The sequence below is a fragment of the Triticum dicoccoides genome, chromosome 2B (assembly GCF_002162155.2).
Source record: "Triticum dicoccoides isolate Atlit2015 ecotype Zavitan chromosome 2B, WEW_v2.0, whole genome shotgun sequence".
Lineage (NCBI taxonomy): Eukaryota > Viridiplantae > Streptophyta > Magnoliopsida > Poales > Poaceae > Triticum > Triticum dicoccoides.
The window spans coordinates 804,121,143-804,193,231 of record NC_041383.1 but is presented as its reverse complement, the minus strand read 5'-3'; the positions used below and the strand labels follow the sequence as shown (position 1 = coordinate 804,193,231).

At 45.6% G+C, this 72,089-nt stretch overlaps 3 protein-coding genes across 3 annotated transcripts; 1 reads left to right on the top strand and 2 right to left on the bottom strand.

Annotated features, from left to right (window-relative positions):
- Positions 1-8,825: 8,825 nt before the first annotated feature.
- LOC119366454 (F-box/LRR-repeat protein At3g26922-like) lies at positions 8,826-11,717 on the top strand. Its single transcript, XM_037632192.1, has 4 exons — positions 8,826-9,047; positions 9,854-10,692; positions 10,798-10,953; positions 11,046-11,717. The coding sequence occupies exons 2-4, from the start codon at positions 9,871-9,873 to the stop codon at positions 11,232-11,234; spliced, it is 1,167 nt and encodes a 388-aa protein (XP_037488089.1). The 5' UTR covers positions 8,826-9,047; positions 9,854-9,870; the 3' UTR covers positions 11,235-11,717.
- A 499-nt stretch (positions 11,718-12,216) lies between these two features.
- LOC119366453 lies at positions 12,217-17,034 on the bottom strand. Its single transcript, XM_037632191.1, has 2 exons — positions 16,896-17,034; positions 12,217-15,633 (listed from the first exon to the last, which is right to left on the bottom strand). The coding sequence occupies exon 2, from the start codon at positions 15,617-15,619 to the stop codon at positions 12,476-12,478; it is 3,144 nt and encodes a 1,047-aa protein (XP_037488088.1). The 5' UTR covers positions 15,620-15,633; positions 16,896-17,034; the 3' UTR covers positions 12,217-12,475.
- Positions 17,035-40,180: 23,146 nt separating this feature from the next.
- LOC119366452 lies at positions 40,181-46,167 on the bottom strand. Its single transcript, XM_037632190.1, has 7 exons — positions 45,984-46,167; positions 45,250-45,361; positions 44,849-44,957; positions 44,537-44,726; positions 43,725-43,836; positions 41,695-41,796; positions 40,181-40,304 (listed from the first exon to the last, which is right to left on the bottom strand). The coding sequence occupies exons 1-6, from the start codon at positions 46,100-46,102 to the stop codon at positions 41,740-41,742; spliced, it is 699 nt and encodes a 232-aa protein (XP_037488087.1). The 5' UTR covers positions 46,103-46,167; the 3' UTR covers positions 40,181-40,304; positions 41,695-41,739.
- Positions 46,168-72,089: the final 25,922 nt, after the last annotated feature.

Sequence of the window (72,089 nt, the reverse complement as noted above, 5' to 3'; positions counted from 1 at the left end):
TTATGAATAAACATGTTTGCAATGACAAAATGAGATTATAGTTGCTTATGACATGCTTAATTAGCTAGGAGTTTATAATAGTTTACCTTGCGTGCCAACATGCTATTAAAATGGTTGTGATGTGGTATGATAGGGTGGTATCCTCCTTTGAATGATTCGAGTGACTTGACTTGGCACATGTTCACGCATGTAGTTGAAACAAATCAACATAGCCTTCACGATATTTATGTTCATGGTGGATTATATCCTACTAATGCTTGCACTCAGTGTTGATTAATTTTAATGCATGTGCATGACTGTTGTCGCTCTCTCAGTTGGTCGCTTACCAGTCTTTTGGTAGCCTTCACCTTTACTAAGCGGGAATACTGCTTGTGCATCCAAACTCCATAAACCCCAAAGTTATTCCATATGAGTCCACCATACCTTCCTATATGCGGTATTTACCTGTCGTTCCAAGTAAATTTGTATGTGCCAAACTCCAAACCTTTAAATGAAATTCTGTTTTGTATGCTCGAGCAGCTCATGTTTCAACTAGGGTTGTCTGTATCTTCCATGCTAGGTGGGTTATTCTCAAGGGGAGTGGACTCCGCTGCTCATTCACGAGAAAATGGCTGGTAACCGGGATGCCCAGTCCCATGATCAAAAAGATCAAAGCAAATCGAAATAATTAAACAACCCCCCCCCCCAGGGTTGTTGCTAGTTGGAGGCACTCATTGTTTCGAGCAAGCCATGGATTGATGCTTGTTGGTGGTGGGGGAGTATAAACTTTACCATTCTGTTTGGGAACTGCCTATAATGTATGTAGCATGGAAGATATCGAGATCTCATAGTTGTTGCGTTGACAGTGAAAGTATACCGCTCAAAATGTTATTCGTCTCTATTTTGAAATCGAGCTCTGGCACCTCTACAAATCCCTGCTTCCCTCTGCGAAGGGCCTATCTATTTACTTTTATGTTGAGTCATCACCCTCTTATTAAAAAGCACCCGCTGGAGAGCACGCTGTCATTTGCATTCATTACTATTAGTTTATATTGGGTATGACTTGACTGGATCTCTTTTACCATGAATTACAATGTTTAGTCAGTCCTTGATCTTCAAAGGTGCTCTGCATTTATGTTTTGCGGTCTCAGAAAGGGCTAGCGAGATATCATCTTGTTATATCATATTATGATTGTTTTGAGAAAGTGTTGTCATCCGAGTTTTAGTATTATTGCTCGCTAGTTGATTATTCCATTGATATGAGTAAACATGAGACCTAAGTGTTATTGTGAATATGGTTAGTTCATAATCTTTGTTGAAAACTTGAATGCTGGCTTTACATATTTACAACAACAAGAGCAAACAGAGCTTGTAAAAGTTTTTCTTTATCACTTTCAGTTTGTCAACCGAATTGCTTGAGGACAAGCAAAGGTTTAAGCTTGGGGGAGTTGATACGTCTCCAACGTATCTACTTTTCCAAACACTTTTGCCCTTGTTTTGGACTCTAACTTGCATGATTTGAATAAAACTAACCCGGACTGACGTTGTTTTCAGCAGAACTGCCATGGTGTTATTTATTCTGCAGAAAACAAAAGTTCTCGGAATGACCTGAAAATCCACGGAGATAACTTTTGGAAAATATAAAAAAATACTAGCAAAAGAATCAAGACCAGGGGCCCACACCCAGTCCACGAGGGTGGGGGGCATGCGCCCTCCCCCTGGGCGCGCCCCCCTGCCTCGTGGGCCCCCTGGAGCTCCACCGACCTCAACTCCAACTCCATATATTCTGTTTCATGGAGAAAAAAATCAGAGAGAAAGATTCATCGCGTTTTACGATATGGAGCCACCGCCAAGCCCTAATCTCTCTCGAGAGGCTGATCTGGAGTCCGTTCGGGGCTCCGGAGAGGGGGATTCGTCGCCGTCATCATCATCAACCATCCTCCATCACCAATTTCATGATGCTCATCGCCGTGCGTGAGTAATTCCATCGTAGGCTTGCTGGACGATGATGGGTTGGATGAGATTTACCATGTAATCAAGTTAGTTTTGTTAGGGTTTGATCCCTAGTATCCACTATGTTCTGAGATTGATGTTCCTATGACTTTGCTACACTTAATGCTTGTCACTGGGGCCCGAGTGCCATGATTTCAGATCTGAACCTATTATGTTTTCATGAATATATGTGAGTTCTTGATCCTATCTTGCAAGTCTATAGTCACCTATTATGTAGTATGATCCGACAACCCCGAAGTGACAATAATCGGGATACTTCTCGGTGATGACCATAGTTTGAGGAGTTCATGTATTCACTATGTGTTAATGCTTTGGTCCGGTACTCTATTAAAAGGAGGCCTTAATATCCCTTAGTTTCCATTAGGACCCCGCTGCCACGGGAGGGTAGGGCAAAAGATGTCATGCAAGTTCTTTTCCATAAGCACGTATGACTATATTCAGAATACATGCCTACATTGCATTGATGAACTAGAGCTAGTTCTGTGGCACCTTATGTTATAACTATTACATGAGGAATCACATCCGACATAATTATCCATCACTGATCCAATGCCTACGAGCTTTTCACATATTGTGCTTTGCTTATTTACTTTCCGTTGCTATTGTTACAACTACTACAAAACTATTATCATTACTTTTGCCACTGTTACCATTACTATCATACTACTTTGCTACTAAGTACTTTGCTGCAGATACTAAGTTATCCAGGTGTGGTTGAATTGACAACTCAACTGCTAATACTTGAGAATATTCTTTGGCTCCCCTTGTGTTGAATCAATAAATTTGGGTTGAATAATACTCTACCCTCGAAAACTGTTGTGATCCCCTATACTTGTGGGTTATCAAGCCCAGATTCCGCGAAAAGGCTTAAGGCCATGAAATCTGAGATGGGATCCATGTATGGGAACAAAGTGTGGACTTTGGTTGACTTGCCCGATGATCGGCAAGCCATGGAGAATAAATGGATCTTCAAGAGGAAGACGGACACTGATAGTAGTGTTACTATCTACAAAGCTTGAATTGTCGCAAAAGGTTTTCGACGAGTTCAAGGTGTTGACTACAATGAGATTTTCTCACTCGTAGCGGTGCTTAAGTCTGTCTGAATCATGTTAGCAATTGCCACATTTTATGAAATCTGGCAAATGGATGTCAAAACTGCATTCCTTAATGGATTTCTTAAAGAAGAGTTGTATATGATGCAACAAAAAAGTTTTGTCAATCCTAAAGGTACTAACAAAATGTGCAAGCTCCAGTGATCCATCTATGGACTGGTGCAAGCATCTCGGAGTTGGAATATACGCTTTGATGAGTTGATCAAAGCATATAGTTTATACAGACTTGCGGTGAAGCCTGTATTTACTAGAAAGTGAGTGGGAGCACTACAGCCTTTCTGATAAGTATATGTGAATGACATATTGTTGATCGGAAACGATGTAGAATTATTTTTTCTGGAAAGCATGAAGGAGTGTTTGAAAGGAGTTATTCGAAGAAAGACCTCGGTGAAGCTACTTACATATTGATCATCAAGATCTATAGAGATAGATCAAGATGCTTGATAAGATTTTTTTCAATGAGTACATACCTTGACAAGATTTTGAAGTTGTTTAAAATGGAATAGTCAAAGAAGGAGTTCTTGCCTGTGTTGCAATGTGTGAACTTGAGTAAGACTCGAAACCCGACCACGCCAGAAAATAGAAAGAGAATGAAAGTCATTCCCTATGCCTCAGTCATAGTTTCTATAAAGTATGTTATGTTGTGTACCAGACCTATTGTGTACCTCACCATGAGTTTGGCAAGAGGGTACAATAGTGATCCAGGAGTGGATCACTGGACAGCGGTCAAAATTATCCTTAGCGGTATAAGGATATGTTTCTCAGTTATGGAGGTGATAAAGAGTTCATCGTAAAGAGTTACGTGGATCCAAGCTTTGACACCGATCTTGATGACTCTAAGTCACAATCTGGATACATATTGAAAGTGGGAGCAATTAGCTAGAGTAGCTCCGTGCAGAGCATTGTAGACATAGAAATTTGCAAAATACATACGGATCTGAATGTGGCAGACCCGTTGACTAAACTTCTCTCACAAGCAAAACATGATCACACCTTAGTACTCTTTGGGTGTTAATCACATGGCGATGTGAACTAGATTACTCACTCTAGTAAACCATTTGGGTGTTGGTCACATAGCGATGTGAACTATGGGTGTTAATCACATGGTGATGTGAACTATTGATGTTAAATCACATGGCGATGTGAACTAGTTTATTGACTCTAGTGCAAGTGGGAGACTGAAGGAAATATGCCCTAGAGGCAATAATAAAGTTCTTATTTTATATTCCCTTATATCATGACAAATGTTTATTATTCATGCTATAATTGTATTAACCGGAAACTTGATACATGTGTGAATACATAGACAAGCAGAGTATCACTAGTATGCCTCTACTTGACTAGCTCGTTGAATCAAAGATGGTTAAGTTTCCTAGCCATAGACATGAGTTGTCATTTGATTAACGGGATCACGTCATTAGAGAATGATGTGATTGACTTGACCCATTCTGTTAGCTTAGCACTTGATCGTTTAGTATGTTGCTATTACTTTCTTCATGACTTATACATGTTCCTATGACTATGAGATTATGCAACTCCCGAATACAGGAGGAACAATTTGTGTGCTACCAAACATCACAACGTAACTGGGTGATTATAAAGGTGCTCTACAGGTGTCTCCGATGGTGTTTGTTGAGTTGGCATAGATCGAGATTAGGATTTGTCACTCCGATTGTCGGAGAGGTATCTCTGGGCCCTCTCGGTAATGCACATCACTATAAGCCTTGCAAGCAATGTAACTAATAAGTTAGTTGCGGGATGATGTATTACGGAACGAGTAAAGAGACTTGTCGGTAACGAGATTGAACTAGGTATTGAGATACCGACGATCGAATCTCGGGCAAGTAACATACCGATGACAAAAGGAACAATGTATGTTGTTATGCGGTTTGACCGATAAAGATCTTCGTAGAATATGTGGGAGCCAATATGAGCATCCAGGTTCCCCTAGTTATTGACCGGAGACGAGTCTCGGTCATGTCTACATAGTTCTCGAACCCGTAGGGTCCGCACGCTTAACGTTCGGTGACGATCGGTAATATGAGTTTATGTGTTTTGATGTACCAAAGGTAGTTCGGAGTCCCGGATATGATCACGGACATGACGAGGAGTCTCGAAATAGGCGAGACATAAAGATCGATATATTGGATGACTATGTTTGGACTTCGGAAGGGTTCCGGGCAAGTTCGGACAAATACCGGAGTACCAGGGGGTTACCGGAACCCCCGGGGAGTGTAATGGGCCTATTGGGCCTTGGTGGAGAAGAGGAGGGGCGGCCAGGGCAAGCCACGCGCCCCCTCCCCCTCTAGTCCGAATTGGACAAGGAGGGGGCGCCCCCTTTCCTTCCCCCTCTCTCCTCCTTCCCTCTCTCCTACTCCTACTCTTGGAAGGGTTGGAGTCCTACTCCCACCGACTCCCCTTGGGGCGCGCCTAGGAGGGCTGGCCCCTCTCCCTCCTACACTCCTTTATATACGGGAAGGGGGGCACCCCATGAACACACAAGTTGATCAGTTGATCTTTTAGCCGTGTGCGGTGCCCCCCTCCACCATAATTCACCTCGGTCATATCGTAGTGGTGTTTAGGCGAAGCCTTGTGTCGGTACCATCATCATCACCGTCATCACGCCGTCGTGCTGACGGAACTCTCCCTCGAAGCTCTGCTGGATCGTAAGTTCGAGGGACGTCATCGAGCTGAACGTGTGCTGAACTCAGAGGTGATGTGCGTTCAGTACTTGGATCGGTCAGATCGTGAAGACGTACGACTATATCAACCGTGTTGTCATAACGCTTCCGCTTTAGGTCTACGAGGGTACGTGGACAACACTTTCCCCTCTCGTTGCTATGCATCACCATGATCTTGCGTGTGCGTAGGAAATTTTTTGAAATTACTACATTCCCCAACAATGGCATCCGAGCCAGTTTATGCGTAGATGTTATATGCACGAGTAGAACACAAGTGAGTTGTGGGCGATACAAGTCATACTGCTTACCAGCATGTCACACTTTGATTCGGTGTATTGTTGGATGAAGCGGCTCGGACCGACATTACGCGTATGCTTACGCGAGACTGGTTCTACCGACGTGCTTTGCATACAGGTGGCTGGCGGGTATCAGTTTCTCCAACTTTAGTTAAATCGAGTGTGGCTACGCCCGGTCCTTGTGAAGGTTAAAACAACACATACTTGACGAAATATCGTTGTGGTTTTGATGCGTAGGTAAGAACGGTTCTTGCTCAGCCCGTAGCAGCCACGTAAAACTTGCAACAACAAAGTAGAGGACGTCTAACTTGTTTTTGCAGGGCATGTTGTGATGTAATATGGTCAAGACATGATGCTAAATTTTATTGTATGAGATTATCATGTTTTGTAACCGAGTTATCGGCAACTGGCAGGAGCCATATGGTTGTCGCTTTATTGTATAAAATGCAATCGCCATGTAATTGCTTTACTTTATCACTAAGCGGTATCGATAGTCGTAGAAGCAATAGTTGGCGAGACGACAATGATGCTATGATGGAGATCAAGGTGTCGCGCCGGTGACGATGGTGATCATGACGGTGCGATCAAAGGCACAAGATGATGATGGCCATATCATATCACTTATATTGATTGCATGTGATGTTTATCTTTTATGCATCTTATTTTGCTTAAATCGACGGTAGCTTTATAAGATGATCCCTTACTAAAATTTCAAGGTATAAGTGTTCTCCCTGAGTATGCATCGTTGCGACAGTTTTTCGTGCTGAGACACCACGTGATGATCGGGTGTGATAAGCTCTACGTTCACATACAACGGGTGCAAGTCAGTTTTGCACATGCAGAATACTCGGGTTAAACTTGACGAGCCTAGCATATGTAGATATGGCCTCGGAACACTGGAGACCGAAAGGTCGAACGTGAATTATATAGTAGATATGATCACTGTCATCACGCCGTCATGCTGACGGAAGTCTCCCTCGAAGCTCTGCTGGATCGTGAGTTTGAGGGACGTCATCGAGCTGAACGTGTGCTGAACTCAGAGGTGCCGTGCGTTCGGTACTTGGATCAGTTGGATCGTGAAGACGTACGACTACATCAACCGCGTTGTCATAACGCTTCCGCTTTCGGTCTACGAGGGTACGTGGACAACACTCTCCCCTCTTGTTGCTATGCATCACCATGATCTTGCGTGTGCGTAGGAATTGTTTTGAAATTACTACGTTCCCCAACATACACTTGTACATTTTTCAATAGATAAAGAACCGCATGGAATGAAACTTAAAAGTTAACATCCTTATGCTTATGAAAACAAGAAAGTTTGTTTGATATGCCGAATAGGGGTTTTCTTGAATAGCCCGCTAGTGAACAGGAGGCAGAGAACATCTTTGTCCAACTGTATAGTTTATTACTCTTAGATATGAAACAAATGAACATGCATATTGGCATGGTGAAACACCTGTATTTCGGCTTTTTATCATCGTATTACTTGCATGACATTCTACTCTTTACTCATCTAGACTAGCATTTTTAGGTCATATTTCTTGAGTGGAGCATTGAATTGAATATGTATCATGGCATCAATACTCCTTCAGAATTATAGCACAACTCTCGTTGTGAATTAGATGTGAAACATAATTCTGTTACTTGTTTCTAGAATACGCACGAGTGTGCGTATCGTACATTAAAGGAGGAGAGGGGTAAAGAGCCCCATCCACAGTTTGTTCTTACAAGAGGTTACAAGCAAGAACTCCACACCCGTAATTCTGTTACTTGTTAGCGAGGTTAAAGTTGATGTTTGGTTCTGTCTTTTAGCCGAGTTCAATCCATGATTTTATTTATCTGGCTTTGGTGCTGACTGGCCATTTAGATGTGCAGTTACCAGCCCCAATGACACGGTGCAGCAATGCAAATCCATATCTTCCCGTCGGGGTGATTGCCAGAGTACCATCCCATTTAGATTCATTAATTCACCCCGCACCCCTCAAACGCTCCCCATTTCGGAATAACTTCTCAGTAGATCTTCCTTTGAACTCATACATTTTTTTCATCCACCCATTTGGGAGTAATTTATGGCCATTGTTGTTGTTGTAAACTGAACTATACCAGTGGCATGCATTCACAAATACCGGATTTTGTATGAGGGGGTATTTGGTAGTTGCATGATCTAAGATATTTCCTGCTCGACCCATTATTCATTGTTTGGTACGGTGCATAAAGTTTAATTAAGTTTTTTTCCCAGGAAAAGTCTTCTAGCTCATTATATTGATTATCAAACAGAGTTACATTGCCCCCGCAAAAAAAAAGCTACATTGTTCAAAAGCAAAGGCAAGAGGAAACTAGGGGGGTCATCTACCCAAAAACAAGCTTCGTTGGAATTTCATCGAAACATTTCGCCCTCTAGCATAGTATGCGTAACTGTCTCTATAATCAGACCGTACGATGATTTTTTTTTTTGAATTCCCAATTGCTCGGCAAACCATAGAACATCCCTTGCGTTTTTTTTTCCTTTTGAGACTTTTTTTAGGTTTGTTTTTTCTTTTGAGATAGAAGATCATCCCTTGCGTAGCTAGTGTGAAGCACGGGCGGGCCGTAGCCCATCCAGAATTCTGAGAAATTTGTCCTTTTATGATGTCATATTTGCAGATTTTGAGGCCCAAAACGGCAACCCAGCGAGGCAGCGGCCCACTCCTCCCATCACTTCCTCTCCCATCGGACGGACAGAGAGGACAGCCGCAGCCAGCGCCGCTCCCCTCCCCTCCCTCGGCCGTCGCCGTCGGCCGCCCGCTCCCCTCCGGCCCTCTCCTTCCCCCCTCCCCGCCTCCCATCACGGCGACGCCAGCTAGCCCGCTCCCATGACGGCGCCGGCCGGCCGCACGGTACCCTCCCTCGCCGGTTCGCCTCCAACCCGCTGGGCGTCCGCACTCCACACCATCGCCGCCTGCGACCTGCCTTAGCAAGTTAGCAAGGTACAACTGATCTTCCTGCTACTCTGCTTACCAAATCTGGGAAGAGAAAGATGCATACATTGCTCCTGTTTATATTGCCATTGATATCAATTCATGCTCATGTCAAGTTGTCAACCATGCAATTGAACTTACATACAATTGGTGTCAATCTTGCAATGATGCTTCCTGCTTATATATATATACTAAAGTGAGCACATGAACTGTTAACTTCTTTTACTGATCACATTTCCTTTTTTTGTAACCAAATAATGGGCCCGAACTCTCTTCATTAAGAGTAGTTTTGTAATGGGCACAGAATTCTGTCTGTGACTGATTACCAGTTTACCATGCTCTGCATCTAGCACCATCTTTGCTGCTGCTGTTGAGCTTATGCCAGGTGTTGTAATTTAAACTGGAATGCTTAGAAGAACACAAAATACTTTTTGAAGCAGTGATTATTGGATTACTTCGATATCTTAGACAACATAATTGCTCATATTTAGTGTGTTAATAGAAAGGTGCTACCCGGTTCAGATTTGTTTTTTTTTTCCTTTCTTTTTTGCTTACCAGTTTGCTCTGAAGCAATGTCGTAAACACACCTCTCTAGAACTAGAATGGTGGTGGTATTTGCAGCTTAAACTTTCCACAGTTTCTCGCTCCCTGAACTATATGCTTTTACATAAGGTTGCACATTGTGTGACCGCCAACACAACTGCTTCATGATTGAAATCGTTTCATGTCTTCCTGTGTATCTAGGATTTCTGCAATGTGTATACCAATGATTTTGATTATTTAGCATTGCCCTTGCCCTTTGTGGATTCATGCAGCCGTCCTACTTGATGAAATGTCGGCACCAACATCCATTCCCCGTGGTTCCAAGAGTGAGCGAGGCAGCAGGAATGGTGTCGACAGGCTCAGCAGCCTGTCCGATGATCTGCTCCACCTTGTGATGTCCTTCCTGCCGATGCCGGAGGTCGTGCGCACAAGTCTTCTCTCACCAAGATGGCGCAATCTTTGGTGCTCTACACCATTCATCCGCATCGACAGCCAAGATTTCGTGGATAAACGGAAGCTGGAGAATTTCGGGGACTGCTTGCTGCTCTTGCGTGACTGTACCACTTCCTTGGATGAAGCCCGAATCTCTGCCCAATGGGTTAATGATACCAAATGTTCCGTGTGGATTCGTCATGCCATCATGCACAAAGTTCGTCTCCTTCATATTTCTGGATCTCTCAGTTTGGATAGGACAGTAATCTTTCCTTCTCCGCACCTCAAAACAATCAGGCTCCATTCTGTCATGTTCAAACATGGGTTATTTAGGCCGCTGAACTACGACTGCCCTGTGCTTGAACATCTAGAGCTGGAGTGGTGTGGTTTCTGTGACCGTGAGGAGATCTCATCGAGGTCACTCAAGGTTCTGCATATCAGTGACTGCCAGCCTACCTCCGGTCTCCTGATTTGTGCTAGGAACCTTACCCATCTCTCTATCCTTGACACAGAAATTGGTGGTATAGTAACCAGGGATCTGTCTTGTCTGGTAACAGCTTTGATTAGTCTAATACCCAAATATTTTCATCATAAGTACGCAGTATTGGATCATCATGTACATCTACTTGATGGCCTTTCACATGCCACGACGTTGGAGCTGCATGCGCCATTACATGAGGTAAGAATGGGTTCTTTTCTGTTTCTTACCCATATGATGAAACATGCCCAATGTTGCTATTAGTCTAAGAATGTTTGCTTTCATGTCTGATGGATGAATTTGAAGCGCACATTTGAGGGAGCTATGCAAACATGCCCAATGTTCAGCAACCTGACAAGCTTGGTGCTGGGCGATTGGTGCATGACCGCTGACTTGTACCCACTGCACCGGATTCTCCGGTGCTCGGACAAGCTGAAGGAGCTCACTTTGAAGCTCGAAATGGTACTTACTCAGAAGCATGTATGTCCAAGTACCAATTGGTCTGCTACAACTCTTACTGACACCACTACTACCTTGATGTTGATATTCTGCAGGATGAATGCACCACATGCAAACTCTTGCTGCCAATAAGGAGAGCGCCGCCGTCGGGCCCAGGCAGCTACCCTTGCATCGAGAGGATCAAAATCTACTGCCCGGAAGATCATCCGAGGGTCGATGAGTTGGTGCAGGCGTTGGCACCCACTGCCTGCAATGCCAAGATCAGCATCGAGTGGCAAAGTTGATTTGTTGTTGAGACAAGAGTGTTTTGGAGACGCCGACGTTCCCTGGTCCATGCGTGTGCTGGTTGTTGGATCCAAACTGCTTCGTCAATGGAAGCTGGTTGATGGATTCTGGTGGGTATTCAGTCTGGCTAGTTTCCCCAGCTTTCCCGTGCTTGAACAATTAGACCTGGAGCATTGCCTTGCCTGCACAACGGCTGAGAAAATCTTTTCGAATGGAATGTGAGCTTCTGAATTATTAGCAAATTCACGCTTCCCCGGTTATATTACCTATCAGGTTCCAGTCTTCCACAAAACAAACTAGCCAGCTTTTGACTAACAATGATTCAACTTTCATGTGCTGGGCAAAAAAAGAATGAGCAGTTGGATTCTTTAAAAATCAATATGGGCTTTCACCTTGTGCAATAAAGAATTCTCTTGTGCTTTCAGAAAATGGCGATTTTCGCTAGTACATTATTGATCACGGATGTATGGGTCAGTTTTATACCTTAACAGTTGCAAACATCTAAGTAGATGGTTTGTTTCTTTGAAAAAGCGTCTTCACAGATTTGCTGACACATGCAAGGCCTCATTCTGAATCTAACTATCCAGTGTTAGCTAAGCCTCCTGTCCTATGCCAATGCATGCCAACTTTTTGAAAATGTAGAAAGATTCTATCACCCATGATTACAAATTCATGGCAACAAATTAATCGTAGAAATACTAAATTAAGAATAGTATAAACATCATTAAAAACTAATAAAAAATCTTGAAAAAAATAAATGGTTAAAAAAGAAAAGAAAATGAGAATCGTTAGCTGCATGAAAACAGAGTTCTACTTCAACCAGCTCTGCCGTCGAAATAAGACCACCTGCAGAACAATTCACAAGACACATTGTTCAAGATATGAACTCCAGAGAGCTGAATCGGCAATGCAAACACCAACACATGGAAGAAAAACTAGTGAAAACTCAATTTGAAAAATAAGAGTTGCGGTACCAGACTGTAAAACATAATCACTATTTTAATTAAAATGAAGAATAGAAGACATGATTTCTGTTCAAACATAATCACTACAAATAACCATGCAGGTTAATTAACAATACGATTGCGCTGACAATTAATTGTCCTCGTTTTACCAGCCAGCTCACCTAACTACCAAAGTCTACTACTACTAGTTAAATACTTAGCTAAACCAGATGATGTTAATTAGCACATGGGTGTTTCCTTCTTCCAGAAGTAATATAAGAGGTCCACTGATGGTGCTAGACAATCGAACGCCTTTTCTGGCTGCCTCCTGACTGTGCCAGATGGACCTTGGAGCAAGGCTGGGAAGGTTTTGTTGCGGTGGCGGCATCTTTCTTCTTGGGGATGGAATGGGGCTCGAAGCCGGGCGGGCCAGCCCAAGGTACTGCTGACGGCGGCGGCTGAGGGGGAGAGACCGCCGCATGCGCATGAGAGGGCTCGAAGCCAGGCGGACCGGCCCAGCCTGCTGAAGGTTGTTGCTGCTGCTGAGAACTAGTGTCGGCGACATGGCTTGACAAGTGTTGCTGCTGAGAACTAGTGTCGGCGACATGGCTTGACAAGTGTTGCTGCTGAGAACTAGTGTCGGCGAGATGGGTTGAGGACACAGGAGACCATTCCATGTCAGGAGCAAATGATGAACTGGCTGACAGAGATTCAGGCGGCTGAGATGTTTGAGAAGCAGCGTCGGTTCCCTGGCCCTGGTTCTCTGCGGTGTATGCTACTGATTCGGCAGCACAATGGTATGGCCAACACGACGATGTTGGTACTCCAATCGCCGTCATTGAGGGATCAGGGACTGTGAACTGGGAGTAGAGATGCGCCATGTAGCCGCCCATAGCGCTTTGATGGACACCGGCTATCCTGACCTCCAAGATGTGCCCCTCCAGCCAGTAACCGTTCATGTAAGTGAGGGCCACGGCAGAAGCATAAGTATCAACAAATTTGACAAACCCATATCCCTTGCACACACCAGTGCATAGGTCAACAACTGCCTTGGCTTGAGTTATTTGGCCGCATGGCAGAAAGAGTTCTATCAGCTTTTCAGTGGTGACGTAGGGCGGGAGATGGCAGACATATAGGTTGGTCATGTCGATTTGTTTCTGCGGCCCGTTGGCAGGCCGCGGTTGTTGCAGTTGTGGTGTCGGGGCAGCATTTGTGGCAGCAGCGGTGAAGTCCATGGGATTTGTTGCAGCAGCAATGATATTGGCAGGCCTCTGTTGCAGTTGCAGTGTTAGAGGAGCGTTTGCTGCAGCGTTGAAATCGACGGGGTTAGGAAGGCCTGACACTCTCACAGCCAGGGTACTTCCTCCAATTAGGTAACCATCCATATGATCAATTGCAGCAGCGGCAGACGAAGGGTTTTGGTACCTAACCATGCCATACCCACGAAACATCCGAGATTGCACGATTTGCCCGTATGGCCGGAAAAGCTCAACCAGCTGATCGCCGGTCATCGTCGGTGGGATGCCGGCAACACACAAGTTGGCCATATCAATTTCTCTCATGGGCTTGGCAGCTGACTGTGAGGAAGCATGCTCTGCTCCATCGGTTGGACAAGAGGAGTCTGATCGCCTGACCACTAGCCTCTTTCCACCAATTAGATACCCATCCATACGTTCAACAGCCTTGATCGCTGAGGCTACATCTGCATAGAACACTAGGCTATACTCCAGATTGACCATGACTTTGCTGATCTGACCAAAGGGCACGAAAAGTTGAACCAGCTTATCGGCGTTCACGGTCCGCGGAAGGTTAGTGACGTACAGTCTTGATTTGTTGATTTCTGGAGAGGCAATTGGCGAGCCTTGTACAGCTGAGCTGGATGCTGATGATGAAAGGCCTGCAACTCTGACAATTAATGTCTCCCCTTCAACCAGTGATCCATTCATCAGTGCGATAGCCTCGGCAGCACACTGAGAATCGGCAAACTTGACGAAGCCATATCCTTGGTCTGCTGCCACTCTAGCTTGGGTGATCTTACCAAATGGCGAGAAAAGCTCAACCAGCTTATTTGTGTCAATGGATACAGGAATGTTGCAGACATATAGATTGGCCATGTCGATTTCCTTGATGGGTCTGGGTGGAGAGGGGTCATACGCCCGGACGTCCATCTTTTTACCCTCAACCAGAAATCCATTCAAATGGATGATGGCCTGAGCTGCATGATGAGAATCAGAGTACTTCACAAAGCCATATCCTTTGCTTAAACCTGTGGTGTGATCCCTGGGCATCCTTATATCAGTTACTTTCCCGAAAGGCAGAAAATACTCGAGTAGCTTCAGCGTGTCCATGGCTGAGGGGAGGTTGCAGACATACAAGTAGCTCGGGTCGATTTCTTTCGAGGGCAGACTGCATGTTTCTGACACGGACTGCACTGATGGATTGGATACTGATGGTGGAGCTGGAACTGCAGCTACTCTAACCTCTAATGTTTTCCCATCAACCAGGCGCCCATTCATGCGTTCAATAGCTGCTGTGGCACTACGAGGTTCAGCATACTTCACAAAGCCATATCCCTGGCTTACACCAGTGAAACGATCATCCGCCACTTTTGATCGAACGATTCGTCCGAAAGGTAGAAATAACTCGATAAGCTTGTGAGAAGTCACAGAAGCTGGCAGGTTACCCACATACAGGTTAGTGTCATCCACTTCTTTCAGCTTGACACCTTCATGAGGTAAAGAAACTGTGTGTTCTTGCCTCTTACACAAGCGGCTGTTCAGGTCATCAAACTGAGCTTTCCTTTTCTCCAACTTGGCATCACCAAAACTTTCAGCACTGTATGTGTAACAAGACACATCAGTAGCAAACCTGACAGACAATCGTTTCTTGAACGGCTTCAATTCAATTTCATCATTCACTGGTACTGCCTTGTGCTCATGGCTGCTGCCCTTTCCTAGTGCCTGTTTTAGGACCTTTTCCTTATTTTGTTCCTTCTTGATAGCCTGAACAGGACTGGACTTCTTCTTCACAAAGTTTTCCGCATGAGCCACCTTAACATCACATGGCTCCACTTCACAGAGCTGATCCGTGAAAGGTTCCGCATAATATGAGTCCTGCTCGCCACTGTCTTCTTCCTCATAACAGAGTTCATCAACAAAAGGTTCATCGTAACTGGAATCCTCATCTTCAAGTGGGGTGACGCCATTGCAAGGTTCGTCTCCATTAGCCTCCTCTTCTTCTGCCACAGGATCTTCACAAGGATCCACAGCTTGTGTGTCTGGCTCACCCACATTGTCTTCGTCGTCATCATCATCATCGTAGAATTCACGTTCAAATGGTTCTTCTTCTTCGCTGCTTTCTTCATATTCAGCAGCAACAGCATTCATTCCATCACTGCCATCCTCCTGCAGCTGGTCAGCCAGGTCACTTTTGCACCCCATTCTTGCACCAGCAACTGGTTCACAGAGGAGAAGATTATTTAGCAAAAACAATACAGGACATCGGTTCTTAACACAATAATGGAATGACCAGCAAACATATAGCAGAAGAATCGAATGATCAGCACACACACTACAGCATCTGCTTGTTGTAAAAAAAAAGACAAATGTGCTCCCGTATAAACCTTGCAATCTAGCGTAAGCTGCACGATATGTATCCTACACTCTTAATCCGGATCGAGTCACACAATCTGCTGCCTACAGTAACCAGTAAATCTCAGCCTACAGTAACCAGTAATCCACATGACCCACACCAAGTTGCGCAATTCGATAGTCACGAAACCAAAGGAACACATGCAAACAAGTGGCACTCCTGTTTTACCACAACCGCGACTCTGCAGGAGACCTCAGAAAGTGTGGAGCACCCACTTTCTCCCATGCTGGTCTTGTTCAATTTGGTGCTGAAACTAGTTCGCTTCCCTTGTGGAGCTGCATTGTACTTGCCAGTTTTCTACACTCAAGCGTAAGCCGCACAACGCGCATGCTGCCTACGCTCTTAGCCCTCATCGAGCCGCGCAATGTGTTTGCGTGCACTACAATAGTAGTAGTCCCTTGGCACTATAATAGTAGCACAGTTTGGCAGTCACAAACAAAACTGAAATGAACACACATAAATCACTTCCCCAAATGGCGGTAGAGACGTTGAGATCTAGCTAGTGTAAGCCGCACAACATGCATGTGTTTCCCTTCATACACTGTTAAGCCGAATCGAGCCAGATGATGTGTTGCATATATCTGCAGCAGCACTGTGTCTGTGAGTGACACCGCCCCCTGCTACTAGTGCAGATCAAAATGTGCATCCTACTCTACTTACTAGTACCAGAAGTATGCACCCCAGGGCACCGAATCTGCAGTTCTTTTTCAACAGCAGCAGCAGCAGCAACCCATGGCCAGATGGAATCTGCACTTCATAGTATCTTTCAATCAGTCAGATGATGTTGATTTTGGTGGGTGCTAAAAACCCCGAGCAGAATCTCCAAACCGGACCGCTGTGGAGCGGCGGAAAGCGCAGGAGCACAAAATCTGGCCCTTTTGTGGCCCGAGACCCCCGCCCAAAATAAGAAGGACCGGCCGAAAACCCCATTCCTGCCTGCCACTGCCCGTAGCGCGCCGCTAGCAGGAGGAGCGGCCGCGGAAAGAACAGACGACAGGGCGGGGTAATCTGCCGGGGATGAAGCGGCCGTCGGAGGGGAGAGAGGGGGGGAAGCAGTGGCGCTACCTTCGCCTGGTGCCTCCGGCGACGGACGGACGGACGGAGGCTGCCGTGCGCGGAGGTGGTGGGGGGCGAGCCCGGAGGAGTAGGAGGCGTGATGGTGGTGGGTAGGCGTGTGGTGTGATGAGGCGCGGAGCAGAGCAGAGCAGCGCAGCGGAAAAAGGAGGGAGGGAGGGGGCAGGTGAGGGACAATAAAGATGGGAGGAAATTGCGGGGAGGCCCCTGGCCGAGGCAGGGGGAGTGGGGAATGGTGATTTGCGGGCGTCCCAGGGGCTTCCGGGGCATTTTTGCTGCCGCGACGTGTCTTGCTGTGCGGACTGCGGAGGAGGGAGGGTCCGACGCAGCTTCTCCGACCCGACCCGACCGAGGGGGGCCTGGCGCTGGAACGAACGTGTGCGTGTGCCTATGCGTGTTCCTCGCCGCGCGTGAGTGGGACAGCGACAAAGAGTGTGTGTGGCCAACTCCAAACCCCGTTTTGTTTTGGGTTCTGTCCGTTTGGGTCGGGTCGGTAAAACAGATGACCATGTCTGATTCGGGCCGTCCGTCGGCTAGTGCACCCATCACACAGCCGCATCCCAAACACCGTAAAAAAATAACCCTCCAAAAAGGCATTGCAACTTGAAAAACAAGAATGGCATTGCAAAATAGCTTCAAACAAATTACTCTATATAACAAACTTAATTAAACGGACCACGATAGTCATGGCCCGCACATAGTACTTAAGTCGATTTTTTTTTAAAAAAAATATTTAAAACAATACATCTGTCGCCCGAGCGCCGCAGATGCCGTCGCCGTCTTCGGGCACCACGGTCCTCTTTGCGACCGTCCTTGGTCAGGTCAATGTAGGGAGGCGGCGTCCAGAGGTGGAGCGGCAACCACCCAAAATGGGTCGGCGTCCTGTGCAGGCTGCGGTGGTGGAGGTCATGGTATTGGTGACCACGGCGCCCACGCCGCCGGAGGTGCTGACGGCGGCAGCAACGGCGGGCTGCATGGCATCGTGTTCGTGGACCACAACTGCCCGTACAGCGCCTGGTTCCACACCGGGGTGACGGCTGGTTCTCCATGGCCTCCTCCTTCACGTCCTGCTCTGGCACGTAGACGTCCCCAGCGGCCGAGAGCGCCAACATCTCCTCTAGACCCACCAACTATGCCTCCTGGCTCTGCTTGAACTCCCTCTCGGAGTCCTTAATGACGACCCGCACCAGCCGCTCCTCCTCCTCGACCGTCATGAAGGGAAGGGAGAGGGCGTCGGCGTCAGGTTGCGCACACGAGTCCGGCCGTGCACTCTGGGTGGGCTCGGCGCGCGCACACGTGACGCGCGGGATGTCGTAGCGCCGATTGGCGAGGTACCGGCGCGGGATGCGAGCGCGCCAGTGGGTGATCTCCTCGAGGCGGGTGCGGCCGCTCGCTGGGACGGGAGGGGGGGGGGTCGGCACCAGATCCGGGTTCAGATGCCACCCATTGGGGAGGTGGGCATCAGACCACGGTAGCAGGGTGCCAGTCTGCCAGTACCGGCGGCAGACATCCATCTTGACGTACGGCCAGAAGCATGCAGTAGCCGCCATAGGGGAGATCGAGAATGCGGCCATCGAGGTGGAGTGGGTGGCCGCGCTTCCAGACGAAGCGGACGACGAGCCCGCCTCGTGGTCGTGCTTGCCCTTCTTGCCGGGAACCAACTTCCAAAAGCCCATCACGACGGTCGGCAAGGAGCGAGGTGGGGCGGCGGCACTAGGCTAAGGTTTGGTGTCGGGCATGGAAGGAACAATGACGTGGGGATAGTGTGGGGAAGTGGAAGTGGACTGGCCGGTCCACGGCTTCGCCATAAAAAAGGATGCTGCCAGGGGCGGCCGGGTGGCTGACCGGCGGGCCCGTCCATTCGTGTGGATTAAATGAGGTCGGTGGGAGGTAGTTGGACGATCGACACACTGGCCTGAGGCGGATGTCAAAAGGACGCGTGCGCGTCCGTTCCGTGTCTGTTTAGCCGCAACCTGATCAATTTTGCGCCCACAATAGGTCGAGCCGGACCGGAAACAGACATTTATTACGGATGTGGTCGCGCGTTGGGCCCTATGGACTGTTCGTTTGAGTCAAAATGGACACACCCGGATGATTTGGGGTCATGCGTTGGTGTTGGCCTGAGTCACACTTAACCTTAATTTTGGTACAAAGGAATTTTATTACGCTTAACGGCCCAATTTTTGCTGTGTTGTTGTTTAGATGCGGGTGTGAGAAATGACCCATTTCGAACTGTTATGTTGTTGTTCAGATGCGGGTGTGCGAAATGACCCATTTCAAACTATTGTGTTGTTGTTCTGAGGCGAGAGTAAGAAAAGCCCATTTCGAATGGCGATATATCAGTATCAGTCAATTTTTTTGGCCTTTTCGGATGTCTATATCAGAAATGTCCCGTCTTGGTCAAGTTTTCTTTTACCCATATCGGATCTTGCATCTGTTATAACTGGTGTTGTGGAAGTACCTGATATAGTGGATCTGGGCACTTTACTCATGACAAATTCCTTTTCAACCAAATTACCAAACAATATAGACTCAATGTATAGTAAGTTTCTTTTCGCAAAAAAAAAACAATGTATAGTAAGTTTCAACAACCTATATGAACCAACAGGGCATAAAAAAGGCCCAAAAGACCTTCTCAAGCACATATGTGCCTTTGGCACTGATTCAGTGAACTCAATTTACTGAAAAATGAGACTGACAAAAGTTTAATGCAATGCTCAGTAATCTTCCCCGTACATATGTGACGATTCAATGACCAATGAAATTATCTCTTCCTTGTGAGGCTCTCAGGCTTGATCTATAGACCATTAATTTATCCCGATGAACTCTAAAGAGGTGCTTGTTCCAATTTCTAAGGCCCTATTTGTTTGGGTTGCGACTGAATGAGAAGCGGTTGGAGCTGCTAAACAAGCATTTCCCGTGACAAATACTATGCTTATGCGTATTCGTCAACGGCATAGCTCTTCTTATTTCTTAAAAAAAGAACAAAAATGATAAATATCGAACATTCAAAATTTTGCCCATGACAAATCGAACGTTATTTATGACAACTTCAGTTGAGGCGAGGATTGCAATTTTCTGGTAAAAAAGCAAACCGAGGACAAAATTACCATGCTTACGAACTAAACTTGATATCCTCGCGTCAACTAAAGTTGATTTGCCATGGACAAAATCAGAACGGGACTTATCGGGTCCAAAAAGAAACATTTAATGCATGTATATCAAATATGCCATGCACTCCACCTCGCGATTTTTTACCAGATAGGCTACTCGCGTGAAACGTTCCGCCAAGATCGCATCAGGCGATCGAAGGAGGCGACCGGGACCCTTGCAGGCCGCCGGTGACGCCGCCGGTTCCCTCTCTCTCCGTCGGCCGCTCCGGCGGCGGGAGGGAGGGGGAACCCCGGGTCTGTTCTCTAGGTGGATGTGCGGTAGGGTTAGGGTTGAGGGAGACGCTGCCAAGGCCGTTGCGGTGGTGTCGCGTCGGAATAAATTTCTCCGGGCTCCGTTCGCGGTCAGGCAAGGCTTTTGCCTTTGTCTAGGAGCCAGCGGTGTTGGGGATCCCCGGATCTCGTCGAGGTCGCGGGCTATGGTGGTTGGAGGTCCATCGGCACTGGCCGTTTGGATCCTCAGATGGGCGATGGATGCAGGGAGACGAAGACCTTTCTTCTTCCTTATTGGTATGATTTGCTGCTGCTGTTCTTCTCCTTCCTTTGCGCTGATGCTGGTGGGAGATCCTGCTTTGTCCGGACGGATGGCCCGGCCGCGGTGCTGGACCGGTCGGATGACTCGAGTTCTCTTCCTTTCGGAAGGGACACTTTTCGCGGTACTCAAAGCCAAAGATGGCGACGGCTGTTGCAGGTGTGTTGGATTGATGTCCAGGCCCTATCAGCGATGGTGTCAAGAAAGAAGGAAGCAGCGTGGCGGCAATTGTACCGTGGTCGAAGATGATGACCTGTTTGCGACTGGTTGCAGATCCTTCTGCTGCAGGGGTCTTCTCTCAAGATTCAGGGATGATGACACAGGGCTCCAGAGATCTTTTTGTGTTATGGTTGTCTTAGGGTACTCTAGGTGTTCATGGTCCTTTGTGTTTGCGTTTCAGTGTGCTTGTAAGAGTCAACTTTGTACTGATTCGTAATTTGAATGAAGAATTTCTAAAAAAAAAAAAATACGCCATGCACTAAACCTTTGGCTACAAAAAGAAAAGGCATTGGCTGCACCGCCATTGTCCGGTCGGCCGGGAACCTTCTCGGAACGCGCGTGGCATGGCATGGCCAGCTAGCCCCATCGATCTCTTTCCACAATTCCATGCATGCATATATGGTAGCCGGCCGCGCGCGATCGATCCATCACGAATTCACGGTCCACACGGGACGCGATGAAAGGAAGGCACCAGTACGTCGGTCGGGCACATTCCATATGCGCCGCGGCAGATCAGGAACCGTTGTCGCCTTTCCATGCGCGACGCCTGCCGGCTCGCTATTTATTCGGCGCCCCGGCCGGCGCCGCCATCGATCTCACAGCAGCGCAGCAGCGAAAACCCCAATCTGCGGTCCTCTCGAAAGATTTTCTCTGTAGGCCATCTCGATCGACTACCATGGCTTAGTGCGGAAGGCTCTTCGTTTTCTTCTTGGTGGCCGCCGCTCTAGCCGCGGCGCCGGCGGCGTCGATGGCCGACGTAGTGCCGCTTCTCACCGGGCGTCGCCACTTTGCTGCTCCCGCCCCGGCGCCGGCCTCCATGCCGCCGGCCGCGTCCCCGGCTCACCACGGTGCGAAGAGTCCCTCAACGTTGCCGTCCGCTGGCGCCGCAAGTCCGTCGTCCAGGGCCGCACCGGCTCAAGGTGGCGCGTGGGGTCCGTCGCACGCTCCGGCCCCTTCGGCTTCTGCCGGCGCCGCAGGGTCGTGGTCCAGCAGGACCGCACCGGCGGCTTGGAGCCCGTCGTACGCTCCGCCGCAGGCGCCTCCGCAGCCTACTGACGACGGCGCGAAGAGCCAGCCTCCGACCGGCGCGACGACGCCGGGCCAGCCGGCGGACGCAGGAACACCAGCAACGACAAGGCCAGGCGTGAGCAGCGGCGCCGTGGCCAGCGTGCCGGCCGTGGCCCTGACGGCCGCTGGGGTGATGGCCATGATGATGCTCTTCTAAAGTCCATTGATCAGTTGGATATATATCTTGGTGCCCGGGTTTATGCAGTAGTTATCTAGTTCAATTTATAGTTCGATATGTTTTTGTGTGCATTTTTACGCAGAGTCAAGACGAAAAGAGCTAGTGTAATTTTATTATTATATTTCTAGAAAAAGTGAGACTATTAGTCTCGATCGATCTAGTCGAGTCTATGATCTACTCCCTCCGTTCCTAAATATTTATCTTTATAGAGATTTCAATAAGTGACTACATACAAAGTAAAATGAGTGAATGTACACTCTAAAATATGTTAACATGCATCCGTACGTTGAGTCCATTTAAAATGTCTAGAAAGACAAATATTTAGGAACGGAGGGAGTAGTTTACGAGGGTGAACCAGCAGCTAGCTTAGGTTCAAGCATGTAATCTACGGATTCTTCGTGAATTAGTTTTAAACACAAGTGTGTTCTTCGTAAGTTTTAGCTATGATGTGCAATTTTTCTATCTTCTCTAATTACCAAATTAGCCTGGTCAATCAGTCTTGTGCGTAGGTTTGTCGGTTCACAATTCATTCGCTTCACACGGTCCAACCAAATTCAAATCAAACCGGCCTCATACGATCGCACGAACGTGTCTTGCCCCCAAAAAGCAAGTCCATAAAAAAAACAAGAACCATGAAGAGAAAATCAACGAAAAGGTCATAGGCAATGCAGAAATTAAAATTACACACTGGTCCTGGAGAAATCGACGCCTTGTTGCTCTTGCACTGCTTAGTGGCGCCGTCCGCCGTGAGCGAAACTCAATGCCATCTCTAAACTTTCAAGTATAAAGTTGGGTCATCTATTTTGGAACGGAGGGAGTAGTATCTAAAAAGGAGATCGCCATCCCATATGAGAAGATGGTGAAGATGGCTAGACGACCACCCGAATTCGTCCACACAAAGGAAACATCACAAAGTCCCCAGAACCAAAATTAACTAGACCAACCACTCCAGAAGAACAAAAGGCAATGATCTTTTGCCCTTCTCGATGCAGTCGATGAGACCGTCGCCAATGAGATGGAACAGGAGTAAACAAAACTAATGCTCAATTTGCAAGCCATCGTCATCGCCGCCATAGCACTGCCGCAATGACGATCCAGGTCCCCCACTCTCTACTGCCACTAGAGCAACAATCTAAGGAGGAGAGGACCCATGGCCTTGTTGACGGGGAATGGTGGAGCGATGTCGGCTAGGGTTCTTCGTAAAAAGGGAGATGACCTATGGAAAGACACAGCTATGATGGTGGCCCATCAACAAATCAACGGAATACAAGTATTACCTCCGTCCCATAAAGCTTGTCATAGATTTGTCTAGATACGGATGCATCTAACACTAAAACATGTCTAGATACATCTGTATCTAGACAAATCTAAGATAAGCTTTATCATAGAATGCATGCACTTTGGACCAGCATCGGTGAAAACTAAGGGCATCTCCACAGTTGTTCTTCAAAACAGACTAACTATCCGTCCACGGACGCGTCTATGGACATGAATATGGAGCCGTCCATCCAACACAGTACCCTAAACATTCACCTCTAATTTTTCTCCTATATCCCAAGCACTTAAAATAATATAACAATAGCACAATTTGTCCATAAAGAACATACAAATATCCTATTACAACAATAGTTCAATATAATAAATACTAGAACCGGATGGGATGTATGTTCAACAAATTTTTAAAATTCATAATTCAAGGTTACTCGAGTCCGCAAAAGTTGTTCATCAAGACAATGTATAAACGTGAATGGTCTGCCCTCCGTTGTTTTGTACAACAACGCAATGCGTAGTGGCTATCAACATGATGACTGTCAAAGTTACAACATTGAGTGAATGAATGAATTGACCAACATGTAGAATGGTAAGAAGCAAAACTTACGAACTCTGCTTTTGACACACCATGTGGCAACATTCTCTCCACTTGTGCAATCACACTGCAACACTTCATGAGATGTTGTACGACCGATGTGCTAGCGACTTCACATTCCGATCATGGATCATGTGCAAGTTATAAGGCGCAAAGTGTTTTTGCTCATGGGACCAAGAGTGAATATTTGGCCAAAACACCCCGCCTCCTTGCTTCATGCCTAGGAGTCCACAATTCCGACCAACCACGCATCGCACAACAACTCATTCTCCCTCATCTAGTACCCCGCCCTCCAAAAAACAATGAAAACGTTAAAACAACCCCAGTGTCATTTGGTCGAACACTTGATGAGCGTGGTATTCAAAATGAACGGTGGCAAGGGCGGATGATACCTGGCTGCAGACAGATCCAGGGTAGACGGCGGCGTAGTGAAAGGCAGGCGCGTGGGGAGGGATTTCGGTGGGCCGGGGTTGTGTCGGTGTCCTACATAGTGTAAGTCCGAACTCCCGCAAACCTCTCCTACTTTGTATTCGGTTTGCAGGAATTCAGACGCGTGGATCTGTCCACGAACGTTTGTGGTACTACATTGAATGGCAGGAAAAACGTCTGGACGCATCGACCCGGACGTTCGCGGGTGTTATAGGAGACGGAGGAGATGCCCTAAAAACATGAGTGTCATGATAAAATTTGCACGTAATTACGTACATACATACAGTATACATATATAAACGACGAAATTAAAACCTCCATGAGCGAATGGTTCGATTTTTTCCTCCAAGCAATCGGTTTTCCTTTCAACCCCAACGGCCCAACCAAATTTAAATTCTGAACCAGCCTCCTGGGTTCACATCACATGGTGCAGTCAAACTCAGATCGAATCGAATCAGTCCACCGTCATACCTGTCCGTCCGTCTGTCTCGCACTGAAGGCGCGCAGGCGGGGCTCAAGACACGCAACCTCAGCAGCTCCGCCAGCAGATAAGCTCGGACGAGAACGGAAAGCATCTCGTCCCGCCCGTCTCTCCTGCCTCGCCTGCCCGCATTTTCTTTCCTTCCCGCCAAAAAGTGGACGCAAATACGGCACTCCTCGGGGGCCAAACCGCAAAACTTCCACTCATCCCCGCGCGCGAATCGCCCACTCCTCGTCTCATGTTTTTTTTTTACAAAAGAGGATAACTCCCCCGCTGAGAGTTCCAGCGCCGGGGATTTCATTTTACCCGTGCATTAGTTAAATGCCCGTGCGTTGCCACGGGAATACAATATATGATGTGAAAAGATTACTCGACAGCGGACATTTTATATGAGTGCTTTTTATGGAGTACTCCCTCCGTAAACTAATATAAGAGCTTTTAGAATACTAAAGTAGTGATCTAAACGCTCTTATATTAGTTTACAGAGGGAGTACATTTCAACAACAAAACAATGTCAAAGTTAATTGGAAATCTATGAACATGGTCTTATTTTCTAGCCAACGCATTGTAGACTTTGATCAGATTTTTTATTTGCCATAATTTTATTTGGAGAGAACATGATGAAAAATGTAAACAGCGGAGCATGATGTGACGCATTGGTAGGGAACCAACCCCATGAAGCTGAGAGCTTTGGATCCACCGTTTGTACATTGCCATCAGCTCTCACTTATTGATCTTTGACACATAGTTTTAAAAACAGACACACTATGTGACTAAGTTTTCAAGCTCCATGCGACAACCAGGGCTTCACTGAAAAAGCACCATTCAGCACCGACGGCTTGATCGAATAAGAACCATTCTGTGCCGCCCTAGACTTAAGTTTTATAATTTTAGGCTCTTCAATTTTCTGTTTATTTCCTTGAGATTCTTCAGTCAGTTCGAACTCTTGTTGGTAGGTTGTATATAACTTGCTGAGTTTTTATCTCTTCCAATAACATCACCTTTGGACTCTTGTTGGTAGGTTCTTTTTGATGGTCAATAATATCCATATCTATCATGGACACATTCTGAAAAAGTGAAATATATATATATACAAATATGATTTAAATATATTACTATCATTTTAAATTATGACCCATCCTGCTCCTTTGTGCAGCCGCCGGCGCGTCATGGCGCACGGCATCCATCCCGGCCCAACCTCCCACCCCGTGCCTCCGAACCGTCCCTACAGCCTGCCTGCGCCGTCGCGAGCCTCCCACACCGCGGCCCCATCACTCCCTGCTGTCCGGCGATATCCCGGGGGCAGGCAGATGCGCGCGCAGTCTGGGCGGCGGCATCCACCTCGCGGCGCTCCCTGCCCCGCGCCCCCGCCGCGATGACGCCACGCCGGTCCGAATCATCGGGTGGTAACGCCCGGTGATTGGCGCGCGCCGTGCAGCGCGAGGTGGGCTCGATCTGCATCCATCGGCGGGATCGGGCTCCTCATTTTGGAGACCCTGCGGCAAGCTGTGCTCGGCCGGATGGGCGGAGATCGACGAGGAGTGGATTCCGTGGTGCAGCACGACGCCGACGGCTTCTCTTCGCCACCGAGCTCTGCTCCCCTCCCTATGCGTCAGGATCAGGGTGCCCACGGATCTTACCTTATCACAGTCGGCTCTCTTCTCTCCCTCCGCGTCCTGCATTGGTAGCTTTGTTGGATTGGCTCCGCCAGTGAAATTCGATCTTAGAGGTAAGCAAAAATCTGGAGGTAGATTGAATCTATCTTATATATACACAGTTTGAAGGATAGCTAGATGAGTAGTAATCGGTATACGGTTATGATTAAGTTGTTTATTTTGTGAAATGAGGATAAAACCTTTCTTGGGTTGTCTGGATTCGGAGTTTTTGCCAGTTCTGTTTCCCATAAACTCGTTTAAAGGTGTAACCACCTGAAATGAGTTAGCGTACCTAAAAATATAGTTTTTTAGGGGCAGAAATAAGTAAAACTTCGTTTTTGTACAACAGGAAAACTGGGTCTTAATAGTTTTTCTATAAACAATTTTAGCTGTTCCTATCAAAAAAGGCATGGCTTGAAACTTCAAAAAAAAAAGGAAAAACTCTGGTCAAGGAGGCTTAACTTCCTCTTCCTGGAGAGTCGACCTTCCAATCCTGACCAAATTCTAATTGTACACACACACACAATGCATTTCAACAAAGCAAAACACAACAGGGGAATCATACAGATTTATGTAAGGTAACCTGACATAAAAGTCAGCACTGTCCAATGGTCACATTCATACTGATGTACCAATTGTAAAAAACGAATGCAAAGCTCGGTCTCCATCTTTTGGCAAATGAGCTCAGCATAACGCCCTATTGTGGTATTGGACAAAGCTTTCATTCCGAGGTCCTTCATTTTGCAGGTTAGTGATGCTTGTATTCAGGGTCTAATATGACTCATTCTCCACTCACCACAATGCTTGCTGAATAGCTCAAGGGTTGATGTTTCTAATCCTGTACTTGGCACTTTGGAATCACCGTCTGCAACGAATTTGAGGCCTGAATTTAAGGACACATGCGTGCTAAATCTTATCATAGAGCTACAGAAAAAAAGCAGACGAACTGATTATGTTCCTTTTGTTCATATCGAGGTATCTATTGTCTTGAAAGACCCATCCTTTAATAGCAGAGATAGTAGAGATATGAGGAGCTCACTGATGGCAAAGTCAACTCGAATTTGGGTTCTTCATAAATTATCAGATACATAGTTCCTTATCCATGTATTTCCAACGAGAGATTCTATGTAACTGAAGTTTAAGTCAGTTTTTTAATTGCCATGCCTCAGGTTTTTACCATATTAAAAAGTGTATACCTTAGAAAGAAATACGACACCTTAGTATTTTTGTTCTTCTGTAGCAAGTCACTGTCCGAGCATCTTCATCCTTAATCTGTTTGCAATTTCACGCTGTCTCTTGTTATTTCCAGCTTAAACAGGTGCATATTCAACCATGTATAGAACGGGCAGATGTCGCGAAAGGAATACTCATGGTTTCTGAAGACTGATTATGCTCTCAAACTCAGGTTAGTGTGCATTAAGATCTACAATAGTTATGTGGCTGTAATGCAGAATTGAACATACTTTACCTTGAGTTGTTATAATTTGATCCGGCGACTTCATGTGCTAAGGACTTCCTTGTAGACTATGTTCTTCATGGTTGTTAATAAGGGTTTAAATCTTTTTCGCTTATTTGAAATCTTGCTTTGTTCCTTGCCCTTTCCCTTACCCTTGCCTTTACCCTTGCCGTTGTCCTTGATGGCGAGAATCTTAATGTTTCTCTTCGCGGTGGCTCTAGACAATTCAACGTAGAGCTGACCGTGAGAGAAAATCGGGTTTGGTAGGTACACCCCGACCTGGGTTGTGATCTCGGTGTTCTCTCATATTCAACAACTGGTAACATTAATGTAGGGTAAGTTATGAAAGCTTATTGAGTACCTTTATGTGCATACATGTGATTGACATATACATACCTCTTTTCCCTTTGTCATAGAGATGCCCTCTGTCCTGTGACATCTTTGTGTCCTATAAAAGCTTTAAGTTCTTAACTAAACCTGCATTCTTTTGCATGAAAAAAATGATATGATATTTGTAACTGTATTGTACTGTAATTAAGAGGACTTTAGCAATATTCTTTATGGAACAGGGGTCTTCAATATGAACTTAAGTCTGGGAATTGAACAGGTGTCTATAATATGAAATTGGGTGAAAAGCATGTCAATCTCACGGCATCAATTCTTAGATTTCTTAACTTTGTTACATTTGCTTTCATTCATTTGCATAGAGTGGACTTGCTGCAAAGACAAGTTTGAGATGCCATGTCGCACCCGTCCACATTAGCACACATTATACACTTGTTTCATGTATTAATTCCCAGAAGTTGATGAGCCTAATGAAGCACCTTCACAATTTGGTAGCTGGTACATAGCCTAAAATCCTGCATGCTTTGTTCAATGTACTTGGAGTAGAACTTAAAGATGCAACCTGAGTACTACTATTTTTTTAGGTCACATCATGAAGTTCTGAACAGGAGTTTAGTATCTTTTTGATGTAAAAAAACTTTGCTGAAACAATTGAGGATCGCAAACCTAGGGCATGGTGGGCACCGTCGAACATAACAAAGGTGGATCTCAGTCCTTTGTCGTCCGAGAGGCAGAAGACTGTAGGTGAAGAACTGTGAAGATGATGGCAGGAGCATGTAGCGGCGACATCAGGAGATAGACGCAGCAATAGCCGTCGAGCGCAGGTTCTGGTTCGGGGGCGCCGAGGTTGAGGTTCAGCATGCGAGGAGATCAGATGTTGATGGCAGCAGAGGCTGCGCTCGCACAGCTCGCATGAGAACGATGTGGCCGGACGGCGAGTGAACTGGCGATTCTCTCCTTGGCGTACTGCGTCCGTGGGTCGATGGAGCTCGTACGCGAGGAAGACCTGGCGTTTCTCTCCCTGAAGACATGCATTCGTGGGTCGATGGAGCTCGCAGGTGGTTTGATTTTTGACCGATGGACCTCGTTCGTGGGTTGAGTTGAACTGTTTTTTTTTGGCTGGTTTGCTGATCGATGGACCTCGTACGTGGGTTGAGCCGAATTGGTTTTTTTTTTGGCTGGGGATCTTGTACGTGGGCTGAGAATGTTGCGGGCGTGGCCCATCGCTTGATGGCTGCCGTACGAGGCGGGGGGATCGAACGAGGTGGTCGAACTATCACGACGTTCGATCCCCCTTTAATCTATACCTAATTTTTTAATTAATATTAAAGCATTGATCGCTTCTTCCTCCCTAAATTTCGTACGTAATTAGTTTCGTCCGTCCGTCGTCCGCAGGTTCCTTTCGTTCGTGTTCCAAGCCAAACTAACGAGCCACAAAAACTCCAGCCCAATATTGACTCCGGCCCATCTGGGCTAACCGAACAAACCAATCTGACAGCCCAGTATCCCACTTGAGGCAAAAAAATCTTGCCGGTAAGCAGACTCGAACCCAAAACCTGACATCCAACTCATGAGGGTGCAGCCAACAGAGCTAGCCTGCGTTGTGGTTTAAAGTTTAGATTGACCCATATAATAGATAGTTCCACCTCGCTCTCCCACATTCAACCGACTCAATTTATATATGTTTTTGTGTTTCTTGGTTGTAAGGAAGCCATCTCGGAGATCATTACAGAAAATAAAGGACAGAAAAGGACGCTAATTAATAGGAAAGCGAGGCAATTAATCTTCCTTATATGATGTGGGCTACTAAACGGGGCGCCATTTGGGGCTAATTAACCGGAAAGCGAGGCAATTAATCTCCTCTATTATGATATGGACTATTAAATGGGACAAAGAGGTGACCAAAAAGGAAATAGGAAAGAAATTGGAATCCTAAGAGATATATTCTCTAATCTAATTTGAGAAGGATACACAACATTTTTTTCTGGCACTGTTGATCTCGCCTATATACGTGTTCGCATAATAAACCATCGATACCGAAAAACATTTAGAAGTCATGGCCATAGAGTCAGATCTCAGTAAAGTTGTTGTTCCGGACAAGAAAGAAGATGCCATGCTTAACGTCTCTGAAGATGGATGTGCTGGAGGTATGGAGGAACAACTGTGTCCAGGTAAAATAACTTCAACAAAAGTATTGCATGTAGAATATTTTTATTGTCCGATGTTAGTAACGCATTAGGTTTGTCACCATTTATAGACGTCTGATCTACATCGTTGTATTTTTATTGTCCAATGTTAGTAACTCATTAGGATGATTAATGTGCCAGTGTGATATGTTTTCTCACTATTTATAGACGTCTGGTCTACATTGTCGTACTGAAGTTAGACAAAAAATGTCATATGTATATCAGTGCTCTTATTTCAATATCATTTTCCTATTTTTCTAAATTGGATCTAGGAATAACACGACACTATATAAACACATATATTCTCATGCTAATGTCCAGCGTACTTAATGTAACTTATAAGTAGGAGTAGCTCCTATGTTCTATTTATGATGCAAAATCTAATCTGTTTTTAATGAATAACATATTTATATAATATAAAAAAGTCTCATGCAGACAAGCAATTGGGGTCACGATCTCCGGTCATGGATGCCAGGGAACAAAGAAGGAGAAAAGACAGAGAGCGGTATGCAAGGATGACCAATGAAGACAAACAAGAAAAACTAAAAAAGTGTCGTGAAGCCTATCAGCAAAGCAAAAAAATAAAGATTCAACCCATTTACGAAAAAAATGCACACAGGGGAGGAAGAAATATGCAAATATGGAGCCAACACAAAAGGCAATAAAATGTGCACGAGAAAGACAGAAATATGCAAATATGCAGCCAGAACAAAAGAAAGCTAGGATAAAGCAAATTGCAGCTAACCGTGAGTTGAAGCGCAACACACCATGCAAAGATTCAATTGCGATGGTTAACCCTGCATATATCGCAACAGAAGAAGAAGTCAGTAAATCTATACGACACAGACTTCATGGTTAGCACATACACAACATGAGCATATATGCATGGACAACCAGCGAAGTATACAACATTTTTACTATCTCATGTCAGTAACTCAATACAGGCGCTACGTGTACAACATTTTTATTGTGAGTATGATGGTTAATGTCCTGGTATCATATGATTTGTCAATAGGCATCGGCGACCCAATCTACATTGTCATAGTTAAGTCGGCAGCTCTCACTTTAAATAATGTATGAAAATCCTTTGAATTAGTAATTAAACTCTCGAAAAATTTACTCCAAAGTCAAGAAAATAGGCATTCAGCTGAAGTCCTACATGCATCCCTTCCTCTCCAACAGCAACCCTCCTTCCACCATTTGTTTCTCCCACTCAAAAACTCTTCCATACACAACTCATCTTCGACCCTAGGGCACTGAGGAGTTGAAGGAGGCACCGCCGGACGAAATGAGTATGGTTCGTTACATCTTTGCCCCATGGTTCGGACTGTTGAGGAACGTCGTACCCATCCTGGGCGACGGCTACGTGTTAATATAGGCCAGGGCGCAACTCCTGGCATAGCGTACAATGATGTTCAGATTACATTGTGACTTGGAGAGAAAGAGATAAAGAGATAAGAGGAGATTACAACCATATGATAACTAACTAGAGATCCTAGTCTATCTTGGCTTGGACTCCTCCACCGATGCAACCTGAACGTGGGTAACGGTGCGGTGCAACATGTGTCGTTCAACACCCTCCCTTAATCACAACTTTGTTAAGTTGAGATTACGCTTGAATTCTTCAAAGTTTCTTGTGGGCAAGGCTTTGGTGAATCCATCTGCAACCTGATCTCGAGAATGTACAAAACGAATGTCCAATTGCTTATTGGCAACTCGTTCTCTAACAAAATGAAAATCAATTTCAATATGTTTAGTCCTTGCATGAAAAACGGGATTAGCAGATAGATAAGTAGCACCAAGATTGTCACACCACAAGCATGGGGCTTGAGTGTTTCTCACACCAAGCTCTCTCAACATGGACTGAACCCAAATGATCTCAGCGGTGGCATTGGCTAGGGCCTTGTACTCAGCTTCTGTGCTTGATCGTGACACGGTAGCTTGTTTCTTTGCACACCATGATATTAAGTTGGGGCCAAAGAACACTGCAAACCCACCAGTGGAGCGTCTGTCATCTACACATCCTGCCCAGTCAGAGTCAGAGAAAGCACTGACCAGTGTGGATGAGGACTTGTAAAAGTAAGACCAAGGTTCATGGTATTTTTCACATATCTCACAATACGTTTAGCAGCAGTCCAATGATTTTTAGTAGGTGCATGAAGAAACTGACAGACTTTGTTCACAGCAAAGGAAATATCAGGTCGTGTCAAGGTCAAGTACTGAAGTGCTCCTACCAAGCTTCTGTACCTGGTGCTATCATCAGGACTCAAAAGTTCTCCTTCTGCAAGTGACAATTTTTCTGTGCTAGATAACGGAGTTGGTGAAGGTTTGCAACCTTGCAACCCAACTCTTCTCACCAGGTCAGAAGCATACTTTTCTTGAGAGAGATGGAGGCTATCACCTTGTTTCTTTACCTCAATCCCTAGGAAGAAATGCAAGTCTCCCAAGTCCTTGAGAGCAAATTCAGCACTCAAATCCTTCAGCAGCCCGGATATTGCCTCATCAGATGAACTTGTGACTATAATATCATCAACATATATGAGAACAAATATGGATGTTTTCAGTTTATTGTAAATGAACAGAGACGTGTTAGACTTAGAAGGAATAAAACCAAGAGCTTGTAATTTCTGACTGAGTCTAGAGTACTAGGCCCTGGGAGCTTGCTTCAGTCCATATAGAGCTTTATCAAGTTTGCAAACATGAAACGGTTTGTTTTTGTTCTCAAACCCAGGAGGTTGTTTCATATATACTTCCTCTTCCAGAACGCCATGGAGAAACGCATTCTGCACATCTAGCTGTCGAAGGCTCCATCCCCTGGAAACAGCAATAGAGAGCACAAGACGAATAGTTGCAGCTTTGACAACAAGACTAAAAGTGTCCTCATAGTCAATACCATATCGTTGTTTAAAGCCTTTTGCAACGAGTCTGGCTTTGTAGCGATCTATGGTTCCATCAGATTTCCGTTTAACTCTGAAAACCCACTTACAATCAATCAAATTTTTACCTTACCTTGGAGGAACCAGATGCCATGTGTGATTTTTCAGAAGAGCCAGGTGTTCTTCTTCCATGGCCTTCTTCCACTTTGTATCATTGAGTGCCTCACCAACAGAGCGTGGTTCATCTGTAGAGCAGGCAAGACCAAACTTTGTTATTTGCTTGTAATTAACTGGTTTAGTTACCCTTTTTGGAGACGTGTGCGTGAAGCAACAGGAGGTGCAACATATATATCCGGCGCAGTAGATCCCCCGATGGCGCCCCCTGCCCCGGCCACCTCGGCACCACGCAGGGCAGACGGATCATCTGCGGATCGGGAGCGGGAGGTGGTACGGGCGAAACGGGTCGTGGCACAGAAGATCCACGGTGGAGCAGCACGTCCGGCTCAGGCCCATCATGCAGCAATGATGAGGCGGGCCCGGCCAAATCCGCGTCGGATCGCGCGTCTGGGGCCGCATCAGGAGACCGGCCCGAATCAACGCCGGGGGCCGCGTCTGGCGCCAGGTGACGAGGCTGTGCGCCAATCGGCTGGCGGCGCTCGTAGTGAAGGGGCCCAGTGGGGGCCCAGCGACTCTCGGTGCGCCGCGCAGGGGCGTCCGAGTGGTGCGGGCCGGAGGGAGCCCCTGAGCCAGTGGCGAGGCGCGAAGTGGCAGGCGTGGAGGCGGGGCTGCGCCGCTCGCCAGACGAGGCGGGATCCCGCGCCCTGTCAGTCTGGGACGGCCCAGATCCCGAGGGCGATCCGCTGCCAGCCTGCAGGGGAATCAATCCCGAGGAGGATCTGCTCCCCAATCCTGGACACATAAAATGTGGCATGTTGGGAGCGTTTTCTTCATTGTTTTTGTCGATTTCTGCACCATTTTCTTCAGAGTTTGCATCATCTGCATCATCACAAAACTCATGGAAGTGGTTATGAGCATTAGTCAACATTGAGTCGCTGCAATTATTTTCCCCTTGGGTGATGCCGGTGAGACTAGAAGGCAAGAGAAGAATTTCTTTGCGAAGGAGGGCTCCGACATTGGGGTGTAGGTCGGAAAAAGGGAACTTTGTCTCGTCAAAGACAACGTCTCGAGAGATATAAATGCGACCAGTAAAAACATCGAGGCACTTTACACCTTTGTGTTGAGCACTATAGCCTAGGAAGACGCACTGTTTGGAGCGAAACATGAGCTTGCGAGAGTTGTAGGGACGAAGATTGGGCCAACAAGCGCAACCAAACACTCGAAGAGTAGTGTAGTCGGGTTTGGTATGAAGGAGACGCTCAATAGGAGTTTCATAGTTGATGACACGACTAGGTAGCATGTTGATGATGTGAACAGCCGCAAGGAAAGCCTCATCCCAAAACTTGAGGGGCATAGAGGCACCAACAAGTAATGCTAGACCAACTTCAACGATGTGTCTGTGCTTGCGTTCAGCAGACCCGTTTTGTTGGTGAGCATGTGGGCAAGATACATGATGAGATATGCCAATTTTCTGAAAGAAAGAATTTAACTTTTCATATTCTCCACCCCAGTCGGATTGGAGAGCAAGAATTTTGCAATCAAATTGACGCTCAACAAGAGCTTGGAAGTTCAGAAAAACTTGAAACACATCGGATCGTTTCTTAAGAAGGTAAATCCAGGAAAATTTGCTATAGTCGTCTATGAAACTCACATAATACGTGTGTCTACCAACAGAAGAGGGGGCAGGACCCCACACATCGGAGAAAACAAGTTGCAAAGGTTTTGTAGAAATGCTGGTAGAAACTGGATAATGTAATTGATGGCTTTTAGCCTTTTGACATGAATCACAAACTGTTTCGACATCCCGCTCTCCAACATATGGGAGCTTATTTTTCCTAAGCAAACGCTCAACTAAAGAAAAAGATGCATGCCCTAAACGATCGTGCCATCGTGTTGAAGACACTTTGGTGGCACTAAAAACTTGTTTATTGAGTCTTCTAATCTCCGGAATCAAAGGGTAAAGCCCACGAACGCATCTACCGCGATAAAGCACCTTCTTCGTTGCCTAATCCTTGATAAAAAAAAAGGGTGAAATTCAAGAAAGACATGATTGTCAATAGCAATACGATGGACTGAAAGAAGACTCTTTGAGGCACTACGGACATGCAAAAATTTTCCAAGGTGAATTTTTCGATGAGGGGTTTTAACAATTGAGTGACCAACATGACTAATTTTCATACCTTCTCCACTTGCAGTGTGGATGTGATCTTTGCCACGGTACTTCTCACGCATGGTCACCTTCTCCAGCTCACCGGTGATGTGGTTTGTGGCGCCGCTATCGACGTACCAATTGGTGTCGACGCCGTAAGAGCCATCAGCAGCTCCGGCCACCTTCTCATCCTGAGATGAGTCATCTTCATCCTCCTCAAAACGATACCAGCAGTCCTTTGCCGAGTGACCCGGCTTGCCACAGATTTGGCACCTGATGTCGGGGCGTGATCTGTTGTTGGAGCTGTTGTTGCGGCGGCCTTTGTTGTTGGAGGAGGGAGGCCGGCCGCCGCGCGTGTTGTTAGCGCCGCTGCTGTTGCTGTTGTGGGCGCTCCTGCCCTTTCCGTTCCGCGGTGGACCGCGGTAACGAGAGCCCCCACCACGGCCGCGGGTGGCAACATTGGCAGATGACTTGAAGCCACCTCCCGCACCTTGGAAAAGAGCCACCCTCTGATCAAAATTGTTCATCTGTACGAACAATTCGTCGAGGGTGACCGGAGTGGTTCTGGCGTCGAGAGCGGAAACCAGCGGCTGATACTCCATGTCGAGTGCGTTGAGGATGTACGAGATGAGTTCATCATCCTTCAACGGCTTGCCAGCCGCGGCGAGCTCGTCGGCGAGTCCCCGCATGTACGCGAAGAAGGTAGCCACCGATTGCGTCCCCTTCTGCGCGTTTGTGAGGGCAGCTCGGATGTTGTTGACGCGGGACACGGACGTCGATGAGAACATGCTCGCCAACGCTGTCCAGAGCTCTCGTGCATGCGCGATGGAAGTCACCTGCACTAATACTTCTTTTGACAGATTATTGAGAAGATACCCAAGTACCTGCTGGTCTTCTCTGAACCAGACGGCATGGAGGGGATTGGGGATGGCTTCCTCCTTTCCATCCTTGTCCTTGCTGACGACGAACTTGGCCGGCTCCGCCGTGCTTCCATCAACGTATCCGAAGACTCCAGCCCCTCTCAGCTGTGGCGTGATCTGGGTGCGCCATAAGACATAGTTGGTGCGGGTGAGGCGCTCGGTGATCTGGGCGGAGAGAGGGGAGGAAGCGGCGGCGGATGAAGCCATGGCAGGAGGCTGCGGTGGAGAGGAGGAACGCTAGATGGGAAGAGTCAGGCTCTGTATACCATGTTGAGGAACGTCGTACCCATCCTGGGCGATGGCTACGTGTTAATATAGGCCAGGGCACAACTCCTGGCATAGCGTACAATGATGTTCAGATTACATTGTGACTTGGAGAGAAAGAGATAAAGAGATAAGAGGAGATCACAACCATATGATAACTAACTAGAGATCCTAGTCTATCTTGGCTTGGACTCCTCCACCGATGCAACCTGAACGTGGGTAACGGTGCGGTGCAACATGTGTCGTTCAACACGGACAACAAAAATTCTAAATGCTCTAATTGAACTAAAGATTGTTCTTCGACTAAATTATCCATGTTTGAAATAAATTAATTAAACTAACCCGTGGCAACGCACGGACTCTTTAGCTAGCAGTATAGATTAGAACAGCGATACAGTAGTCCACGGTCCACCGGCTATGGATCGATGAGCATTACGCCATCATTCAGATCAGGCCTTCAGAAAAGTATACTAGTGGCCTAGTTTGTGTGGATTTCAGGAAGGGCCCCCTTTTCTTTTTTTTTTAAACCAGGCAAAAAGACTTGCCATTTTCAGTGATTAGGAAGAAGAGAATTGCCCCGTTAATTAACGGAAACCCGGGCGAAAACCGTTACAACATGCCTACAGAGAAGGCACCCACAAGACCCACACACACCGCCGAGGAGAAGACACCGTCGAGGTTGCCAGCAATGTCATCGTCGTCACCTCTCCCTGAGCAAGCGACTCCGACTTCGTCGCTGACGACCCAACAAGACCCCTCCAAACAAACAGCACACGGAAACCCTGCCGGCCAAGTCCAAACAATCGACCGCTTGCGTCGAGGACGAGGCAGCTCCGACTTTGATGACGAGCCTCGCGGGAGAAAAGGAGCATGCCTTGCACCAACAGAGTCCGACATGCCCATCGCCCGGCATCGTTGCCGCAGTGTCGCCCCGCAACGCCGCAGTTCCGACTTCAAGCTCAAGAGCATGCCAGGCGGTCGGCGATGAAGGCAAGCCACGACCCTGCTCATCTTGCAACCATCATGGTCACCACACAAGTCGCAACGCCAGCCGGGCAGGTTCGCTTGGTATCTGCGGGTCTGCATTTCCACTACCTGAGGGAGTATGTAACTAAATTCTCATTCTCATCTCTGGCTGACTAGGAAAACCCCATCACAAATGCTGGCCGAGGTTCAAGTTTGACCGAGAGTGGTCGGGTCGAATGGCGATGCAAGTATCATGGATGGAGCTGCAGGTTCCTATGGAGCTGTCGGAGCTGCATGTGCAAGGTACTCGTGGCAAACGTACTGAAACTTGATCCTCCAAAGTGAAGCTTAAGTGAGATACTGTTCATATGTAGTATATTGACAATCAGAGAAGCTTAAAGCTCTGACCATATGTAATCACAAAATTCAAGTTTCTTCTACACGTTTTGGTTACCTACAACCTTTTATTCTCAGCAATTTCTCTGCCCTTGTGTCAATTTTCTGTGTCATGACTGTTCCGCCTTGTGTTATCTTCTAATCATGTTTAATGCTGAAATATGTAATGCAAATGTAAAGCCTTTGTGTCATTTTTCTGTCACCTGACCACCTTACCTGTAATCCTGAGTTGCTAAGGTATTCATTGTTTCTTAGGCTTTTGGTCGGTGAGGGAGCATGCCATGGGCAAAATGTAAAGGAATCCACATAATTGGAGCCACATCGGAGGAGAATAATGTAAATCCTCTTCTGGAGAATTCTTTCATCCAATTCTGCAATCCTAATCCCTGGTAATTTACTATTTCTTCTCACATTCTCACACAGTGGGTAGTGACTGGGAATGCAAAAGCACAATGAGTAAAATACAATGCGTTGCTTGCTAGTGCCAAGGAATCAGTTAATCGCTCCACTGCTTCTGCTTCAGAATCTACTCCCTCCGTTCTGATTTACTTGTCGCACATATGAATGTATCTAGATATATTTTAGTTTTAGATACATCCATTTCAGCGACGAGTAATTTGGAATGGAGGGAGTAGTTCATTACAGTTGGACCCATCAGGTTCCTTCCTCTTCTACATATGCTTGTTCCTATTTCATTTGTGCTTTAATTCTTCCGATGATTCTGGCATTCATATGCAATGTTCCTTTGGTTGGTTTATCTTCTGAAACTTGACTGCACTTGTACGATTAGCATTGGTCTTTGCACAGAAATATTAAAGTCATAATAGGAAGTTTACTATGAGCTTAAAGATTACGTACTCCCTCCGTTCATAAATATAAGTCTTTTTAGACATTTCAAATGGACTACAACATACGGATGTATGTAGGCATATTTTAGAGTGTAGATTCACTCATTTTGCTCCATATGTAGTCACTTGTTGGAATCTTTAAAACTTATATTTGGGAACGGAGGGAGTATTATTTGAAGCTTTCCATTAAAAGCTGGGCTCAGGTCTATTTTCAAAAAAAGAAAGTTTACTATTACCTGTTGCACGATGCTTTGCACCTATGGACAGAAGATTTAGTTGGAATTGTACAATGTCGCCTATTCTTATCTGAGGATATGAATGTCACTTAAGTTGTATCCGATGATATACATTATGATGCTTAGATTATATGTCTGTGGCATACATATCAGCCTATATAGTTATATATCCCCATGTCATGACCTCTTACGTTAAAGTTCGATGTTATTTTAGTGGGTATTTCTTCCACTCAGTGTCATGGGTGCCATTCTGCCTCAGGCAGTACCCAATATGCTCTCTCAACAATATGATTTTGAGCAAAACTAGAAGATCCACCTGTAGCCCAACCATGCTTCAGTTTATTCTCGTATTGATGTTATATTCTGCTGATAGTTTTGCATGGTTGGTGAGGATGCCATGCCCCTGTGGTTGGTGAGGGTGTTAGCAACCACAGCACTACACCACCGGCCCAACCAAGTACTGAACCTGATGAAGAGGGGGCCCAAGGCCTAGCAAGAAGGACCAGGAAACCCAACCCACGAGTGACTGGCAACGAGGAAGACTCGATCAGAGCCCGCGGCGGCGGCTATCTCTCCCAGCTCTCAACCCCTTCTTCTTATTCCAGTTTCAGCACCTTGTGCTTGTAGTAATTCTTAGGCTACTTTGTACTCTGAATCCTATCCCATGCACTGAATAGTAGAGAGAGGTTAACAGCTAGCTAGCATACACTATTTAAACATTATCAGCTTCAAATTGTTAATCCAGCCTCGCTTTCCCATCTAGTCGGCTCACTAGCCCTAGGATCATTCAAAGCTAGGAAGCACGGTTGATACAGAAATTCCCTACATTAAACAATAATAGTCTTACACAATGTCTAACTTATTACATGGCACCTCGATGGCGCTAAGGGCACAAGCACAACTTCCTCATTTGGCAGCGAAAACATACATCACACTCGAACATGGGGAGACGCCATCCCCACACGAACAGCCAATTGAGAATACACCTAGTCATTATACCCGCTAGAGAACTCCGTATCACGATAATCGTCAGCTTATGCATCTGGCCAAATGAACAAGTCAAGTGAGCACGTTGAATGATCGCAGGACATTCAAGAGCATAGGATAAAATGAATGCATGCTGATCTAGATGCTTATGACATACAATCTGCTCAACAATAAATTTCAGCATCGACATGACATAGGCATCGCCCCATTCAGGTACTGGTCCTCTGGGAGATATGGAAGCATCGGAACTCAATTGTGTTTGATGGTAAGAGCCCGGATGTGCGGCATGTGCTACGAAGAATACAATTTGAGGGTGCAATATGGAAGCAGGCAGGCATCCTCCATGCGGATTTTACTATTCTCTCGGTAGATGTAGAGGCAGATGGGTGGGAGTACGGGGAGTAATCCACCTATAGCTGACACGGTGGATGGAGTTGTGTAGGCGCCATGTAAATATTGTGGACGGGGTTTCTTCCCCCTTTCCTTCTATCAATATATGATACGCAGACTCATGCGTATTCAAAAAAAAAAATGACATAGGCATCGCACTTACAGTGAATGGGAGTACAAGTAACATGCAAGAACAAGCAAGTAAATATTAGTTGATGAATGATATAAAGTGTAGCATGATAAATTTCCTTTAAAAAGATAATTTTCCTTAAAAACATTATGATTATGACTTTTTTTTGTTACATAAATTCCTGTCTTTTTTTTTTGAGGGAAAAGGACATAAATTCCTGTCGACTTGTATAAGCTGACGCCATATCACCAAGAAACCACTTTGGATAGGGCCCAGGGACTAAAGTAAACCGATTTAGTAATTCAAGGTTAAAAACAACCAGATTACAAGTTCAAAGTTGAAAAGTGAACTTTTGCAATAGTTCAACCTAAAAAATGGACCTTTTCACAATACTGCTGCTGACACATGCATAGTTATTAAAACCGACCAGAACAAACCGGAACCAAGCCCTGTTCCAATCTGGTTCACAGTGAAGGTTCATCCAATCAACCTTTTGTGAACCGGCATAAACCAGGGGTCAGTAAAATATTTTGTAGGTGGAAGCAATCGGACCATCTTTAACATTGTTTGGACCATAACTAACTAGGCTGTGCTCATTTGTTATCTTTGTACTTAACATTGTTTCGACCATACTAACAGACAAAAAACGTACATAATATCTTATTTAGCCAACAGGTTGGACCGCTAAACTGGCGGTCTGAACACTGAAGTGAGGCCCTTACCGTGTCGATCAACGCTCCGGGTTCAATAACTACGGACACATGACACACAAGTTAGATGCAAAATTCTTATACATGATGCTGGAGAGGGTGGATGTTGATTCAATGCAGCAAAGCACATAATCTCAGCACATGATGCAATAAAAAAATTAACATCCAAGCGAAGATGATAAAATGTGCAGTACTCAGTTTACTGTACAGGATACCTTGACCGGGGTTGTTTTGATTTGTTGAGCATTTTCTGGAGCCTGTTACGTGTTCTTCTCCATAGATAGTATTTTCAGAGAAATCTTCCGCAAATAATCAGACTGGGTAATACAAAAGAAAACAATGTGAAGCTTTATACCAAATTACTAATAATGGCTTGCAACCAACAGTTCCGCCCATCAGGAGATAGTTCACTACAAGATTCAACATGTGATAAATAATAACCAAAACCATGATCATCTTCCGCCCATCAGGAGATAGTTCACTACAAGATTCAACATGTGATCGATAATAACCAAAACCATGATCATCGTTTCAGTCTATCATTTATGTAACATGATTAAAAAGCTTTAAAATATAGTAGCTTATTAATTTACTATTTGTATGTGTACTGAGTGTGAAAATGCTAAAATAACTCAGATGTGCTCCAAGATAACCAAGATCCGTCCGCCTCGCGTCGTAACCCCTCGCGTCGCCTCCCCCCAGGCGGCGCCAGGGGCCCCAACCCTAGCGCCGCCAGCCCCTCCCTCCCACCCCCTCCTGCCGCCGCTGCCGCCGGCATGGGCCGCGGTGGCGGCGGGCCCGGTGACAAAGCTCCTGGGCGGGTGGTTGCGACGGATCGCATCTGAGGCGGCGGGGGCGGCCCTTCTCATGAGATCCAACGGCGGCGGCCTGGACGGAGAATCCGGGCTGAGCGGCGGGGGCCGGAGCACCATCGCCGGGGTCACGGCGGAGCGGCGGCCATGCATGGACGGCGGCGGTGGCAGCGCCCCATTCGGCGAGATGGGCTGTCCTGCTCGTGATGGTGACGACGGCTACTGTGGATCCAACGCCCCGTTTGGATCCGTCGCGGGGAGGCCTTTCGCCGACTGGCGGCGCGTGGAGGGACCGGTGAGGAGATGCCGGATCTCCGCCGGAGTACCGACGGCAACATACGTCTTCGTGGCGAGGTTCCGCTCGGTTCCAGCCAGCCACGAGATCGGGAAGACGTGGCTTCCGGTGAAAATCGCGCCAGACTGCGGTCTTGGCGGACGATGGCGGCATCTCAGACGTCGTTTCCTTCTGGAGGCATCGTCGTTGCAGGTCTCATCAACCTGATCGGGAAGTTCCGGGGGAAACCCTAGATCTGGGTCTACCGGATCGGACGATGACGGTGCTATCGGTACCGTTCTCCCTCCTGGGGGCATCGTTTTGGAGCGAGTGCTGGTTGGAGGGGACAAGAGGAGGAGCGGTGTTTCATCTGCTCCATTGATGACGGCAGATCTCGGCGGCGTGGCGCAGTGGACACTCGGCGCCTGATGAGCGGAGATGGACTCGCGCAGGAGGGTGACGCTGCCTGGCGTCATGGTGGCGTCGGCGGCAGTTGGACCGGCCAAGGTTGATGCAGCAGTACAGCTCTGAAGATGGGTTCGTGGCAGGTGGCTGCGGTGGCCTCGTACCCGGCAGGGGTCCTGATTGAGAAGCACGCCGGACTGGTGGATGCCCATACCCGGCAGGAGTCCTGGGTGGGACCTCAAGTCTTTAGATGGTTAGGTTTGGCTGCGTGGTCTGTTTGGTATGAGGCCCAGACTTTCAGCGCCTCTACATCAACTGGATAGGGATAGCGACAGTTGTTGCTTAGTTTGGTGGCTTTAGACTTATTGTTGTATGACTCTGTACGGTCTTGTGTCAATAATTAATAAAGTGGCCGTATGCATCGTTCAGATGCAGAGGCTGGGGGTCGTCCTCCTTTTCTAAAAAAAAAAGATGTGCTCCAAATGGATGAGTGTGGGCGTTGACAGACCCATGGCCCAGTTCAAGTCCCGGCAACCGCAGGAAAATTTGTGTGTGTTTCCAAGCATGAGAAAAATCAGGATATGTTCCCAAGAGCAGGTAAAGAAAACATTGGCAGCTAGAGAGCAAAAAAAAGTCACCCAAGGTATCCCAGAAAAGGTAAACTGCTAAATGTACTTAAACATGATGTAAAAAATCTTCTACAACATTTGGAGACAGTTCTTCTCCGAGTAGCCACCAAGATAGGTTAAATTACCTGGCTGGTCGCTGCAGTATAGATCTTCTCTTCGCTTCGCACAGCGATTTTTTGAAGTTCATTCAGTCCCTCTGGCACTGATACTGGCAGATGCTTCTTCAGGCATTCCACTCTACACGTATAATGCAAAATGTGAATAAACTGGAAGATGCAGTGTGCAATGGAATATCTGGCATCTGAGATGTAAGGTGGGACGAGTAGGCAGAGCAGCCAATTCTCAACCATATACACCCTCCATTCCTATAGGCAAGGCATAATTTTCGCTTTGATAAGACCAAGGAGGTGCTGCGCGGGTTGATTTAGTCATGACTTGTGATCATGTGAGGAATATCACTTGGGGAAGCATTCGAGAAACTCTAGTTTCAGAACAAAATTGCGTCCCGGCACAGTACTAATTAATAGCATGGTTTCCCCTAGGAGACAAACGTTGTGATATCTGTGCTATACTGTATTGGTGTATGCCATGACAAATTTGCACCTCTTTGTCAATAAACTTGTACTATTAAACTGTTTAGATAGAATTTAATTATAGTTAAATGAAGTAATTAGGTTGGATTAAAAGCAGGTGCAATACGGAGTTCATTAGTCAATCCCCCAGCAGGAATTATTATTGACCTAAGAGTAGAGGCACAGAAACTGGGAGCTTGTGTGTAGATTGATGACGAATCTGTTGCTGCCACTATGAATATGGCTGAATCAAAGCTATATCAGATGGATCGATGACAACATTGGCCCGGAAACACGCGGGAAATTTCTCTTTTTTGTACGTGAGAAATCGAAAAAGTGGAGAAGGATCGAATTACAATCCCTACATCTTATTGACGATCCTGCTGCGCGCCTCAGGCTGAAGTTGGGGGCGCCAATCGCCTCCGGTGGGGGCCGGGGCGTTCGGGTCAACGCCGGCGGCAGCAGTGACAGCGGCGTCGGCAGCAGCGACTGCAGCGGGGTCTGGCCCCTGGGTGGGCCGCCAGGGGGTTCCGTCGGGCATTCTTAAACATGATGCTGGAGAGGGTGGAGGTTGATTTAATGCATTAAAGCACACAATCTCAGCGTTTGATGCAACAAAAACGATATCCAAGCGAAAACGATAAAATGTCCAACACTCAGTTTACTGTATATGATACCTTGACCGAGGTTCATTTGATTTGGAATCACTTGAGCATTTCCAGGAGCCTGTTGTGCCTTCGTCTCCATAGATAGCATTTTCAGAGAGATCTTCCGCAAATAATCAGACTGGGTAATACAAAGGAAAACGATGTAAAGTTTTATACCAAATTACTAATAGTGGCTTGCAACCAACATTTCTGGTTGATTAGCTGTTTAGCATGCTCGAGAAGGTGGTTCAGCTTTTAACATTTCAACCATAGTTATACATGGTACTTAACATGACTTAAAAAGTATCCTCTACAACATTTGGAGACAGTTCTGCTCTATTATTAGCCCATAAACCTTGTTTGACCCCCATAGCTAAAAATAAAATAAACTGTGCTCTGCTTCGAGTAGCCGCCAAGACCGATTAAATTACCTGACTGGTCGCTGCAGTATAAATCTTGTCTTCGAAGCGCACAGCGATGATTTGAAGTTCGTTCAGTCCCTCTGGCACTGATACCGGCAGATGCTTCTTCAGACATTCCATTCTACACGTGTAAATGCAAAATGTGGATAAAATATGTGGCATCTGAGATGTATGGTGGAACGGGTAGGCAGAGCAGCCAACTGAGGCAGATCCCCAATTCTGAATTCCTATAAGCAAGGCGTAATTTTCAACTTTGCTAAGACCAAGGCGTAATTCTGAACATTGGAGGAATACATGTCCACTTGGGGAAGCATACTGCATAGGAAGAAGTCTAGTTTCAGTCGTTCAGAACAAAACTGCATCCCGGCACAGTACTAATTAATAGCATGGGGGGTTTCCCCTAGGAGATCAAACGTTGTTGTGACATCTGTATGTTGAACTGCTCCGACATAATTTAATCCTAGTTAAGTTAAATGAAGTAATTAGGCTGGACTCAATGCTAGTTAAATTTTGACCCGAGTGTAGAGGGCAAGAAACTGGGAGCTTGCGTGTAGATCGACGACGAAGAATCTGTTGCCGCCGCTAAGGACATGGCTAGATCGAAGCTCTATCTGATGGATCGACCCGAAAACACGCGGGAAATCCCTTGGGAAAACGAAAGCAAACGCGGAGGAAGGAAGGACCGAATGAGGGTTAGAACTTTAGAGGGAGGGGAAAGCAGATCGAGCAGAGTCCATACATACATCTTGTTGACGACCCTGCTGCGCGCCTCGGGCTGGAACTGGGCGCGCCAGTCGTCGTCTCCGGTGGGCGGCGGGGCGTTCAGGTCAACGCCAACGCCCACGGCCCAGTTGGCGTCCATGGCCGGTGATTCGTGTGTAGTATACTCTATACCGACTGGTGAGGTCTCGAGGGGATGGAGGTGGAGGTGGAGGCGCCCCGCCTCTGCCTTTTTGTATATACAAAACGAGACGACGGCGACGAGGAGGGAAAGCCCCTTGCGGCGTGCCCTCAGTGGTGTCTCCTTTTTTAAATTTATATACTCCCTCCGTTTTTTTTTAGTCTGCACATAACTTTTGTCTGAAATCAAAATATCTCTAGTTTGGCCAAGCTTACAGAAAGAAAAGTATCAACACTCACAGTGCCAAAGAAATATCTTTAGATTCATTATGAAATATATTTCCATACTATGTATATTTGATGCTGTAGATGCTGATATATTTTTATGCAAATTTGGTCAAAGTTTGTAAAGTTTGACTAGGCACAAATCTTATATGCGGAGTAAAAAGGAACGTTCCTACATGAATAGATCTTGTCTAGATTGGACGTGATGCCGTGGCTTCAGAAAATGTTTGTGATTTTAAAAAAATATTTTCGAGTTTTATAACAAATATTCAGAAAATAAAAATACGTTCATTAGTTTTTCTAAAAAAAACGTCGTGTATTTAGGAATTCCACAAAATTTCGCCAATTCAAAAAATATTCATGTATTGAAAAATAACATATCAAAAACTGTTCATATCGAAAATTTCAAAGACTTCTTAAAAACTGTGCAATACACTACTCTCGAGCTGAACAAACGGTATCTGCCCCACTCCTGCTCTTTTTGTTTTGTTTGTTAACTTGATGAAACTTTGGATTCCACGCTGAAGCCGTTATCAGTAAGGCACAATTAAGGGCATTCTTCTCTGCTGATTCCACATGTTTACGTTGTAAAAGTGTGTCAAGGAAGAGTGCGAAGAGGGCATCTAGAGAACCCATTGATGACAAGGCTACTTCACTGAAGTATTTGAGTAAACATGGAGTCAAGAACAATATGTTAGCGGAATATCCAAAGTTACTGAGCAATGAAGAATATCTGTTTATCTTTGTTAACGTCAAGCAGGACTTTGATGAAAGGTTAGAATTCCTCAAGGACATGCTTGCAGAGGAAATGGGGACGACAGCTTGATCCGAGTTGGTGCAGGGGTTTCATACCTAGGCTGGTGATTATGTCTTTGTTGGTTGTATCCTAGATTTGTTTTAGCGCAACTATCCTGTGTAAGGCCAGACTTGATGTTTCTAATTGAACTTGTACCTTTAGGCTTCATTTTAATATTTCTAGTGTGTAATTTGCACCTCTTCTTCTTATGTCGCATTGGGACAGTTCTTCTAGTTGAGTTCTTGTAATAACTGAATATGTACCATGTGAGATGGAGTGTCCAGCAGAAATATGTGGCTTTATGTTATGTATGTTACCACCCAAACTGTATGTTGTTACTCGTACAGCCCTGTTATTCGTAATATATAGTGATTAGTTGGGAAAAGTTAAATATGCTTTCCAAGTTCTCATAGATTTCCCAAGTCAAAAGTTATTCAACTTTTCCCTATTTATGTAAATCACTAGCTCGTCTGGATGCGGCTTGTCGACTAGTTTTTATAAAGCAAGAACAATTTTCAAACATGAACTTAGTTTAAAAAAGGTAAAATAACCTTGAAATAGGAAAAGGAAAAAAAGAAGAAGAAAGAAACATAAAACGAAATAAAGAAAGAACAAAAAGAAACATAAAAAGGAAAAAGGAAGAAAACAAGAACAGTTTTGACGCCGTTGTACTGGGCCGGCCCATTCAGGGACCCCCCCTGCGGCAGCACCTCTATTTGACGGGTAATGTGTCAAGTAGGTGCTCCCGCCTGTCTGCCCGTCTGATCGCCGTGCGCAACAGAGACAAGCAGAGGATGGGCCGATGGGGAGGCGAAGGGAAGCATCTACAAGAGAGAGAGAGTGATGGAGTCCTGGATTAGGGGGTCCTCGGACAGCCGGACTGTTGGACTATGAAGATACAAGATTGAAAACTTCGTCCCGTGTCCGGGTGGGATTCTCCTTTGCGTGGAAGGCAAACTTGGCAATTCAGATATGTAGATTCCCTTCTATGTAACCGACTCTGTGTAACCCTGGCCCCCTCCGGTGTCTATATAAACTGGAGGGTTTAGCCATTATGTTCTCGTGGTAGATCAACTCTTGTAATACTCATATCATCAAGATCAATCAAGCAGGAAGTAGGGTATTACCTCCATAGAGAGGGCCCGAACCTGGGTAAACATAGTGTCCCCGACCCCCTATTACCATTAGCCTTAGACGCACAGTTCGGGACCCCCTACCCGAGATCCGCCGGTTTTGACACTGACATTGATGCTTTCATTAAGAGTTCCACTGTGACGTCGAAAAAAGGTTTGACAGCTCGCCTTGTTATCAAGGACAACATCATCTTCGGGGAGCCCTGGCTTTAGGCCAAACCCTCCGACTAGGCGGCTTCGTCATGACCGCCCGTTTGGCCGCTGCGCCGACGATGACTTCTCGGGTCACCGAAAAAAGCCTCCACGTCAGCTCGGAATACGCCGAGCGGATGGATCCAATGGAACTTTCGTCCTTGAACGAGCTCTTGGATCGCATCGCCGCCTTGGGAGTCGCTACAGACTATGATCGGATTGGTCTTAAACCCGATCAAAGAGAGATTAACTCTCCGCCGGTCACCCATCAAATAGTGGTGGTGGAGGAGCAATGCAGCGATTCTTCCTCTATTTTGAGGATGAACTATGTCCGGATTCCCGAGCTCTCCGAGCCGGATACCCGTACGCGGGAGGACATGACCCAAACTTTGAACTTAGAATCGGACAGCGGGCCAGAAAAATTGGGCAACATCCCGGAACCCGAACTACCAAGTTCAGAAGCTCCTCAGCCTCTGGGTCTCGGATCGGGTCAGGGTTCGGACTTAAATCCACCCACCCACCCAGATACAAGCGATCTTTCCCACATTAGAAAACAATCCCAAGAGACAGTACATCACTTTTGGGACAGATTTCTCCTTGCAATGAGCAAGGTTAATGATTGTCGCGAGGAAGACGCAATCTCATTCTTTTGCAAAGATTGCACGGACAAGGGAATCCTTAACGCCATAAGTCACCATGACATATCACACTTCGCTGACTTGGCGGCCATAGTACAGAAGTACTGTGCGATGGAAAGCGCCTGGAAAACACAGGCAAAATTCTGGGATCCTCCGGCTCTCACTAAATCCCTCGTCCGAACCAAAAGGGTGCACTCTCGCAGGTCACCCGATCCAATCACAAAGAAATCAAAGCCCACTACATGGCGTGGAACCGTATTGGAGGGATGGCTCAACAGGCCATGCAAAATTCACACCACAACGGTGTGGCACCCCGGCTCAGAGAAAACCGGAACGCCCCGTATTCCAGCCCAGAGATCAAGATGAAGTCTTCTGGAATACAACACTACTTAGCATAGAACAAACCAGCTCTTTACTACAATCTATTTGGGTACAAGGGTACATCGGCATGGCGACACTACGCCTGCCACTGTTGCTCTATGCAAGCAGCAGAACAACACGATGCAGCGAAAGAACTCTAGCAGCGGAACAACAACGACGGTGGTGAACTCCACTCCACAGGGACTCTGGCTGGAACGCTTATCCTAGCTCGCAAACAAGGACTCCATGACAAACAAGCAACCAAATCCAGAATGACCTGCAAACTGGCATGACACGCCAGGTCAGTACATTGAATGTACTTACAAGCTCACAATAACCAGAAGCATTCAAGACAAACAACAGCATGGCAATTACAGGTTAAGCAGAAATTAACATGATATCATCATAGCAACATGGCATCAACATGAACATGATACAGCTAGAACAACATGAACCTGGCATGAACATATGAATCTGACGATACTAGCATGCAACATGATGACACTATATGCACCACTTATTCTGCTCGGGCTACCTCGTAACCAACACATGCATCACTTACCATCCGCACACATCACACGATCATCTCAGGATCAAATCAAGCTTGGTATAAACAATACCGTAGTAATCATTAAATGACCACAAGGAGCTTGATTTTTACCCACGATTCTCGCACAACATCACGAATATACAACGACTCGGTATCCTTGATACCACCGTGATCCTTATGGCGATCACAACCACGACCAACACTTGGTCTCAAACCGTGATCCTTACAACGATCACAACCACGACCAATATTTGGCCCGTGATCCTTACGGCAATCACAACCACGACCAATATTTGGCCTGTGATCCTTACGGCGATCACAACCACGACCAATATTTGGCCCGTGATCCTTACGGCGATCACAACCATGACCAACACTTGGCCCGTGATCCTTACGGCGATCACAACCAACTTATCTCATTGTTATTAAGAACATTATTCTTATTACTGTTGACTCACCGTGTGACCGACACGAAATGGGCCCTTATCCGCGGGCGCGGCTCGATAGATTTAATATACACTCTGCAGAGGTTAGTACACTGTACCCACACTACGGAACCCATGGCCTCGCACTCCCATTCGGGTGGACCAACGGCGTTCCGACAAAACCGTCCTACTGCCATGACACTCTCCCGGCCACTCCGACCAACTCCCCTTTGGGCTAAGTCATGGGTGGCCCCGTGTCTACCAAAGACACAACGACCACCATCGTGGCCACGATCCCACACAGGGACCCGGATCCAAAAACTCAACAACGGGCACACAAGGTTATGCCTGCTTACCGGGTCAGGGTACAACATGCCCATAACCTTCCCTCGTTGGAGGCACCGGCGAGAGGCACGACAATAGACCTAGTTAGGACCGTCCCATACCGGCAAGCGTGGTTGCACTGGTCAGCTCGATTCAACGGCACCATGACTCAGCCAACAGTTGTTCAAGTTCAATTTAATCTGGTTAACTTGAATTCAAATATGCTGAGCCTTGATAAAATGCATGAACATGATATCAACATAATCATGAGGGTATCACATAACTATCCACCATATCAAGAATAATTCATATCCACTGAGCATGGCATACTGACTAGTATGAACATCACCAACATCAACATGTACTACTAGCAAGCATAAACATATGAAAGGAAATACTAGCTGGTAGGACATGATAACAGAGTACAAGAAAACATAGCACAAAAGTGAACATGCAAATCTAAACATCACCGGAACAACGATAACCATCTTTTCAACAAGCAAACATTTAATAAAGATTCAAGTTGAAAACCATGGCTACTGCATGACTATCATGAAAATGGGTATTGTGGCTTGCCTAGGGATGAAGAAAGGCACCGGGGAGAAGTGCGGTGAATCCGCGGAAAGATTTGTCGGAAACAGTTCTCTATCGGAGGGGCTGTTTACGTGCAAGGGCAAAATGGTCAGTTTCAGAATGCCAAAACATAATGAAAGTGACACCAATAGAAAGGGCTCGACGAGACGAAGAAGTAGGCTTTGGAATCACCTCATTTGGAGTTACGGTTGCGGAGTTATAAGGTGATGAAGATCAGGGACCTATATGTGAAAAGTTTCAGCAAACAGGCCCCTGAGTGGATAAGGCGGAGGCGTAAACTGAGAAATCCGCCTCCACTTATCCACGTGGACCTGGGCCTTGGGCCACTGGCGCGTGGGTCCCAGGCGCAGGGCGAGGGGGCATGGGCGCTCGTCTCCTTCCTCCCGCGCCTTTGCCTCGCGTGAAGCAGAGCAGCGGCAGGGGAGGGAAGAAGCCAAGGGGCCGGACGGCTCCGGCGATCCCCGGACGTGGCGCGGCCACCGGCGGGACCGCAGCGGCCAGCCGCACCCATCCAGAGGAAGGTCGGCCGCCGGGGAGGCACGGGACGGAGGGGAGAGGCGGCGCCATGGGAGAGGCAGAGAGCTTCGGGTGACGGGGTTCTTCGGCGATGCGGCCGCTCCGGCGAGGGGGAAAGGGGGTGGGGAGGCTGAGTGGGACGAGGGGAAGTTGGTGGACGTGGAGGAGAGGCGTGGGGAGGCCTGCGGTGGCCGGACCCAAGCCGAGGACGAGGCGGCCATGGAGGGTGACGGCAAACAACGACGAGATGCGGCGATTCCAGAGGGAAAATGAGGTGGGGCAGGGATCTGTGATCTGCGGAGGAGGTCGGGGGTCTCTTATATAGGCACGGGGAAGGCTCTGGATCATCACAAACAAGCTTGAGCAGTGCTCTAATGGAGGACAGAGGCGGGGCACGGCACGGGCATGGGCCTAGCGACGCATTTATGGCGAACCACAACGATCCATCGACGCAGGGAGATGAAGGGAATCACGGGGAAGCTCCAGGACATGAATGGAGGTCGAGACGAGGAGGGAGCCGACGAGAACAAGGGCGGGAAGAAGCCAGAGCGCGCTATCGGCATGACGCAAGCGTGATCACCCACGCGAACTGGTGAAAATAGCTCGTTTTGGCCAGGACTACCATGTCTAGGGAATTTAACCTAGTGACTTTAGTCTAAATAAGGAAATACATTAGTCTAGGGGCAAATAATAGATTTGCAGATGGCCCCAAAGCTAACCAGCAGCCAAGTGTTTGTGTTGTGCAGTGGAGACACCAGCTAGGTAACTCAGTATAAACTTTGTCTGATAATGATAATACACTAAGGTGACTGAGATCACCAGAAATCAGATTAAGAGGAGGAGTTTAAAGGGTGGTTGCTGAAGAAAGTGACCCACTGGTCAGAAATGAGAATTTGGATGATGCACTCACATAGTTGCATCAATTGTGTTGAAAATGGTTATGGCCCAATTATTTGAATATATTAAGATGCCAAAGGAGTTTAATTCCATTTAGATGAACCAAAATAGCTCTTGCTTCAGAAAGATTTATTCTGAGCAGAAACTTGAAAAATTTCCACAGGGCAAATGGTCAAAGGGATTGAGCCACAACTTGATGGATAGAGGTTACATGGATACTAGAAGGTCCATAAAAATTTACAGCCATAATGGAGTAAGATAAAATATACTTGCTTCACAAACTGAAAATTTGACCAGAACCTAATAATTGAAGCTGTGTGCTCACATGGAGGCATGAAATGAGCTGAACTTTGGTATAGGGCTATTATATGGTGATATGAAGGATCATGAAAAATGGAAACTCATTTGGATATTCCTAGATTGCACCTCCTTCACAAAGCCTCTTTCTGGACAGAAACTTTGGAAAATCATAATTAAATAATTACTAGGAAAATGAGGTTGAATTTTGGCATGTGGTAATGAGATGGACATTAAAAGATGTACAAGGAGTTTGAGGTCAATTGGGAAAAGGAAAATGGCACTTGCTTCACAATGTGCCATTTAGGGCAGAATAGGAAATGCATTACTGGAGGATTATTTGTGATCATGGCAATGAAAAGTTTTGCCATATTTGATCAAAATATGACTCAAAAAATTTATGAGAATTATTTGGGAATTTTTGGACCGATGGAAATATAGGTTGCTTCACAACCTAGGGCAATTTGAGTTATTCCTTTAATAGAAAAGGAATATTCCCAATAAAAAGAATATTGATATTTGAGCTAGGATGAAAATGACAGGGTCTAGGGAAGGATTTGGGAATGACAAGCCACTCTGGAAGAAAAGAAGAGGGCATCTTCTTCAGTTTCCAGACCACAAAGCCACGGAAAAAGAAAACTCGGGCAAAAACCTCAGAAAAACAAAAGAAAAAGAATAGGTCAAAAATCAGGCTGTCACAAACCTTACCCCCTTAAAGAAATATCGTCCTCGAGATTTGGTTGCTCAGGGAAAAAGTATGAATATTCTGATTTAAGGAAACCGTTTCCAACTCAGGTATCCTTTTTCGTTTATTGTTGTTCCCACTAATTTTTTATCTCACTGGCCCTGGGTAGTTTGCTTTACTGTATCCACATTCTGATAGATCTTACCTGGCTTGCTCATGCTTATATAGGCTCCAATTTCTTTTTAGATCCGCTGACTAGCTGAGTGTGATTTGATTATCACGACTGAAATATATGACTGTCTCGCAAATCCGAGAGTGATTTCTGCTGGGTGTGTCATCCGGCACTGACAACTTTTCATGAAGTGGTTATCAGATTTTTCTGATGAAAACCCAAGCTTTGACTCCTTGCATTGGGTTTCTCCACTAAATGCAAGTCCTTTGGGTTCCAAACAGTGAGTTGAAGCATAACCATTTCCTGACAGATTCTGACTCATCGCAGAAATTTCTGAATCATCTTAACTGGTTCCACTGTCTTGAGTATCTGATCCGTACCAAATATTTGATTGTCTCCTGTTGCGGCCATCATAAAGGGTTTAGCCTGTATGATAATATCTGCAGACTTGACTGACGGTGGTTCTGACGGAAAACTTTTGTTCACGACAGGCTATCCATGATGATTCATATAAGTGAGGACTCAGGCTTCCAGACTGTTATTCTTCATGCCGATTACTCATGCTGTAGGCATGTCCATGTGGATCAATACTGACTTAGACTGTCCAGGGGATCTGCACCATGGGGGTCGTGTATAATTTTCATACCTGCATCACTGGTCTTGCTCCTTCATTATGGTTTTCTTGGTCTGGATCTTTGGCTGAAAGAGCTGGGCCATATTGTTGCGTCGTATGACCATAGGTACTGTCAGTGCAATTTTTCGGCAATTGTAGTTTTTCCTCATTTTTCTGATAGGGTAACCCATTAAATGGCAGGTTCAACACCTCTCAAGTTCTGATCGTTGGGAAATGATCATCCGAACCTTTGCAAGAAATCGAGAAATAAATCAGTAGCCACCAGAATGGTCTTCACAACTCAGATCTGGGACATTACTGAAATAACTCAACCACGGCTCAGGACGGCCGAAAAGCAGCTTAGAGCATGAGACCGGGTCGATAACAAGAAGGTGGAAACTCCCTAAAATAGCCAAAAAGCAGCTATAGGGCGACTGTCACAAAAAGAAACTCAACAGCTGTACGAGCCGGACGAAAAGTAGCTCGGAACTGGTGACAGTCGCTGAAGAGAGAAATAAAAATTGGCATCCACCCCGGATAGCTAAAAACAGCTCAGATCACAGGCGTGGTGCCGTGATTGGAGAAAAGGGGACAAGGGCTCATTAGGATCATTTCCAGTTCACAAGTACTTGTATGGAGCTTATTGATGTCGTCAATCCTCACAATCCTTTGTCACACTGCGGTGTATATTGGCTTTCTTCTATTAACCATCCTCACGTGGTTGTCAAATCCTCATCCGAGTGACTTGTAAGATCTTGATGGTATGCTCATTGCATATATATGAGGACCTGATTCCGAGACGGACGTGTATTCTTACTGATTCTTGATTCTGACCAAAATGTTGCGGATCTGATTCTTGGGATTCACTGCCATATGCTGTCAATTCACAGTGTACTACCTTGTACCCATGTCTTACTGAGGAAGATTGGCTGGCTTGTGCTCGAAACTTTCATTGGACAGCTTGCTGAAGGAGACTGAATATCGTGCTTCAGAAGCTTACCCCTTAAAGACTTTTTTGGGGAAAGACTCGGAACCTTATGCCGAAATTCTTCACAGTTGCGTACTGAAGAAGGCAGAGTACCTTGTGCTGAAAATCATCCATGTATCGTACTGAGGAAGATAGATGAATCTTGCCTTGGAAGCTTCTCGGATATCTTGCGAGGGAAGATTGGGTTGCTTACACCAGAAGCTTCTTATTGTGATATGCCGACCGATTTCCACATATATAACCATTTGAATATTTTTGCTATTGATTTCGTGCATGAAATGGGGTTTTGCAGGATTATCCTCCTTTCTGAGTACATGCCATATTTTTGCTTGCTTCCGGGCATATAATGTTTAAAACTCATTCTTAACGATGAATCAAACTTGTATTTGAGCCAAACCTTTGACTGGTAATATTCTGTCACCCTTGCACACAATTTATCTTCTTTCTGATTTGATCCTTTCTGCTATGAGGAGTACATGCTGAGGGAGACTTGACACTCAGTAACATGATCAGATATTCCCCAATCTGAATGCAGTCGGCTGAGCATTCCATACTGTTGTGAGGAGTGCATGTTAATGCAAACTTTATACTGACATTCCATCCAGGATTTCTTTTGTATTCAGACGAGTTATTTCCAATTTCACTACAGTCTGCTGACAATTCCATTTTGTTTACCTGAGTTTCCAAATATATGCATTTCTTGCTGACTCTTCAGGTCCGGTGTCGGTTGACGAGCAACTTTAATAGGGGGAAAATTTGCAACACCAAAGGCCCAAAGAAAGGAACAAAAGAAACGACTAAAACAAAAGCACACAAGCATACTACTAATATAATTAATCAAGCAATCATCACATATTACTGCTACTCACACAATAATATGCATGCACATCTAAGCACACAAATCTCGCGGAAACTCCGGTATTACGGTCTAATATGCTGTGGCGGTGTGCACGAAAATTATATCCATGTGTGGAAGGAGTTGGCGTAACCAAAGCTACACCAAGCACTAGCTAAACACTGACTGGATCTGGATGGATACAAAGGTGAGGACGGACTTAACGATCAAGTAGCGAGACACAAAAGTCACGACTACCTCATCATCAAGCGTATGAAGGGAATCATACCCGCCAAACAATGAAATGACAAGGCAAGATAACAGTGGAAGACTGGGTCTAATGGCATTTTCCTTTTCTGATAACAAAGGTCAGCAAGGGTTGCCAAAAGAACGAGATGGAGGGCATGGATGATGATGTGGTCGCATCACACTGAAGAGCAGGCATGTTAAGAAGGAGGGCATAGGTAGTGGATCGGAACTGATACCACCTACACTCACAAGATTAACCGTTAGCGACTAAATAATAATCTATATGCATGCTATGCGATAAACAAATGCAGCAATCAAGTGCAACAAACCAACTGGGGTCTATACTACCGCTTTCTAACGTTCGCGTGGTCTAGGGCGTCGTACAGATAGACCTGCTCTGATACCAAGCCTGTGGCACCCCGGCTTAGAGAAAACTGGAACGCCCCATATTCCAGCCTAGAGATCAAGATGAAGTCTTCTGAAATACGGCACTGCTTAGCATAGAACAAACCAGCTCTTTATTACAATCTATTTGGGTACAAGGGTTACATCGGCATGGCGACACTACGCCTGCCACTGTTGCTCTATGCAAGAAGCAGAACAACACCATGCAGCGGAAGAACTCTAGCAGCGGAACAACGACGATGGTGGTGAAATCCACTCTGCAGGGACTCTGGCTGGAACGCTTATCCTAGCTCGCAAACAAGGACTCCACGGCAAACAAGCAATCAAATCCGGAATGACCTGCAAATTGGCATGACACGCCAGGTCAGTACATTGAATGTACTTGCAAGCTCACAATAACTAGAAGCATTCAAGACAAACAACAACATGGCAATTACAGGTTAAGTAGAAATTAACATGATATCATCATAGCAACATGGCATCAACATGAACATGATACAACTAGAACAACATGAACCTGGCATGAACATATGAATCTGACGATACTAGCATGCAACATGATGACACTATATGCACCACTTATTCTGCTCCTTGTAACCAACACATGCATCACTTACCAACCTCGGACATCACACAATCATCTCAGGATCAAATCAAGCTTGGTATAAACAATACCGTAGTAATCATTAAATGACCACAAGGAGCTTGATTTTTACCCACGATTCTCGCACAACATCACGAATATACAATGACTTGGTATCCTCGATACCATCGTGATCCTTACGGCGATCACAACCACGACCAACGCTTGGTCTCAAACCGTGATCCTTACGGCGATCACAACCACGACCAATATTTGGCCCGTGATCCTTACGGCGATCACAACCACGACCAATATTTGGCCCGTGATCCTTACGGCAATCACAACCATGACCAACAATTGGCCCGTGATCCTTACGGCGATCACAACCACGACCAACACTTGGCCCGTGATCCTTACGGCGATGACAACCAACCTATCTCATTATTATTAAGCACATTATTCTTATTACAGTTGGCTCACAGTGTGACCGACACGAACTGGGCCCTTATCCGCGGGCGCGGCTATCAATAGATTTGATATACACTCTGTAGAGGTTAGTACACTGTACCCACACTACGGAACCCATGGCCTCGCACTCCCATTCGGGTGGACCAACGACATTCCGACAAAACCGTCCTACTGCCATGACACTCTCCCAGCCACTCCGACCAACTCCCCTTTGGGCTAAGTCATGGGTGGCCCCGTGTCTACCAAAGACACAACGACCACCATCGTGGCCACGATCCCACACAGGGACCCGGATCCAAAAACTCAACAACGGGCACACAAGGTTATGCCTGCTTACCGGGTCAGGGTACAACATGCCCATAACCTTCCCTCGTTGGAGGCACCGGCGAGAGGCACGACAATAGACCTAGTTAGGACCGTCCCATACCGGCAAGCGTGGTTGCACTGGTCAGCTCGATTTAGCGGCACCATGACTTAGCCAACAGTTGTTCGAGTTCAATTTAATCTGGTTAACTGGAATTCAAATATGCTGAGCCATGATAAAATGCATGAACATGATATCAACATAATCATGAGGGTATCACATAACTATCCACCATATCAACAATGAATCATATCCACTGAGCATGGCATACTGACTAGTATGAACATCACCAACATCAACATGTAATACTAGCAAGCATAAACATATGAAAGGAAATACTAGCAGGTAGAACATGATAACAGAGTACAAGACAACATAGCACAAAAGTGAACATGCAAATCTAAACATCACCGAAACAACTATAACCATCTTTTCAACAAGCAAACATTTAATAAAGATTCAAGTTGAAAACCATGGCTACTGCATGACTATCATGCAAGTGGGTATTGTGGCTTGCCTGGGGATGAAGAAGGCACCGGGGAGAAGTGTGGTGAATCCGCGGAAAGATTTGTCGGAAACAGTTCTCTCTCGAAGGGGCTATTTACGTGCAAGGGAAAAATTGTCATTTTCAGAATGCCAAATCATAATGAAAGTGATTCCAACAGAAAGGGCTCGACGAGACGAAGAAGTAGGCTTTGGAATCACCTCATTTGGAGTTACGGTTGCGGAGTTATAAGGTGATGAAGATCAGGGACCTATATGTGAAAATTTTCTGCAAACAGGCCCCTGAGTGGATAAGGCGGAGGCGTAAACTGAGAAATACGTCTCCACTTATCCACGTGGACCTGGGCCTTGGGCCACTGGCGCGTGGGTCCCAGGCGCAGGGCGAGGGGGCACGGGCGCTCGTCTCCTTCCTCCCGCGCATGTGCCTCGCGCAAAGCAGAGCAGTGGCAGGGGAGGGAAGAAGCCAAAGGGACGACCGGCTCCGACGATCCCCGGCCGCACCCATCCATAGGAAGGTCTGCCGCCGGGGAGGCACGGGACAGAGGGGAGAGGCGGCGCCATGGGAGTGGCAGAGAGCTTCGGGTGACGGGGTTCTTCGTGATGCGGCCGCTCCGGCGTGGGGGCAAGGGGGTGGGGCGACTGAGTGGGACGAGGGGAAGTTGGTGGACATGGAGGAGAGGTGTGGGGAGGCTTGAGGTGGCCGGACCCAAGGCGAGGCCGAGGCGGCCATGGAGGGTGACGGCGGACAAGGACGAGACGCGGCGATTCCAGAGGGCAAATGATGTGGGGGAGGGATCTGTGAGCTGCGGAGGAGGTTAAGGGTCTCTTATATAGGCGCGGGGAAGGCTCTGGATCATCACAAACGAGCTTGAGCAGTGCTCTAATGGAGGACAGAGGCGGGGCACGGCACGGGCATGGACCTAGCGACGCATTTATGGCGGACCACGACGAGCCATTGATGCAGGGCGATGCAGTGCATCACGGGGAAGCTCCTGGACATGAATGGAGGTTGAGACGAGGAGGGAGCCGACGAGAACAGGGGCGGGAAGAAGCCAGAGCACGCAATCTGCATGACACAAGCGTGATCACCACGCGCACTGGTGCAAATAGCTCGTTTTGGCCAGGACGACCATGTCCAGTGGATTGACCCTAGTGACCTTAGTCTAAATAAGGAAATAAATCAGTCTAGGGGCAAAGAAGAGATTTGCAGATGGCCCCAAAGCAAACCAGCAGACAAGTGTTTGTGCTGCGCAGTGGGGACACCAGCTAGGTAACTCAGTAAAAACTTTGTCTGATGATGATCATACACTAAGGTGACTACGATCACCAGAAATCAGCTTAAGAGGAGGAGTTTAAAGGGTAGTTGCTGAAGAAAGTGACCCACATAGTTGCATCAATTGAGCTGAAAATGGTTATGGCTCAATTATTTGAAGATATTAAGATGCCCAAGGAGTTTCATGCCATTTGGATGAACCAAAATAGCTCTTGCTTCAGAAAGATTTATTTTGAGCAGAAACTTGGAAAAATTCAACATGGCAAATGGTCAAAGGGATTGAGCCACAAATTGTTGGAGGGAGTTTAGATGGATACTAGAAGGTCCAAAAAAATTTACAGCCATAATGGAGAAAGATAAAATATAGTTGCTTCACAAACTGAAAATTTGACCAGAAATTAAGAATTGAAGTTGTGCTCACATGGAGGCATGACATGAGCTCAAATTTGGTGGAGGGATATTATATGATGATATGAAGGATCTTGAAAAATGGCAACTCATTTGGATATTCCTAGCTTGTACCTCCTTCACAAAGCCTCTTTCTGGACAGAAACTTTGGAAAATCATAATTAAATAATTACTAGGCAAATGAGGTTGCATTTTGGCATGTGGTAATGATATGGACATGAAAAGATGTCCAAGGAGTTGGAGGTCAATTGGGAAAAGGAAAATGTCACTTGCTTCACAATGTGCCATTTAGGGCAGAATAGGAAATGAATTATTGGAGGATTATTTTTTAACATGGCAATGAAAAGTTTTGCCATATTTGATCAAGATATGATGCAAACAACTTATGAGAATTATTTGGGAATTTTTGGAGTGATGGAAATATAGGTTGCTTCACAACCTAGGGCAATTTGAGTTATTCCTTTAATAGAAAAGGAATATTCCCAATAAAAAGAATATTGGGATTTGGGATAGGATGAAAATTACAGGGTCTAGGGAAGGATTTGGTAATGATAAGCCACTCTGGAAGCAAAGAAGAGGGCGTCTTCTTCAGTTTCCAGATCACAAATCCACGGAAAAAGAAAACTCAGGCAAAAACCTCGGAAAAACAAAAGAAAAAGAATGGGCCAAAAATCAGGCTGTCACAACCGGATACCGTACCAACACATAGCCTTAGAGCATGTTGGATACTTTGGCAGGTGGCCAGGAGCGGCGAGGATCTCCTCATTAACAATACCGCAGAGCATCATCCTGAAGAAAATAACAATACAATGTTGACAGTCTTCGAGACTTTTGCCTCGAATAACAGGTGCAAGAGAGCACTCCGTGGCCTCACCGAAGTCTGCCACGTCGCAACAATAAATCCCTGGAATGACATGACTATAACCTTTAACGCCAGTGACGAACCTCAATTCCAAACAGTCTGAGCACAAGCCGCTTTGGTCCTTAGTCCAATTCTAGACGGCTTCCTGCTGACTAAAGTACTCATGGACGGCGGCAGCGGATTAAACCTCATCTATGAGGAAATTCACAACAAAACGGAAATAGAGAAGAGCCGCATTGAGCAAAGCAGCACGACCTTCCGAGGGATTATCCCTAGTCGGGAGGCACGATGTGCGGGAAAACTCACACTCGATGTGGTATTCGGCACGCCGGAAAATTACAGGTCCAAAGAAATAACATTCCAAGTGGACCCGTTCAGTAGTGGATACCACGCCCTTTTAGGGTGGGACGCATTCGCAAGCTTCCAAGCTATACCCCATTATGGGTACATGAAGCTCAAGATGCCCGGGCCCAACAGAATCATCACTCTAGCCAGTGATCCAGACATAGCACTTTGCGCCAAAAATAAAACTGCTGCTCTGGCCCTTTAGGCATTATCCAAAGCCCTCGTGGCCGAAGAATTAACTGCATTACGGTCCACAGTGGATAGGGATGACGTGATACTCAATAAAAGATCCAAGTCCACCTCTTTCAAACTAGCGAACGCAATCATCAAATTCCAAGTCCACCCAACGGACTCTACAAAAACAGCAGCCATCGAGGCACGGCTGAACCCCACAACCGACGCCACACTGCGGGCGTTCTTACGCGAGAACTGGGACATCTTTGCCTGGCACCCTTCAGATATGCCAGGGATCACACGCAGGCTGGCCGAGCATAGCCTCAACATATTGAAGGGATACAAGCCGGTCAAGCAGACACTACGTCGCTTTTCAGAGCCTAAACGACAAGCTATGGGAGAGGAGCTAGCCAAGTTCCTCGAAGCCGGATTCATCAGAGAAATAAAACACCCGGACTGGCTAGCAAACCTGGTGATGGTACCAAAGAAGGATAAATCCTGGCGCCTATGTGTCGATTTCAAGGACCTCAATAAGGCTTGCCCCAAGGATCCCTTCCCTCTCCCCCGCATCGATCAAATCATCGATGCTACCACAGGACACGACTCATTGTGCTTCCTTGACGCATACTCCGGATACCATCAAATCAAGATGGCGGAGTCCGATCAAACCGCAACGGCATTCATCACTCCATACGTCCCTTTCTGTTTCAACACCATGCCTTTCGGGCTCAAAAACGCCGGTGCAACCTACCAGCGCATGATTCAGACATACCTGGAAAAACAAATTGGCAAAATAGTTGAGGCATACGTGGACGATGTGGTCATCAAGACTAGACACATCGAATCTTTAATAGACGACCTGAGGCTCACGTTCAAGAACCTCCGAACATATGACATCAAGCTCAATCCGGAAAAATGTGTTTTCGGCGTTCCCGCCGGAAAGCTCCTGGGCTTCATCATTTCCAATAGAGGAATTGAAGCAAACCCGGCTAAAATCCGAGCTTTGTCACAGTTGGCTACCCCAACAGACCTCAAGCAAATCCAGAAATTAACTAGATGCATGGCTTCCTTAAGCCGCTTTATCTCCTAATTGAGAGAAAAGGCACTACCCCTTTATCGCCTTCTTCAATGCACCGAACACTTCGAGTGGATGGATGCAGCTACAGCCAGATTGGAAGAAATAAAGGCCCTCTTGGCCAGCAACCCAATCCTGGCTGCACCGAACATCGGCGAACCCATGCCGTTATATATAGTTGCAACACACCAAGTTGTAAACGCAATGCTCCTCGTCGAACGAGAGAGGGACGGACAAAAGTTCCCACTTTAAAAGCCGGTATACTACGTATCCACTGTCCTCACACCATGCAAATCACGGTACCCACATTATCAAAAGATAGCTGATACGTCTCCAACGTATCTATAATTTATGAAGCATTCATGCTATTTTACTATCTGTTTTGAATGATTATGGGCTTTATTATACACTTTTGTATTACTTTTGGGGCTAACCTATTAACCGGAGGCCCAGCCCATATTGCTATTTAATTGCTTGTTTCAGTATTTTGAAGAAAAGGAATATCGAACGGAGTCCAAACGGAATGAAACCTTCGGCAGCGTGATATTTGGGAATAATATCATCTAGGAGACTTGGAGTTCACGTCAGAAGAGCCTCGAGGAGGCCAGGATATAGGAGGGCGCCCCCCTACTAGGCCCGCCCCCTGTCTCGTGGGGCCCTCGAGCACCTCCCGACCGACTTCTTTCACCTATATAGTCCCACGTACCATAAAAACATCCAGGGAGAAGATAGATTGGGAGTTTCCCCGCCGCAAGCCTCTGTAGCCACCAAAAACCTCTCGGAAGCCCATTCCGGCACCCTGACGGAGGGGTAACCCATCACCGGTGGCCATCTTCATCATCCCAACGCTCTCCATGACGGGGAGGGAGTAGTTCACCCTCGGGGCTGAGGGTATGTACCAGTAGCTATGTGTTTGATCTCTCTCTCTCTCTCTCTCTCTCTCTCTCTCTCTCTCTCTCTCGTGTTCTCTCTACGGCACGATCTTGATGTATCACGAGCTTTGCTATTATAGTTGGATCTTATGATGTTTCTCCCCCTCTACTCTCTTGTGATGAATTGAGTTTCCATCTTGAAGTTATCTTATCGAATTGAGTCTTTGATTTGAGAACACTTGATGTATGTCTTGCTGTGTTTATCTGTGGTGACAATGGGATATCACGTGCCACTTGATGTATGTTTTGGTGACCAACTTGCGGGTTCCGCCCATGAACCTATGCATAGGGGTTGGCACACGTTTTCTTGACCCTCCGGTAGAAACTTTGGGGCACTCTTTGAAGTACTTTGTGTTGGTTGAATAGATGAATCTGAGATTGTGTGATGCATATCGTATAATCATGCCCACGGATACTTGAGGTGACAATGGAGTATCTAGGTGACATTAGGGTTTTGGTTGATTTGTGTCTTAAGGTGTTATTCTAGTATGAACTCTATGATGGATTGAGCGGAAAGAATAGCTTGATGTTATTTTACTACGAACTCTTGGATAGATAGAACAGAAAGGATAACTTTGAGGTGGTTTTGTACCCTACCATAATCTCTTCGTTTGTTCTCCGCTATTAGTGGCTTTGGAGTGACTCTTTGTTGCATGTTGATGGATTGTTATATGATCTATCTATGTTATTATTGTTGAGAGAGCTTGCACTAGTGAAAGTATGAACCCTAGGCCTTGTTTCCTATCATTGCAATACCGTTTATGCTCACTTTTATCATTAGTTACCTTGCTGTTTTTATATTTTCAGATTACAAAAACCTATATCTACCATCCGTATTGCACTTGTATCACCATCTCTTCGCCGAACTAGTGCACCCATAAAATTTGCCATTGTATTGGGTCTGTTGGGGACACAAGAGACTCTTTGTTATTTGGTTGCAGGGTTGTTTGAGAGAGACCATCTTCATCCTACGCCTCCCACAGATTGATAAACCTTAGGTCATCCACTTGAGGGAAATTTGCTACTGTCCTACAAACCTGTGCACTTGCAGGCCCAACAACGTCTACAAGAAGGAGGTTGTGTAGTAGACATCAAGCTCTTTTCTAGCGCCGTTGCCGGGGAGGTGAGTGCTTGAAGGTATATCTTTAGATCTTGCAATCGAATCTTTTTGTTTCTTGTTTTATCACTAGTTTAGTTTATAAAACAAAACTACAAAAAAATGGAGTTAAGTTTGTCTCATACGCTTCATCTTTTTAATATCTTTCGGGAGTATGATGAAAAGGAAAATTGTGCTCAAGTGCTAGAAGAAGAAATCTATAGAATGTTTGACACTAAATCTTTGAATGATGAGCATGATTGCAATGTTGTTAGTATGAATTCCTTGAATATCCATGATGCTAATGATATGCAAAGCCACAAGCTTGGGGATGCTATGTTTGATGAAGATGATATTTTTTGTCCCCCAAGTTTTGATGAGGAAATTTATTATGATGAAAGCATGCCTCCTATTTATGATGATTCTGTTGATGAAAGTGGGTTTGGAAGAGTGTCAACTTTAGGAAGTAGTGATCCCACTATTTTGGGGGATGATGAATCTTATTGTCATGAACATGAAAGTGGATTTGGAAGAGTATCAACTTTATTTAGTGATGAATCCACTATTTTGGAAGAGGTTCCAATTGATTATAAGAACAAAGTTGCTATCTATGATGATTATTGTGATGACTTGTATGCTATTAGGAATAATGATAACCATGAAACTTGTCATCATGATTTTAGTTTTCAATTGGATTATGCCTCACATGATAATTATTTTGTTGAGTTTACTCCCACTATTCCGAATGAGAAGAATTTTGCTTATGTGGAGAGTAGTAAATTTTCTATGAAAGTAGATCATGAAAAGAATGCTTTAGGTTCTGGTTATATTGTTGAATTCATTCATGATGTTACTGAAAATTATTATGAGGGAGGAACTTATGCTTGTAGGAATTGCAATAATATCAAGTTTCCTCTCTATGTGTTGAAAATTTTGAAGCTATGCTTGTTTTACCTTCCTATGCTAGTTGATTATTGTTCCCATAAGTTGTTTGCTCACAAAATACCTATGCATAGGAAGTGGGTTATACTTAAATGTGCTAGTCATATTCTTCATGATGCTCTCTTTATGTTTCAATTCTTATCTTTTATGTGAGCATCATTGCCATCATCATGCCTAGCTAGAAAGACATTAAAGAAAAGCGCTTGTTGGGAGACAACCCAATATTTATCCTCTACTGCTTTTATGTGTTAACATGATTAGGATACTGTAGTAATCATGTTTTATAGCTTTTGTTTCAATAAAGTGCCAAGTAGAACCTTTGGGAAGACTTGGGTGAAGTCTATATGATCTTGCTGTAAAAAACAGAAACTTTAGCGCTCACGAGATTAGCTGCCAATGTTTTACTGAAGAGCGCTTTTAGGTTGATTCTTTTTGCAGATGATTAATAGACAAATTCCTCAGGTACAGAAATTTATTTCAGATTTTTTTTGAGTTCAGAAGTATACGTTTGATACAGATTACTACAGACTGTTCTGTTTTTGACAGATTCTGTTTTCATTGTGTTGTTTGCTTATTTTGATGAATCTATGAGTAGTATCGGAGGGTATAAACCATAGGGAAGTTAGAATACAGTAGATATTACACCAATATGAATTTAGAATGAGTTCATTACAGTACCTAAGTGGTGGTTTTATTTTCTTATACTAACGGAGCTTACGAGTTTTGTGTTGAGTTTTGTGTGGTTGAAGTTTTCAAGTTTTGGGTAAAGATTCGATGGACTATGGAATAAGGAGTGGAAAGAGCCTAAGCTTGGGGATTCCCAAGGCACCCCAAGATAATATTCAAGGACAACCAAGAGCCTAAGCTTGGGGATGCCCCGGATGGCTTCCCCTCTTTCGTCTTCGTTCATCGGTAACTTTACTTGGAGCTATATTTTTATTCGCCACATGATATGTGTTTTGCTTGGAGCGTCATTTTATTTTGTTAGTATTTGCTTGCTGTTTTTTAGAATAATGTTTTGCATCTTTATTATCAATAAAAGTGTCAAGGATAGCCTTTACCATGCTTATTTTGCTAGTATACATGTTGCTGTTTGAAAACAGAAAGTTTACCGCTGTTGCAAAAATTCCCTAGAAAAGTCAGAGAATGGTATAATGTTGAATCTTTTTGCATATTAAGCTCTGATAAATTTATTACATCTTAGTATATTTCTTATAATTTTTGGAGTTAGGGAAGTATTGATACTCTTGCATTCTTTACAGACAATACTGTTTTGGCAGATTGCTGTTATGTTTGCATTGTTTGCATATGTTTGCTTGTTTAATGATTCTATTTGAGGATAGGAGTATTAAATATGCAGAGGCATATAGTATGAAATGTTGAACAATAATTTAAGTGATTTGTTACAGTAGAAAATGATAAGGTTTTGCATTGGTTTATACTAACCTATATCACGAGTTCTTGTTGAGTTTGTTGTGGATGAAGCTTTTGATAAAAAGAAGAGAAACCATGATATGAGAGGAATTAAGGGGACATAAAAGCTCAAGCTTGGGGATGCACAAGGCACCCCAAGATAATATTTCAGGAAGTCTCAAGCATCTAAGCTTGGGGATGCCCCGGTAGGCATCCCACCTTTCTTCTTCAACAACTATCGGTTAGTATTGGTTGAACCTAAGTTTTTGCTTCTTCACATGAGTTGTGCTATCCTTGCAATGTCATTTTATTTTGTTTTGCTTGCTGTTTGAATACAATACCAAGATCTGAAATTCTTAAATGAGAGAGAGTCTTCACATAGTTGCATAATTATTTAGCTACTCATTGATCTTCACTTATATCTTGTTGGAGTAGTTTTTCATTTACTCGTGTGCTTCACTTATATCCTATGAGTAAATTGTTGAATGAGTTGATTGTCATAAACCTGAATTTATATATGCTTCATTCGCTTATCCCATGGGGAGTAATGACTTCACATCTAAGAAGTAGAGGTTGTAAATCTATTGACGGATAGCAAGCATTGTATTGGTCAATTGAACAATTCATGAAAGAATATTGAAGGAAGAGAGATTTCACATATAAATATATTATCATAGACATCTTTTATAATTGTGAGCACTCATTAAGTATGACATGCTAAAGAGTTGATGTTGGACAAGGAAGACAAAGTAATGGGTTATGTTTTCTCACATCTCAGTTAAAGTATATTGTCATGGATCATTCAAACATGTTGAGCTTGCCTTTCCCCCTCATGCTAGCCAAAATTCCTTGCACCAAGTAGAGATACTACTTGTGCTTCCAAATATCCTTAAACCCAGTTTTTGCCATGAGTGTCCACCATACCTACCTATGGACTGAGTAAGATCCTTCAAGTAGGTTGTCATCGGTGCAAGCAATAAAAATTGCTCTCTAAATATGCATGACTTATTAGTGCGGAGAAAATAAGCTTTGTACGATCTTGTTATGGAAGAAATAAAAGCGATGGACTGCATAATAAAGGTCCATATACAAGGGGCAATATAAAGTGACATTCTTTCGCATTAAGATTTTCTGTATCCAACCCTGAAAGCGCATGACAACCTCTGCTTCCCTCTGCGAAGGGCCTATCTTTTACTTTATGTCTTTTACTTTATGCAAGAGTCAAGGTGATCTTCACCTTTCCCTTTTTTATTTTATCCTTTGGCAAGCACTTTGTGTTTGGGTGAATTATGGGTATTAATCACATGCAGATGTGAATATTGGTGTTAAATCACATAGCAATGTGAAGTAGATTATTGACTCTAGTGCAAGTGGGAGACTGAAGGAAATATGCCCTAGAGGCAATAATAAAGTTATTTTTTATTCCTTATTTCATGATAAATGTTTATTATTCATGCTAGAATTGTATTAACCGGAAACATAATACATGTGTGAATACATAGACAAACATAGTGTCACTAGTATGCCTCTACTTGACTAGCTCGTTTATCAAAGATGGTTATGTTTCCTAGCCATGGACAAAAGAGTTGTCATTTGATTAATGGGATCACATCATTAGGAGAATGATGTGATTGACATGACCCATTCCGTTAGCCTAGCACTTGATCGTTTAGTATGTTGCTATTGCTTTCTTCATGACTTATACAAAGTTCCTGCAACTATGAGATTGTGCAACTCACCTTTACCGGAAGAACACTTTGTGTGCTACCAAACGTCACAATGTAACTGGGTGATTATAAAGGTGCTCTACAGGTGTTTCCGAAGGTACATGTTGGGTTGGCATAATTCGAGATTAGGTTTTGTCACTCCGATTGTCGGAGAGGTATCTCTGGGCCCTCTCGGTAATACTCATCACCTAAGCCTTGCAAGCATTGTCACTAATGAGTTAGTTGTAAGATGATGTGTTACAGAACGAGTAAAGAGACTTGCCGGTAACGAGATTGAACTAGGTATTGGATACCGACGATCAAATCTCTGGCAAGTAACATACCGATGACAAAGGGAACAACGTATGTTGTTATGCGGTTTGACTGATAAAGATCTTCGTAGAATATGTAGGAACCAATATGGGCATCCAGGTTCCGCTATTGGTTATTGACCGAGAATAGTTCTAGGTCATGGCTACATAGTTCTCGAACCCGTAGGGTCCGCACGCTTAATGTTACGATGACAGTTTAATTATGAGTTTACAAGTTTTGATGTACCGAAGTTTGTTCGGAGTCCCGGATGTGATCACGGACATGACGAGGAGTCTCGAAATGGTCGAGACATAAATATTGATATATTGGACGACTATATTCGGACACCGGAAGTGTTCCGGGTGGTTTCGGAGAAAACCGGAGTGCCGGAGGGTTACCGGAACCCCCCCGGAGAGTTAATGGGCCAGACGGGCCTTGGTGGGAAGAGAGAGGGGCGGCCAGGAAGGGCCGCGCGTCCCCTCTCCCTCTGGTCCGAATTGGACTAGGAGGGGGGGGGGCGCCCCCCTCTTTCCTTCCCCTCCTCTCCCCCTTCCTTCCCCTCCTAGTAGGAGTAGGAAAGGAGGAGTCCTACTCCTACTAGGAGGAGGACTCCTCCTCGTGGCGCGCCCAACAAGGGCCGGCCGGCCTCCCCCCTCCATCCTTTATATACGGGGGCAGGGGGCACCCCATAGAGACAAGTTGATCTACGGATCGTTCCTTAGCCGTGTGCGGTGCCCCCCTCCACCATATTCCACCTCGGTCATATCGTCATGGAGTTTAGGCGAAGCCCTGCGCCGGTAGAGCATCATCATCATCACCACGCCGTCGTGCTGACGGAACTCATCCCAGCTTTGCTGGATCGGAGCCCGAGGATCGTCATCGAGCTGAACGTGTGCTGAACTCGGAGGTGCCGTACGTTCGGTGCTTGGATCGGTCAGATCGTGAAGACGTACGACTACATCAACCGCGTTGTCATAACACTTCCGCTTACGGTCTACGAGGGTACGTGGATAACACTCTCCCCTCTCGTTGCTATGCCATCACCATGATCTTGCGTGTGCGTAGGAATTTTTTTGAAATTACTACGTTCCCCAACAGTGGCATCCGAGCCTGGTTTTATGCGTTGATGTTATATGCACGAGTAGAACACAAGTGAGTTGTGGGCGATACAAGTCATACTGCTTACCAGCATGTCATACTTTGGTTCGGCGGTATTGTGAGATGAAGCGGCCCGGACCGACATTACGCGTACGCTTACGCGAGACTGGTTTCACCGTTGCGAGCACTTGTGCTTAAAGGTGGCTGGCGGGTGTCTTTCTCTCTCACTTTAGCTGAATCGAGTGTGGCTACGCCCTGTCCTTGCGAAGGTTAAAACAACACTAACTTGACGAACTATCGTTGTGGTTTTGATGCGTAGGTAAGAACGGTTCTTGCTAAGCCCGTAGCAGCCACGTAAAATTTGCAACAACAAAGTAGAGGACGTCTAACTTGTTTTTGCAGGGCATGTTGTGATGTGATATGGTCAAGACGTGATGCTATATTTTATTGTATGAGATGATCATGTTTTGTAACCGAAGTTATCGGCAACTGGCAGGAGCCATATGGTTGTCGCTTTATTGTATGAAATGCAAACGCCCTGTAATTGCTTTACTTTATCACTAAGCGGTAGCGATAGTCGTAGAAGCAATAGATGGCGTAACGACAACGATGCTACGATGGAGATCAAGGTGTCGCGCCGATGACGATGGTGATCACGACGGTGCTTCGGAGATGGAGATCACAAGCACAAGATGATGATGGCCATATCATATCACTTATATTGATTGCATGTGATGTTTATCCTTTATGCATCTTATCTTGCTTTGATTGACGGTAGCATTTTAAGATGGTCTCTCACTAAAATTATCAAGAAGTGTTCTCCCTGAGTATGCACCGTTGCCAAAGTTCGTCGTGCCCAGACACCACGTGATGATCGGGTGTGATAAGCTCTACATCCATCTAAAACGGGTGCAAGCCAGTTTTGCACATGCAGAATACTCAGGTTAAACTTGACGAGCCTAGCATATGCAGATATGGCCTCGGAACACGGAGACCGAAAGGTCGAGCGTGAATCATATAGTAGATATGATCAACATAGTGATGTTCACCATTGAAAACTACTCCATCTCACGTGATGATCGGTTATAGTTTAGTTGATTTGGATCATGTGATCACTTAGATGACTAGAGAGATGTCTGTCTAAGTGGGAGTTCTTAAGTAATATGATTAATTGAACTTAAATTTATCATGAACTTAGTACCTGGTAGTGTTTTGCAAATGATGTTGTAGATCAATAGCTTGCGTTGTTGCTTTCATATGTTTATTTTGATATGTTCCTAGAGAAAATTGTGTTGAAAGATGTTAGTAGCAATGATGCGGATTGGATCCGTGATCTGAGGTTTATCCTCATTGATGCACAGAAGAATTATGTCCTTAATGCACCGCTAGGTGACAGACCTATTGCAGGAGCAGATGCAGACGTTATGAACGTTTGGCTAGCTCAATATGATGACTACTTGATAGTTTAGTGCACCATGCTTAACGGCTTAGAATCGGGAC

What these genes read in the sequence shown, in the direction of transcription:
- LOC119366454 (XM_037632192.1), top strand. Translation starts at nt 9,871, where the DNA reads ATGTCGGCACCAACATCCATTCCCCGTGGTTCCAAGAGTGAGCGAGGC. An exon ending in TGCATGCGCCATTACATGAG is followed by an intron (nt 10,693 to 10,797) that starts GTAAGAATGGGT and finishes ATGAATTTGAAG; the next exon opens with CGCACATTTGAGGGAGCTAT. An exon ending in TCACTTTGAAGCTCGAAATG is followed by an intron (nt 10,954 to 11,045) that starts GTACTTACTCAG and finishes GATATTCTGCAG; the next exon opens with GATGAATGCACCACATGCAA.
- LOC119366453 (XM_037632191.1), bottom strand. Translation starts at nt 15,619, where the DNA reads ATGGGGTGCAAAAGTGACCTGGCTGACCAGCTGCAGGAGGATGGCAGT.
- LOC119366452 (XM_037632190.1), bottom strand. Translation starts at nt 46,102, where the DNA reads ATGGACGCCAACTGGGCCGTGGGCGTTGGCGTTGACCTGAACGCCCCG. An exon ending in AGCAGGGTCGTCAACAAGAT is followed by an intron (nt 45,362 to 45,983) that starts GTATGTATGGAC and finishes TTACACGTGTAG; the next exon opens with AATGGAATGTCTGAAGAAGC. An exon ending in ATACTGCAGCGACCAGTCAG is followed by an intron (nt 44,958 to 45,249) that starts GTAATTTAATCG and finishes TGTATTACCCAG; the next exon opens with TCTGATTATTTGCGGAAGAT.